The sequence below is a fragment of the Dromaius novaehollandiae genome, chromosome W, assembly GCF_036370855.1.
Source record: "Dromaius novaehollandiae isolate bDroNov1 chromosome W, bDroNov1.hap1, whole genome shotgun sequence".
Lineage (NCBI taxonomy): Eukaryota > Metazoa > Chordata > Aves > Casuariiformes > Dromaiidae > Dromaius > Dromaius novaehollandiae.
The window spans coordinates 4,808,499-4,879,833 of record NC_088130.1 but is presented as its reverse complement, the minus strand read 5'-3'; the positions used below and the strand labels follow the sequence as shown (position 1 = coordinate 4,879,833).

Sequence of the window (71,335 nt, the reverse complement as noted above, 5' to 3'; positions counted from 1 at the left end):
ACAGAAACACAGTGAAAACAAACACACACTCAGAAAACACACACTGAAAACACACTGAAACACAGGCCCAGAAAAAACACACACTGAAGACACACTGAAAACACACTGAAGACACACTGAAAACACACACAATGAAAACACACACACTCGGAAAACACACAGACTTACAATATACACACACTGAAACACACACACTGAAAACACACACTGAAAACACACACACACTGAAATCAGAAACAGAATAAAACACACTGAAAAACAGACACTATGAAAACAGATACACAGACTAAAAACACACTGAAAACACACACTGAAAATACACGCACACAGACTGCGAAGAAATACATACACATTAAAACACACACACTGAAAACAAACACACTGAAAACACAGACTAAAAACACGCACACACTGAAATAACAAACAGAATAAAAAAAACACACTGAAAAACAAACACACTGAAAAGTCACACACACCCCAAAACCACAGACACTGAAAACACCAACACACTCACACTGAAAAACGCACACACTGAAAAACACACACACTATGAAAACAGAAACACAGACACTGAAAACACACTGAAAACACACACAGACAGAAAACACACACACTGAAAAACACACACTGAAAACGCACACACTGAAAACGCACACTGAAAGCAAACACACACACACTGAAAACAGTGAAAACAAACAGTGAAAACAAACTTGGAAAACACGCTGATACACAAGCACACAGAAAACAGAAAACACTGAAAGACACGCAAAGAAACAACACTGAAAACACATACAATGAAAACATGGAAAACACACTCGGAAAACACACAGACTTACACACACACTGAAAACACACACTAATCAGACTAAAAATACACACACACTGAAAAACACACTGAAAACACATACTCAGAAAACACACAGACTTACAATACGCACACACTGAACACGCACACACACACACACTGTAATCACAGACAAAATACACGCACAATGAAAAACACGCTGAAAACACAATCAAAACACACAGTAATCACAGACTAAAAATACACACAAACTGAAAAACAGACTGAAAATATACGCACACTGAAAATACATGCACACTTGTGGCGGACAGATGAGTGAACTTTTGCCTTAAACATTTCTTGGCACATAAGGTGCAAGCAAACCATAACCCCCAACAAGCCATCTGTTCCCGGCGGGAACAGGACTGAGCTGCTGCGACCCCCAAAGTGGTCTCCCTGTGACCACCCAGGACACACCGAGCCTGCGCCGAACCAGACCACAATCGGGCAGAGACTTTGGGACCTGGACTCTAAATTATTGCCGCTTAGCACAACTTCTATAAAGCTTGCTTAGCATGAGTAGCTAAATTTGCTGAAGCCTTAGGCCGCACTCCCTAGTTCAATGAGAAAGGGCCCCAGAGCTGGTGCAGGCGGGAAAGATAAGGGGGTTACAAGCAGTCTGCATTCCTATGCTTAACACTCCGGGAGGGAGGATGTCAAGGCATTGAAGTGAGGCCTGCTTGGGCACCGGGACCCCCGCCCAGACCACCCAGACTGAAACCACCTTCCCCACCAGCGTTAAATGTGGGGGAGGAGTTTGAGGGGGACGAAAGGGAGGCGGAAAACTAGCTCCTCGGCCCCCTCAGGGGGAGGGGGGAGGCGGAGGGTAGATGTTTATAAGACAACTCACCTGCAATAACAAAGGAGATTTGTTAATCTCTGTAGCAGGGGGGGGCAAAGAGAAGGCCCGTAACCTTTTTAATCGATACGGGGGCCCAAATTACAGCGCTAACACGGAGTGAGGCGGAACGGTGTGGCATCTCGGCCCCGTCCAAACACCTAATAGTTTTAAATGCTCTCGGGGAGACCCAAACTGTGCCCATGACCCCGGTAACATTGTGGTTACCAGGGGAAGAGAGTCCTGTGGACACCATGGCGGCTGTGGGGCCTTTTCAAATGAACCTCTTAGGCATAGATGTCCTGAAGGGGAAACAGTGGCGGGATACCCAGGGGAATTCGCGGTCTTTCGGTGTTCCTCAGGTCAGAAGACTAACCGGAGATTTTGGTGTGGCAGTGCGCTTGCTGCAAGCAGCGTCTCCCCTCCCCACTTCCCGGCTGACTAATGTAAAACCCTATCTGTTACCTTTGGGAGCGAGAGAGAGTATTGCCCCAGTATTGGAGGACCTGAAAAAACAGGGAGTTGTGATCCTGGCACAGTCCCCCTTCAATTCCCCTGTATGGCCAGTTCGAAAACCAAAGGGTAAGTGGAGACTCACCATAGGCTATCGGCGATTAAATAACAATACAGGCCCACTGACGGCCGCTGTGCCAAACATTGCTGAATTAATAGCGACTATCCAGGAGCAGTCCCACCCTGTGTGTGATGGCAACAATCGATGTCAAAGACATGTTTTTTATGGTCCCTTTGCAGCCTGAGGACCAAGAATGTTTTGCCTTCACGTGGGAGGGACAGCAATACACGTTCACTCGACTGCCTCAGGGGTACAAGCATTCCCCTACGCTAGCCCATCATGCCCTAGCACAAGAGCTCGAAACTGTCCCCATACAGGCGGGAGTCAAAATTTATCAATACATAGACGACGTGCTCATGGGAGGGAGCCGGGTAGAGGACGTTGAGAAAATGCAGCGCGACATTATTGCTCTCCTAGAGCAGATAGGGCTGACAATTCCTCCCGAAAAGATCCAAACTCCCTCCAGCGAAGTAAAATTTCTGGGAATCTGGTGGAGGAGGGGGATGACCTGCATTCTCCCAGATACCCTGTCCTCATTAGACTCAATTAAAATGCTGGAGTCCAAAAAGGACTTGCAACATGCTCTAGGGCTGCTCATATTTTGGAGGAAGCACATTCCCGATTTTTCAGTTGTTGCCAGGCCATTATACGACTTACTACGGAAAAGGGCTCACTGGGAGTGGACCTCAGTCCACGATGAGGCGTTGCGGCTGCTGGTTTTTGAGGCAAATGCCTACCAAGCTTTGGGGCCAATCCACCCCACCGACCCTATCCAGATCGAATGGGGGTTTGCCCGGACTGGGCTCTCTATCCACCTGTGGCAGAAGGGGCCAGAGGGGCCTACACGGCCCATTGGGTTTTATTCACGCAGCTTCAAAGACGCTGAAAATCGGTACACCACGTGGGAGAAGGGCCTGTTTGTAGTCAGCCTCGCTCTAAGGGAGGCTGAACAAACTATTCGAAAGCAACCCATAGTTCTCTGAGGTCCGTTTAAAGTGAACAAAGCGGTCCTGGCAGGGACCCCGCCCCCTGACGGGGTGGCTCAGAGAGCCTCCCTACGAAAATGGTACGCACAAATAGAACATTATTGCGAAATTTTTTCCGTGATGGAAGGAGCTGCTAAAGTATTAAACATACAAGATGAGGCAGACTTGAATAAAGAAACCCCCCAACTTCCCCCTGTACTTCAAGTAGCTCCCCCATTTTCCAATCAGATCCTAAATGCATGGTTCACAGATGCTTCCTGAAAGTGGGAAGGGAAAACCTGGAGATACCGCGGTGGCTGTGGTGCTCCAAGTGGGGACTAAGGAGCAGATCATTACAGAGGGAGAGGGCAGTGCGCAGGTGGGAGAGCTGGTTGCAGTGTGGAGCGTATTCCAACACGAAAGCCAGGCTACTTCCCCTGTACACATCTACACGGACTCATATGCGGTGTTCAAAGGCTGCACGGAATGGCTTCCTTTTTGGGAGCAAAACGGCTGGGAGGTTAATAGAATACCAAACTGGCAAAAGGAAAGGTGGTGAGATATCCTTGCAATTGCAAGAGGGGGGGATTTGTGGTGGCATGGGTGGATTCCCACCAACAGGACAATACCCCGGCGGGCTGGTGGAATGCTGAAGTAGATGAATTAGCTCAGTTAGCTCCGTTACCGAGTGCCCAGGTACAAGAAAACTGAGAGTACTTACTAGAGTGGCTGCACGTAAAAAGGAGGCACTCGGGGATCAACGATCTCTTCCGCGAGGCACAAGCTCGGGGATGGCCGGTCACTAGAGAGGAGTGCAAAACTTGCATATCTTCTTGCGAGCAATGCCGTGTCCGTTTGGACAGGCCCCCCGCCTAGAAAATGAGCCCCTGCACCTCAGGGAAGGAAGAGGCTTGTGGGAGGCATGGCAGGTCGACTACATCGGGCAGGAGGACGATAAGTGCATGATGCCTTAACTACATGTTACATAGGTGTACCAGCTCCACTCGTGGTATTGCAGAGTTATTCTTTCCTAAAAAATGTTGACATTTCTGTTACTCCCATGAATTTCTACGATTCGGGTATTGTTTCCCAAAAGCTGACACCTTGGGCTTACTCTTCTCATAGAGCTAACATATCTAAAGCAGATACTTGCTTTCGCTTTGTAAATGCTGCCTCTGTTCTGCAGAATGTAACCGCTACACAGTTAATTTGTAATGACACTATGGATATTACCTATGCATCTGCTCACCTTATACTACCATTAGGATAGTTCCTTCTGTGTGGCACTACAGCATAGGCATATGTGCTGGCCAATGCCACAGGTGGCCCATGCACTGTAGGTCGTGTTACTTTAAGCATCCCTCCCTTTATGATGGAGTGGCAAAGGACCCTGCGGCATATCCTAGATGCCACTTGTAACCCCCATACAAGTTTATTTTCTCATGCAGAAGCCTTAGGCCTATTGTTGAGCCTAGCTGGGATCCTGGAGGTGGTGGTGCATAACTGTAAACAGTTAGAGCATGTTACCTGTGTTTTGGCTCAAAGCTTAAATTGGACATCTAGAGCCATTGCCTCTTTAAATAGGGAGTTGGGCGCAGTGTAGCAGGGAACACTGCAAAACCACCTAGGGATCGACTGTCTCCTACTGCAAGATAACCACAGACATCATGACTTTGCCGGGATGTGCTGTTTCAACATCACTGATGAATCGGCATCTATTGAAAATGATATCAGCCGCTTACAAGACGTTATCCAACATATACGGCAGAATGACAGAGATGCCTGGCTGGCTAATTGGTTTGCCTCCTGTGGGCATCCCCCATCTGGTGCCAGTTACAAGCAGTCTGCTTTCCTGTGCTTCACTCTCTGAAAGGGGATGTCAAGGCTTTGAGATAAGGCCTGCTTGGGCACCAGGACCCTGGGAAACAAAGCCTCCTCTCACTGCTGGGGCAGTGTTAATTAGGGTGGTCTGCACTATCTCCTCCTCCTCAGGACCTTGGGAGATAACATCTGCTTTCACTGCTGGGGCAGTGTTAATCATTGCAGACTGGACTGAACTCGTTCTTACCCAAGCTATGGGATCTCTCCTTGAGACCACCCCTGCAAGAGTAAAACAGTCATTCGCAGTCACTCAAACTCCTTTCTCCAGTGCTGAAGAGTGTGCAAGGCAGCTAGCCTGCCCTTGGGGGTGTTCAGCTTTCCCCCCCACCCCATGACTGTGAGGGCGATCATCATAACAATGACAGAGGAGAGTTGGGCCCTGCAGCAGCCAGGAGCTAGGGACTGGGCAAAGAGACCTGCAACCTGCAACTAGCCTCGCGACTCCACCTCCACCTTTCCCTGAAGGGGATAAATAGGTTGGCCCCGGAGGCCTTCTTTGGCTCTTCGCGGGTGACAGCGAGTCTGCCAACTTGCAGATCCCCTCGGGATGGGGATGCCCTCCCGCAGTTGCTTCCCTGGGACTGAGTGTACCTTGGCTGCTCAGGCAATGTGTGGGTAAGAGCAATTAGCATTGGACAATAAGTATTCTAGTTGAACTAAGTTTCTGTGGATAAGAATTGTTGCTTTGTACTGTTGTAACTTGTGTAGTAAATTTAGATCTTGAAAATAAGTTGTGGAGTCATGCAGTACATCTCCTTCCTCCCCTCCCTTGCGCCACATGAAACCCTCACGGTCCGGGACTGTAAAGTTAGTCGGTCGTCCTGCGACATTACTGGTACCAGGAGTGGGGTGTGGTTTGACGAGATGGGGACTTTGGAAGCATATTTACCGAGGCATGGCATCCCTAAGAACCCAGAGTTCGACCAGCAGTGGGTCGAGAGTAATTGGGATCAAGAAGAAGAGATCGTGCGTCATTTAGAGGCTGCACGAGGTAAGATGAAAGATGGAAAGGGTAAAGGCATTGTGTGTAAGATGCTTACCTCTTGTTTGCTAGCGGGAGGTGCTGAGAAGAGGTGTTTGTTAAATCAGTTAGATGAGAAAGAAAAGTGCATCAAGGATTTAAAGGCACACCTCACCATGTTGGAGACTCAGTTGCAGTCTCAGAAAAAGACTGCGCAGAATGATGCAGTTCAAATTCAGCAGTTGGAGACTCGGGTTGAGAGTATGTTGACTCGACAGCTAGCGTCTGGGGGAAGAACCCCAGATCCTTTGAAGGTTAGGGCTCTAGTCTGAGCTGGTCCCGAGGATTGGGACGGAGATATTTGGTTTGACTGATCCGTCCGAACCCTCGGACGATGAGAACTCTGTGAGTGAGACCATTCCAGTGAGACCTGTGGTGAAGTGGGAAACCACAGGTGGGCGAGGGGCTCCACCTCACACAGTCATGAAGACTACTAGCTATGATCCGGAGGCATTGGTTAGGATAGCTGATCGGTATAGCCGTAAGCCTGGGGAAACCCCTCTAGAATACGTGGCTCGCGTGTCGGAGGATGGGGGTGACCGCATTCTTCTCTTAGGTTCAGAAGCCTCAGGGAACTGGGGGCCAGGGGTGTTTCTGTCTGGCGCCCAGCAGGATCCCGCGTCCATCACCCACCGGGTAGCAGTTTGGTGTAGTGGCGTGCATCGTTTAGAGAGAGGCGAGGCAGCCCGTCTGCCAGCAGGAACAACAGGAGAATTAACCCCAGGATTTCTAAGAGCTGCCATGGAGCAGCTGTGTGAGCTTAGAGGATTTGGCTGGAGCCCCTCAAGGAACATTCCCCTGGATTCCCCTATGGAAGTCGATGCCGATCTGGTCCGAATGGGACCCTTAATGAGGGGTGCTACACCCGCTGTAAAGCTTGCATTGATTAATGATAAGAATGAGCTTCAGAATGTGCCCTTGAGGTGGGGAGAGGTGAGTCATGGGGCTCTGACCTTAGTTCGGGAAATGGGGGCAGAGAGTGAAGCTCCCCATGGACCAAAGCCAGTCTGGGCAGTGACTGCCCGCACTGTTAAATCAAAAGAAAAGAATAGAGGAACGCCTCAGTCCCGGAATGCAGAGGCAGTTAAACATAGGAAGGATTTGTGGAGGCAGGCCCTTAAGGCAGGTATTCCTAGGCTGGTTATACATGGCATGCCTACTCCACAGCTGCAGGCACTGGTGGAGGCCTTTCTGAAGACAGAACTGGGTTGCCCCAACCCGGGCGAGTTCCCTGCCTGCTCTCCCAGTAGGGGTGGACCAGCAGAATCCCTTTTCCAGGAGTCCACATAATAGGTCTATCTGAGTCCTGGACAATGGTCCCTGTCCGGAGGCTACAGGCATTTCAGTGGGATAATAAAGGAGGGGGCCTCATGTAGTACTGCCCACTGGAGTGATGTGTGCTCCAGTGCGATTTTTAATAGCTACAGGGGCTCAAATTTCTTTAATCACAGCTGATGTGTGGCCTCAGGTTGGAGGACAGAAATTACATAATCAAGCTGTTTAGATTCAGGGTATCAGAGGGAAACCCTGTTGAATTCTATTAGTGCAAATCCATCTCACCCTTCCCGGTGAGAAAAGATCCAGACAGTACGTTATGGGAGTAGGAGAAGAAAATTTGTTAGGAATAGACATTTGAGTTGGGCACAGATGGGTGACCCCCTCGGGGACATGTGTGGGCATTTGGGGACACCAGCAGCCCCCAGAATAACGCCTCACCTATGGTAAGCAACATTCGGCTCCTGAGGAAGGCACCCCTTCTCCCTCCTAGCAAAGTAGTTAATGTGAGGCAATACCCCATCGCCCCCATAGCACGAGCAGCCATAACCGAAGCAATAAAAGATTTAGAGCAGAGGGGTATTATAGTCCAAACTCATTCACCATATAATTCACCAGTTTGGCCTGTCAGGAAACCTGATGGTCAGTGGAGAGTCACCGTAGATTATCATAAGTCAAATGCTTCCACGGCCCCTCAGACTGCTGCAGTGCCTGATCCCTCCTTCATTGCTCAGCATTTGCATTCATGTCCTTCCACCTGGATGGCAGTTTTAGATGTTAAAGAGATGTTCTTTAGGGTACCCCTACAACCAGAAGATCAACCCTGTTTTGCTTTTACGTGGAATGGGCAGCAGTATACCTTTACCAGATTGCCCCAAGGATTCAAGCATTCGCCTACCATTGCCCATGCAGCATGAGCTGCCCTGCTGAAAGCAAGCCCCACTCCTCCATCAGTTACGTTATTCCAGTATATCGATGATGTTTTAATAGCTGGAGATGACCCTGATGAGGTTCGTCAGGCTGCCCATGATATCTGGGATGCTCTTGCTCAGGAGGATATAGAAGTTCCATCCAAAAAATGTCAGGGTCCAGCCCATGAAGTTACCTTTCTAGGCATTTGATGGGCATCAGGACAAAAAGTTATTCCGTCAGGGTCTTGGGAACGTACCGTCAATACTCCCGTTCCTGAGTCCGTAAAAGAGTTAAGGCAATGGCTAGGAACTGTGGGATTCTGGAGACATCACATTCCTGGGTTTACTTCCATTGCTCGACCCTTATATAATTTGCTGAAGAAAGGTCGTAAGTGGGAGTGGGGATTAGCTGAAGAAGCAGCATATCGAACTCTGCTAGAGGAACTAGGAACAGATCAAGCTTTGGGACCAGTGCATCCCTCTGACCCCTTTGTGTTATACTGGGGATTCAGCGTTTCAGGTACCCATTTTGGGTTACATCAGAAGGGACCTTTGGGACCGGACAGACCTATCACCTTTGGAGCATCTGGCTTCAATGGTTCAGAGTCCTGCTACTCAGTCTGGGAAAAAGCTTGCCTTTCGGTGTACCAAGCCCTAAAACATACCCACGCGCTAACTGAAGATCGCCCTATTAACATCCGGGGACCTTTTCCTTTCCTGAAGCCTCTCTTAGAAGGTAAACCGGTCCCCTGAGGTGTGGCACAGAGAGCCACAGTGCAGAAGTGGGCCATGTATATTCATTTCCGTGGAGAATCAGGTAACCTGAAAGAAGGATCAATAAAAGTAACACCACTTCAAACCCCTATCCCAGTAGATCTTCCCAGCCCCCTGTCATGAACACCGCTCGTGGCCAGCGGGGTGACTTGTATTTTTTTCTTTTAACGCTTCACTGACCAAACAGCCAGGCGGTTATCAGGTTTCAGATATTTATTAAGTACACCAGTATCCTTAAGCAAGAGAGTTTAAACAGTATAGCAAGTTCTGTATTTAACAGGGTAAAAATAACACACTACACTACATACAGAGCAAGCAGGGGTAATACGACCTGTTCCACGTCGGGCGAGGGTCTCAAGTGTGCAGGACGCAATAAGGGGGGGGGGGTCCCAGACCAGCTGAGAGGGAGCTCCAAAGAGCTGTTGTTATTATCACATTTTTATATGCTTCTAAGGCGCATGTCTATTGTGATTAGGTTTTTTTGGCATCCTTATCAGTAGCCAGAACCTATGTCACTCTGACACACTCCTCTGGGCTCAACCCGCTGACTGGGTTTTCAAAAGGGAAGGGAAAAGAAATTAATGAAAACTTGTGACAAAGGTCTCCACCCTTCAGATTTAGAGAACTAAATAGTGGAGGCCCCCCATCATGGGTCCTCATGCCTGATCAGCATGTAGTTGTAGATATTAATTCCCCTTTTCACTTGATTTATGAGGCAGCTTTGGTGTGGGTCAGGCTCTTGACATTAGTTTAGGCCGCAAGTGGTTGGTAGCAGATAATAGCGGAGGTGGTGACAAAGGCATTGTTATCATATCCTGCACAAGCTGGGGTGTGTGTCCACAGGCAGGGAGAGACTACCCGGCCTACGCCCGGTCCCACTCCCCATCTGTGAACAGTGATACCTTCCCCTCTTCAGCAGGCCTTTGGAGTAAACAGTGCCTTGTCTGTTCTCCACATTATCCACCCCGTGACTTTGTCACTACCAAGCGCCATGTGGGATGTCCCGGTAGGTGTCGCTGTTTTGCTGCACCAGGGGGGCATATTCTTCTAAAGAAACGTTAAGGGTGTTGATCTGTTTAGTGACAGACGTAACAATTACTTGTTTTAAGCAGCTTATGCCTATGCACACAATAACAATAACTATAACTATAATCACACCATATTCAAGCAAGCTCGCAATCCATTGTTGGATTGTCAGTCCCATCCATTTAAAGGCTGAACCAATCCATCCAATGGGTCCTGACGCATCAGGTTGTATTCGGTGGAACAACTCTAAGGTGGTGTCGGCGATCTTCTTAAACTCCTCTCTGGCCTCAGTGATGGTTGATGATACGTTGGGGATCACCACACAACATTCCTCTTCTGTATGATTCAATAGTCCACATACACCTTTTTCCTTTAACAATATCATGTCCAATGCTGACCGATTTTGCAAAGCCATTTTTGAAACAGCTTGCACTTGTAAATTCATTGCTCCAAAAGCTGTTCGTGACCAGTTTGACAAAAGATGAACTTGCCAAGTCAGGTTCTCAATGGCAAACTGATGGGTTCTGATCATCAACCCAGGCATAAAAATTGATTGCAGGCCTAAAGTCACTGCTTGTCCAAAAGTATAATACTCGGGTATCTTCCAAGAATCAATATATCCGAACCTTGGTGTTTAGGTCCTTCACTTCTTTTCATTCGACCTGGTAATTTATAAGTGGCTATTTTGTGTGGACACATTGTTGGGATTCCTAAACCACACTGTAAGCCTGCATGCTGTTGTGGCTGAATATGGGAATACATGTTTCCATCTGAGCATATCCACATAGTGTCACGTGGGCTGCTAAACAATGCCGTAGAACAATAGGAATCATCATAACCTGAATCATGTCTATATATAATACCATCAGGGGCAGTCACAAAATGCCAGAGTGGCATCTTGCACCATAAAGTGATATTTTCCCATAATGTTATGTCTTGGATACCTTTAGGTCCAAGAGTGACATTACAAAGGTGCATTTTCTCTAATTCTGGTGGGAGTGGGATTGTATAATTGTAACATAAACAAGCCTGGCGATAAGCTGTTACTAAAGATTCAGTCCGCCATACGAAAGGTAGCAAGTCATCAAAATTGGTACAATTTATTACCTTTTGACAGTGCCATAGGGGGGAATGAGGTACATCATTCTCTATAATATAAGTGTCTAAAGGATCCCAGGGGTGGTGTCCCTGTTGCTCTTTTAGTCCTGCCCAAAAATACAGTGACCAGACACAAGAGGCACTAACATTATATTTATATTTATAGGTCATCCCGGGCCATGGACAGTGATTACCTGGTAATCGGGGAAATTGAAAACACCAACTCATATTTTGTCGAACGGTATAAGGATGATTTATGGGATTTCCCCAGTTGCTGCTGGGCCACCAATTTAAAACATCACACGGGAAAGGTGTATCCCAAGTTGAATTATCTAAATATATCCTTTCACCCTCAAAGTCCATACTCAGGTGCATGATGTCAGTCTTATTACATACTAGCCCCTTAGTGAAATTGGTTATTGAAAAGGTATGGGTAACAAGTCTGGTAGTGTTAACTCCATAACAACGTTTAGCTGGACACCTAAAGGTGTCATTATATTCCCATATTACCTTTGTCTGATTTACTGTCAAGTTAAATGTTTCATATAAACATTTGAAATTCACATCAAATGCCCCAAACGGAAGGCCAGTTCCAGCACTATCTGGTATTTCCAGACAAATTCCTCCACCAGACATGTTAAATAGGCGATAAAATCCCTTAATCATTTCAAAGGCGAGATTTTCCTGGGGAAGATCCCGAGTGTCCCCTCTATGCTGTTCCTGTACAGATGCTAACTTAGCGCTCATTATCCAAAATCCTATCAACACTATTACAACCATACGAGAATCCATAATGATGATGCACAAATCACACGACAAAAATTAAAAGAATAAATGCTAAACTATTACAACTTAGGTTGCCAAACACACAGCCAAATCAAAAACAACATTACGCAACACACAAAAAGTAAAAGTCCTTGTGGGCACTCTAATTCAGCATACGCTAATCCAAGGTTCCAGGTACAGTTGGTCATCCTGTAAGAGGGAGAAAGAAGGTTTGCTCGGTGGGCTTTTAGACCTACACCGGCTGTGGATTAAAAAGAAGGAAAAATCCATCGGGTACTGATTCGGTGAGTTTTTCCTGAATAATCTTTGGTGTCCCAAGCATACATATTCTTGGGAGAGGCTAATACCATGGGAACATTGCCTACTTGGGGCAGCTTCACTAGTACGGGTTGTCCCGGATGGTAAGGGACAGGATACTGGCCTGGGGAAATTGATAATTTTGGTTCAATTGTGTCTGTTGATGCAATAAAAGCTTTCATTTTTGGACTTCCCCCGTTTGACCAACGGTTATTTACCAAATACACAGCAGCAGATATTCGGAGGGACCAGTTTGACTGAGTTACCTTTGCATATTTCTTAATCAATCCATTGGTCCTTTCAACCATCCCATTGGCTTGGGGATAGTATGGAATATGAAATGTCCAGCGAATACCTTCTTCTTTTGCCCAGTCTTGGACTAGGCTGGCAGAAAAGTGCGAGCCATTATCGCTTTGAATTTCTTCCGGATTGGGAAGAGTACTAAACCAATTTTTAAGGCACCGTACAGTGTTACTTCCAGTAGCAGCATTAACTGCTGTGGCCATAGTTATGCCTGACACTACTTCCACCCCGACCAATATATAGCGTTTCCCTTCTGATGGGCGCAAGGGTCCCACATAATCTATCTGCCACGTATGCCATAAGGTCTTACGATCTCGAATGTGTAGTGGCGGGGCTTTGGCTGGGTGATTAGTATTCAGTCGTAACCGGCATTGTGCACAAGCAGTCACAGCTTGCTCACACAAACGTTTTGTGATTGGCCAGCCACGGGAAATCCCTTCCCGATATAGGTCTGCTACACCAGAGTGATCTCTTTTAACGTGTAGCCATTCAAGGAGACGTTCCCATTCAGAATCAAAAGTATTCACACTCAGAGGTGCTAGGCGAGTAAGTTCATCCACTTGTTTATTATAGTGGGCTTGTCGGGTTTCAGAAGGATCGTGCCCCTTTACCCATCCTATGTACAGTGCTTGCTGTGTTCCTATCTGTAAGAGTTGCTTCCAGCTGTCTGTTTGCCAGACTGGAGTCCTATTTACCTGCCAATCATTTTCTGTCCAGTGACTTATCCATTCAGTGGCCCCTTTAAACACAGCATATGAGTCTGTATAGATAAAGACAGCCCCTTTCTGAGCTGCTAACACGACAGCTCGGAGTTCTCCTACTTGAGCACTACCTTCTCCTATTTCACTGACTATCTGATTAGTTTTAACTTCTAATGCCACTGCCTTATATTTCCACACTTTGTTTTCCCTATGTGAAGATGCATCTGTAAACCACACATTGCTTAAATCTGAGCCATCAGTAAGGGGAGGAGCCTCTCTTATGGGTGATGGCTTGCTGGGCTGTGCATGGTAGACCGTGGCTGAATCTATAGGTTTCTGTAACTTAGATACTTTAATAGCTCCTTCTTTTACAGGTATCATTTCCGCGATCCCCCCTAACCACTTTCTTACAGTTGGCTTCTGTGCAATTCCTTCTGGTGGTGGAGTCCCAGTTTTCACTATATCTAACACCCTGAAGGGCCCTCTGAGTATTATATCTTGTTCAGTGCGGAGTCGTTCTGCCTGTTTAAGAGCTCTAACTACTGATAGTAGTCCCTTCTCTAGATCAGAATATCGAGACTCACTGTCATTAAAGGCTTGTGAGCTGAAACCCAAAGGTCGATTGGGCCCATTAGGCCCTCTCTGCCATAAGTTACAGTGAGATCCATGTTCGCTAAAGCCCCATTCCACATGTATAGGGTCTTGTGGATGTACTGGTCCCAATTGTTGAAACAAGCGTAATTCAGACACCAAGGCTTGCAGCGCTTGCTTGTGTGAGCTGCACCATTCCCACTTAGTCCCTTTCCGCAAAAGGTTATATAAGGGCCGAGCAATGATGGAAAAGCCCGGAACATGTTTTCGCCAGTATCCTAATGTTCCCAGGATTTCTTGTAGCTCTTTAGGGGAGTTAGGGGCTTTGCCATTTTCAATCTTCTGCAGGGTGTCTGGTGGCACGGAGGCAGCTCCTCTAATCCACCAGACCCCCAGGAATTTTATTTCTTGTCCAGGCCCCTGCCATTTAGCAATTGGAATTTCTAAACCTGCAGAGGTGAGTTTTTGGATAATGCTCTCCATTCCCTGTTTCACGGTTTGTTGATCATCCCCCGCGATGAGGATGTCATCTATATATTGGTATACAGATAGGCTATCCGGAAGGTTTATTTCCATTATCATTTTGGCTAATACATTGTGAGCAATAGTAGGGGAGTGTTTATATCCTTGGGGCAGCCTGTTAAAGGTATATTGCGTGCCTTTCCAGGTAAAAGCAAACTGGGCTTTATCTTCTTCTCTTAAGGGTACCATAAAGAACATATCTTTGACGTCTATTGCTGCCATCCACTGATGGTTGCGACTCTGTATTTGGGTGACTACTTCAGCGATATTTGGCACTGCTGCTGTTAGTGGTGCAGAATTGGTGTTTAGTCGCCTATAATCGACTGTCAGTCTCCAATCACCGTTGGGTTTCCTTACTGGCCAGACTGGGGAATTGTAAGGAGAATGAGTGCGAACAATGATGCCACGAGATTCTAGATCTCGCATAACATCATCCAAGCCTTGTAATGCCGCTGCGGGCAAGGGATATTGTTTGACATTTGTCACCTTTGAAAGGGGTAGGGAAGGTGATGTTTCTAATAGGGCAACCTGGACTTCAGAGAGAGATTCGTTAGTTTTACCAGCGAAACTCCATACTGTCCCGTCTGGGAGACGCCAGGTTCTTCCGTTTAATAAGTCAAAACCCAGGATATTTAGATTGCCAGCGCCCACCAATACTCGGGTCCTCAGAGGACACTTTTCTCCTGGGAGGCATATCATAATGATTACGGTGGGACAGGTTTTTGCTATTCCTGTAATTCCTGATACCTTAACCTTGGGTCGCCCTGGTATAACCCCTAACAATTTAGCAGTTTCAATGGTTATTGTTGACATTTGCGCCCCTGTGTCTATTAAAAACTCTATACATGTCTTATGTGGTCCAACAGGAAGGATTATGACGGGGGAGGGGTATGAGCGCCACTGTAGTGATAACACCCGGGCAGGAGACTGGCTCAGTTTCCTCCCCGGGGCATTCCGTTTTTTGGCCTCAGTTCGTCAAAGCTGATAAGGTCCTTACTATTCTCGGGTGGAGATACTGGAGCAGACGGAGCAGCCTGATAGTCTGCCTGAGTTGATTTGATTGATTGCTCCTTAGCTACTAATTGTACTAGCTTCCATAAATCGGAGGTAGAAGTACGATGGAGCGCTTGTTTGGGAATGCCCAATTCTATGGCTTTTCGCCATAATCTATTTCGTTCAGGATCGAACATCGGCCCCCCTCCCTTATAGTTGGGTGTAAGATTATCCTGGGGTTTTAGTGATGTTTCAGTATTATGAGGTTGCAGGAATCGGACCTTTTGGACTGTCTCACTTGGGGGTTCATGAGGACGCCGATGTCTATCAGCCCACCCCATGCGGCGGCCATAGTTAATGATATCCTGTATTAACTCGTTCCAAGTGGGGATAGGTTGTAGTGGTCGGCCTGGTCGGGCAAAATCTCTTGTGTTTATTGCGGCCCTAATATGGTCTTGAATACTAGCTACATATATTTTTAGGCTGTCTGGTAAGCCTCTAAGAAGAGGGATAAGCCTGTCTGGATCAACCGGTGCTAACATAGGGGATTCAGCAATCAGGCCTCGTTCATACATGGCCTGTATGCAAGCAGCTTTCTGTATGGATTCAGTTAAATCCGAGAATCCTGCTGTTCAAATGACCAGGGGGTCCCCTCTATCCATAGGGTCTAAACCCCCTGCCCAATAAGCGGCACGGGCGGTTAATGAATGATCCCCTTGTCCAGGAAATGAATTAAGGAAAACTCCGGGTCCCCAGAATCCTCCAGCCTCCGTATCACTAAGCATGATTCGGTCTCCCCCAGACAAAGAGATTCTCCAAACATACTCCGCCTCTGACTCCTGGGGCCTCTGCAAGTATTTTTCTTGTAATTTAGCTAATTCGGCCGGAGACCAGGGTATCGTCCGGGTCGTAGTAGTTACTGCCCTGGAGTGGTCATCCTCTGCATCCTCTGTTACTACTTCTGTTTTAACAATTGGTCGTAAGGTAGCTTCCAAAAGACTACCCTCTCTACTATCAGAGTCCCATATGTCCCCATCCCATGTTTCAGGGTCAACACAGGCAATCAACCTTTGGATCTTTGCTGTATTATGTGTGAGGGGAACCTGGGACACTAATAAATCTAGTTTTGCCTGTAGTCGTCGCTCTTGGGCTTCAGCCTCAGCGAGAGCAGTTTTATATTCCTCCTTTTCCCTTTGTAAAGCACTATTAGTAGCTTCTAAACCTATCACACATCTCCTCTGGTTATATGCTTCCTGTTGATAATCTTTACATTGCCTTTTTGCTTGGTTAAGTTCCTCAGTAATGAGGGATAACTTTTTTTGTGTCAATTCTGCATTTATACCTTTACATACTGATTCAAAAGGTGGGTCAGGTTGTTGATCATGTTCCTTTTGTGCACATGTTAAGCATGCGCCCAAAACGGAGCAAATAATTGCTTTCCCTTTTCCTTTTTTCTGTTTTTGTTCTTTACGTAATTGTTCTATCCTTTGAACAACTTTATCCTCATCTTTCCAATTATACTTCACCCATTACGGTCCTGGGACTGAAGGCTTACAATTAAACTTCTGTAAAAAATTGCTTAAGGACATGGTGTTGCTCCTAGTATAGTTGCTTCACCGGCCAAGGGTCGGGCAACTTAATAACTATCTTTTAGCAGAAGTGTGAACCCCCTTGCGTTCCAGTTGTTCCTCAGATGTTAGAGGGACTGGGGGCAGCTGGGCTCACACCTCGATTATACCCAAACACAGGGTCTGAATCGTCTGTGGTAAATTCACTGGTTATCCCAGTTTACCATGAGAATCCTGCCGACTACGCCAATAATGTCACGAACACCGCTCGTGGCCAGCAGGGTGACTTGTATTTTTTTCTTTTAACGCTTCACTGACCAAACAGCCAGGCGGTTATCAGGTTTCAGATATTTATTAAGTACACCAGTATCCTTAAGCAAGAGAGTTTAAACAGTATAGCAAGTTCTGTATTTAACAGGGTAAAAATAACACACTACACTACATACAGAGCAAGCAGGGGTAATACGACCTGTTCCACGTCGGGCGAGGGTCTCAAGTGTGCAGGACGCAATAAGGGGGGGGGGGGTCCCAGACCAGCTGAGAGGGAGCTCCAAAGAGCTGTTGTTATTATCACATTTTTATATGCTTCTAAGGCGCATGTCTATTGTGATTAGGTTTCTTGGCATCCTTATCAGTAGCCAGAACCTATGTCACTCTGACACACTCCTCTGGGCTCAACCCGCTGACTGGGTTTTCAAAAGGGAAGGGAAAAGAAATTAATGAAAACTTGTGACAAAGGTCTCCACCCTTCAGATTTAGAGAACTAAATAGTGGAGGCCCCCCATCATGGGTCCTCATGCCTGATCAGCATGTAGTTGTAGATATTAATTCCCCTTTTCACTTGATTTATGAGGCAGCTTTGGTGTGGGTCAGGCTCTTGACATTAGTTTAGGCCGCAAGTGGTTGGTAGCAGATAATAGCGGAGGTGGTGACAAAGGCATTGTTATCATATCCTGCACAAGCTGGGGTGTGTGTCCACAGGCAGGGAGAGACTACCCGGCCTACGCCCGGTCCCACTCCCCATCTGTGAACAGTGATACCTTCCCCTCTTCAGCAGGCCTTTGGAGTAAACAGTGCCTTGTCTGTTCTCCACACCCCCTTTCTCACATTCAGCCATCCCCCATCACAGATGCCCCTGATTTCCAAGAAGGGCGACCCAATCGCTGGTTCACGGATGGGTCTGCTAAACGTAAGGGGACAGATTGGCATTTTAGAGCTGCCGCTGTCCGGACTAGCGATGGCAAAGAGGCAACGGAAGAAGGGGCAGGAAGTGCCCAAGCTGCCGAGTGCTGTGCCGTCCTCTTAGCTGCAAAGGAAGGGGCTGACATCATCTATACCGACTCCTTCTCTGTGTGGGCAGGAGCCACCCAATGGCTAGGGCAATGGGAACATCAGAATTGGATAATTGGGGGACGGGAAGTGTGGAGAAAATCAGGCGGGGAGGAATTACTTAAAACTGCACATCAGAGACCCCTTCAGCTAGGTCACCTTCCAGCACATCAGTCAGGTGAGACTCCAACTATTAGATGGAATGCCAAAGCTGATCGTTTAGCTCAAATCAGAACAATGGATACAGAATTCTGGAGACTCGGCGAGTGGCTCCATAATAAGAGGGGACACTCTGGGGCAGAAGACCTCTAGCGAGCAGCAACTGCTCGAGGATGGCCTTTAAGTAAGTTGGCAGCACGGGATATTGTAGCCAGGTGCCCAGAATGCGAAGTTAGAACTCAAGATCATATTAACTTGCTTGCTCAGCCACTAAAGCTTAAGGACGGAAAAGGGTTATGGTCTACCTGGCAGGTAGATTACATCGGACCTCTCCCTCGGACAGTCCAGGGGTGGAAATATATCTTGGTAGGAGTGGAAGTCTGCTCAGGCCTAATATGTGTACATCCCTGTTCCCATGCCACTGGACGAGAAACCAGTCAAGGCCTAACCCGTTGGCTTGCCAGTCTGCCTACAGCAGAGGCCATACAAAGCGATAATGGCACTCACTTCCGTAATGAGCTACTCAAAGAATGGGCCAAAATGAATGGAGTGCAATGGGTCTTCCATGCTCCGGGGTACCCTCAGGCCAATGGAATGGTAGAGCGAGCAAACGGAGTGCTAAAGCGGCAGCTTCATTTGCAGAATGCCCGATGGGGTGATAGGCTCTGGACAGCTGTTAGAATCCTGAACCAGTGACTTGGACCTGCTGGTAGCCCCTTGTCACGGGCTTTTCCATCTGTGACAGAACAGCTCTTTCCCCAAAGAAACTCATTAGAACTTGCCACCTGCTTAGCACCCAGTGCCAAAGTGCAAGTCCGACTCCCGACTGTGGGGACTATTGAAGGTCTTTTAAAGAGACCTAAGGGTCCTCGATCCTGGATGATAGCCCTCGAAGGAGGGAAGGAAATTCATGTTCCACAGGCTTGGGTGGGCCTCCCCAAGACCTAGTTTCTTTTGTTTTTCAGGTCTCATGTTTGAGCTGAAGAAGAAAGGTCGCTGGCACCATCCCCTTCACAAACGTGATTAGGACTCTGAATGCTGATGCCAGGATGGGAATGGGTACTACTGGTTGCTCTGGTAATTCCAGCAGTGTGTGTGCTGGGCCTCGAATATTGCTTCTCAAAATGAACGCAGCAATGTGTCTGGCGGCTGTGTTGTCAAACGGAACCAGCCGAGCCAGTGAACCTACCACCCAACATCTTGAAAATAATTTAATCCTACAACAAATTCATAAATTTGACCAGCTAATTAATGAACCCGCCATAACAGCCTGCCTGCATACACCTGGGTCAGTGGATGAGGCGGCACTGAAAATCCATGCATACCCACCTTCTGACTGGGGAGAACGCCTCCTCAGCCTCTGGAAGAAGGCTGGCTCATTTATCTTTACTACTTACACAGCTAACAGTAACTATTCCTGGCCTGCACACCGCTGGAATGACACCACCCTTTGTACTGATGATTATCTTAATAGCAAAGTTTCTAGACCTTTTTTATCTCTCCCTTGGGGGTTAGCAGCTGACACTAGTGACTGGGACCGAGGGGATCATTCTGTCCTGTGGTCAACAATGCCAGATAGCATACCTTGGTGTATAGAGCGACCTTCCAAGTTCGGCTCAAATTGTGAAAGTGCATGCCATTACTGTGGCCTGGGCTTGTAACAATCAACACCCCCCCCACACACACACACCCTGAAAAAGCACATACACAGAAACCCACCACACGCAGAGAAACCCCCACACAGAACCCCCCCCAAACAAGCAACTGAACCCCCCCACGCATACACGCAAGTGAAAAACACCACACAAAAAACACACACTGTAAAAAAACCACACATACTGTAAAAAAACACATATACACACAGACTGAAAAGCCCCCCCCAGAAATACACACAAACACACTGAACCCCCCCACACACTGAAAAACACACACACACACACACACTGAAAAAACACTACACTGAGAACTCAACATGCTAAGAAAAACACACACACACACACACACACACACACACACACACACACACACCCCGAACCTCCCCCATGCACACTGAAAAAAGATCCCCACACACAAAGCCCAAGGAAAAAAGCCCCACACACTCACTGAACCCCCCCCATCGCTCACTAAAAACACACTCACAAATACTGAAATCCATGCACACACACACTGACTCCCTCCCCATGGACCCCCCCCCACACACACAATGAACCCCCCCCAGCAGGCATACACCCCAAAAAAACCCCACACGCAAAAAAACACACAAACACACTGACCTCCCCCCCCAGAAAAGACACACCAACCCCCCACACACCGAAAAAAAGACCAACACACACACTCTGAACCCCTCCACACACACACTCACTGAAACCCCCCCCACACACACTGAAAAAAACCACACGCACACAAACACACACACAGAGACACTGCAAAAAACACATACACTGGAAAAACCACACACACACACAGAAAAAACCCACACACACTCAAACCACAGGCACACTGAAAAAAATGTACAGTGAGAAAAACCCCACACACTGAGAAACACACACACACACAATCCCCCCAACCACACTGAACCCCCTGACATGCACACCGACCCCCCAACAACCACACTATAAAAAGACCCCCCACACACACACTGAAAAAAACCACACATACACAGAAAAAAACACACAGTGAAAACACAGAAACACTGAAAACACACACACTCACACACACACTGAAAAAAACATGCGCACTGAAAACAAGCACACACCCTGAAAACACACACCCTGAAAACACACACACCCTGAAAACACACTGAAAAGAAACACACGCTTGCAATACACATGCACACAGAAAACACTTGCTGAAAAACACACGCAGAAAAAACACACACTGAAAAGGTACACACAATGCAAACAAGCACACTGAAAACACAAACACTGAAAATGCACATACACTGATAACACACAGTGAAAGCACACACACTTAAAAACACACACACGGAAACCACATGCACACTGGAAAACACATACACACACACACTCGCTGAAGAAACACAGACTAAAAACTCCGAAAAACAACCACACAGTGATACCACACACACTGAAAACACAAACACACACACGCTGATAAGCACACAAACATTGAAAACAAACACACACACACACACACACACACAGATACGACAGACACTTAGACACATTGAAAAACACACACACTGAAAACGATGACACTGAAAACACACACGCTAAAAACAGAGTGACAACACACGCACACACACCCTGAAAACAGACACACTGAGAAAAACACACACAGAAACCACCCACAACCACACCGACTCCTCCCCAAAAAACACAGGAAAAAAAAGACCCCCCCCACACACACTGAGAAAAAGCACACACACACAGAAAAAAACTGTATATACGCACACACACACACTCACTCACATCCACTGGAAAAAAACACACACACACACACACACAGAGTGCAAAAAAACACACGCACACTGGAAAAAAACCACACAAACACACACAGAGTAAACCCCCCCACACACACAAAAAAACCAACACACACGCGCACACACACACACACACACACACACACAGAGGTTAAAAAAAACACACACATTGGAAAAAACACACAGACACTGGAAAAAACAGAAACACACAAACTGGTAAAACAGTGTGTATGTGTGTGCTTTCTCTGTGTGCGCTTTGTGTGTGTGTGTGTGTGTGGTTTTTTCCTGTGTGTGGGTGTGGCCCGAACCAATATCGGGAGGGTTTCATTACGATCCCAAGGACGAGATTAAGACGCTAAAACCAGTCAAATATCGTACAACCTTTTAACTTTATTTTCCACGAAGTGGGGAGAAAAGGTGGGGAAGAGTGAAGGGGAGGAGAGAGAAAGGGGGAGAGAGAGAAAAAGAGAGAGAGAGAGAGCGAGAGATCACCACCCGTGGATCCAGCGGTGTCCCATTGGTCCTCTTCACCCTGGGTGTAAATTTCAGCGATGCGCGTGCAGTAATTACAACTCGAGCAGGGTCCGACCCTGGGTTCCCGCTGAAAAGTTTGGAACCAAATCAAGGCAAATTAAATAAATAAATTGTAATGACACGCGTGCAGTAGTTACAGCTCGAGTTGGGTGCCTCCGAAGAGGGACCCCGAACAAAGAAATCCCTGGGCAATTATAACTTTCCAGTCTAAGCTCTCCACCCTCACTCGGTAGTTCAGACCAATAGTAATATTGAGGTCTGGGGTCTCTTGCTCCCTATTGGGTCTCATCACTGTCCCTAGGTAGGCTGTTTATCTTTACTGTTGCGGTTTGTGCTGACAGATGTGTCTTCATTCCTCGGGTTCCGCCCTTGTCTCTCAAGGCCCTGACAAAGAGGTGTTGTTCCAGCAATTAGCACTGCCCCAGCAGTGACAGTAGGTGTTATCTCCCAAGCTCCTGACCCTGACGAAGGGGGTATAATCCAGACCCCCCCCCCCCCAATTAACACTGTTTCAGCAGTGAGAGGAGGCTTTGTTTCCAGGGTCCTGGCGCCCAAGCAGGCCTCACTTCAAAGCCTTGACATCCTCCCTCCTGGAGTGCGAAGCACAGGAATGCAGACTGCTTGCAACTCCCTTATCATTCCAGTTTGAACCAGCTCTCAGGCCCCTTTTCTTACTGAACTAGGCAAAAGTTCATTATTTTATCTAAGTGCAGCGTAAGGCTTCAGCAAATTTAGCTACTCATGCTAAGCAAGTTTTATAGAAGTTGTGCTAAGCAGCAGTAACTTATAGTCCAGGTCCCAAAGTCTCTGCCCGATCGTGGTCTGGTTCAGCGCAGGCTTGGTGTGTCCTGAATGGTCGCAGGGAGACCATTTCGGGGGTCGCAGCAGCTCAGTCCTGTTCCCGCTGGGAACAGATGGCTTGTTCGGGGTTATGGTTTGCTTGCACCTTATGTACCAAGAAATGTTTAAGGCAAAAGTTCACTCATCTGTCCACCACAACTGTGTGTGTTTTTTTAGCGTGCGTGTTCTGTGTGCGCGTGTGCGCACTTTTTCTGTGTGTGTGTGTGTGCGCGCTTTCATTGTGTTCCTGTGTGTGGTGTTTCCCGCGTGTGTGGGGGAGGTGTTTCCCGCGTGTGTGTTTGTGGTTGTCACAGCAGGACCAACTATCTTTACAGTCCCGGACCATGAGGGTTTCATGTGGCGCGAGGGAGGGGAGGAAGGAGATGTACTGCGTGACTCCACAACTTATTTTCAAGATCTAACTTTACTACACAAGTTACAACAGTACAAAGCAACGATTGTTATCAACAGAAACTTAGTTCAACTAGAATACTTATTTTCCAATTCTAATTGATCTTACCCACGTGTTGCCTGAGCAGCCAACATACACTCAATCCCAGGGAAGTAACTGCGGGAGGGTGTTCCTGTCCTGAGGGGATCTGCAAGTTGGCAGACCCACTGTCACCGGCAAAGAGACAAAGACAGCCTCTGGGGCCAACCTATTTATCCCCTTCAGGGGAAGGTGGAGGTGGAGTCACGAGGCCAGTTGCAGTTCTCTTTGCACAGTCGCAGTCCCTAGCTCTTGGCTGCTGCAGGGTTCAACTCTCCTCCGTTGTTATGACGATCGCCCCCACAGGCATGGGGTGGGGGGATGGCTGAACACCCCCAAGGGCAGGCTAGCTGCCTTGAGCACTGGAGAAAGGAGTTTGAGTGACTGCGAATGACTGCTTTACTCTTGCAGGGGTGGTCCCAAGGAGAGATCCCATAGCTTGGGTAAGGAGGAGTTAATTCCAGTCTGCAATGATTAACACTGCCCCAGCAGTGAAAGCAGGTGTTATCTCCCAAGGTCCTGAGGAGGAGGAGATAGTCCAGACCACCCTAATTAACACTGTCCCAGCAGTGAGATGAGGCTTTGTTTCCCAGGGTCCTGGTGCCCAAGCAGGCCTTATCTCAAAGCCTTGACATCCTCCCTTTTGGAGTGTGAAGCCCAGGAATGCAGACTGCTTGTAACTGGCACTGGATTGGGGGGGGGGGGGGGGCGGGGAGCTGGGAGCATGTCCCGATCCAATATCGGGAAGGTTTCGTTATGATCCCAAGGACGAGATTAAGACGCTAAAACTAGTCAAATATCGTACAACCTTTTAACTTTATTTTCCACAAAGTGGGGAGAAAAGGTGGGGAAAGGCGAAGGGGAAACGAAGGAGAGAGGGGGAAAAAGGGCAAGGGGAAAAGATAGAGAAAGTTGGAAAAGGAGAAAAGAAATTAGCTACCGCCACTCTGAGTCCGATGATGTTCCACTGACTTCCCCTCAAGATCTCCAGTCGTCAGAAGCAAGCCACCCCCCCCGCCATTCACACTGTCTGCAGTTTTTATAGGTTCTTGCCCTGCCTCTGGGAGGTGCTTCCTCACTTCCCATGCAGATTAGCTGTCGTGCGCAGTCCGCCCTCTCGGAACCTTCCAGAAACGGGATACGGGCATCTGGGGGGGGGGGGGGTTCTCCTGATCATGCGCAGATTGCAAATGTGTACGTGCGGTTCGTGCCAGACATGCTGGTCCCCTAGAAGCCTTCTTCTGCCCTTTTCGCGCCTTTTTTCCCTGTGCAGGTGCATGAGGTTACCTCGCGGACGGCTCCCGGAGGCGCTGGCGCGACATTGCCCGGCGCGGCTTGGTGGCAGCAACGTCGAGAGAAAACCGCATTTAGTACCAGTTCTCTACAGAGCATCCCCCCACATTGGATTTTTTCAGTGTGCGTGCTATTTCTGTATGTGTGTGTGTGTGTGTGTGCGAGATGTTTTCAGTGTGTGTGCATGTATGTTTGTTTTTTTCTCAGTGTCTGTGTGTGGGGGTTTTTTTTTGGTGTGCTTGTGGGGGGGTCAGTGTGTGTGTGGGCGGTTTCTATGTGTGTGTGTTTTTCTGAGTATATGTGGTTTTTCCTCTGCGTGTGTGTGTGTGTGTGTGTGTGTGTGTGTGTGTTTTACAATGTGCGTCTTTTCTTCAGTGGGTGTGTTTTTCTGTGTGTGTGTGGTTTTATTCTGTGTTTGTGATTTCAGAGTGTATGTGTGTTTTTCAGGGGGTGTGTGTGTGTTTCAGGGTATGTGTTTACAGTGTGTGTTTTTACTCTGTGTTTCTGTTTTCAGTGCGCGTGTTTTCAGTGTGTGTTTGGTTTTTCTGTGTGTGTGTGTGTTTTCAGTCTGTATGTTTTCAGTGTGTTTTCATTGTGTGTGTGCTTTCAGGGTGTGTGGTTTTTAGCATGTGTGTGCTTTTGTGTGTGTGTGTGTTTTCAGTCCATGTGTGTGTTTTACAGTGTGTGTTTTTAGTCTGTGTTTTCCGAGTCTGTGTGTGGCTTTCAGTGTGTGTGTGGTTTTCCGACTGTGCGTGTTTTTCCGACTCTGCTTGTGATTTCAGAGACTGTGTGTGGTTTGCAGTGTATGTGTGTTTTTAGTCTCTGTGTGTGTTTTCACTGTGTCTGTTTTCAGTGCGTGTGGTTTTTTTCAGTGTGCGTTTTATTCAGTGTGTATGTTTTTCAGTATGCATGTGTTTTTAGTCTGTGATTTCAGTGTGTGTGCTTGTTTTTCAGTGCGTGTGTTTTCAGTGTGCATGCATGAGTTTTCAGTGTGTGTGTGCGTTTACAGTGTGTGCATTTTCAGTGTTTTTCAGCGTTTCAAGTGTGTGCCTGTGTTTCAAGTGTGTGTTTTCTGTGTGTGTGTGTGTTTTCAGTCTGTGATTGCAGTGCGTGTGTTTTCGGGGGGGTGCGTGTTTTTCAGTGTGTGTGTTTTTACTCTATATTTCTGTTTTCAGGGTCCGCGTGTTTTCCGTGTGTGTGTGTGTGTGTGTGTGTGTGTTATTCAGGGTTTACGTGTGTTTTTCTGTGTGTGTGTGTTTTTCTGTGTGTGTGTTTTCAGTCTGTGTGTTTTCAGTGTGTTTTTTCATTGTGTGTGTGCTTTCAGGGTGTGTTTTTTAGTGTGTATGTGGTTTTTAGTGTGTTTTCAGTGTTTTCAGTGTGTGTGTTTCTTTTCAGTCTGTGTGTTTTGCAATGTGTTTTTAGCTTGTTTAGTGTTTTTAGTCTGTGTTTTCCGAGTGTGTCTGTGTGTTTTCAGTGTGTGTGGTTTTCAGTGTGTGTAGTTTTCACTGTCTGTTTTCAGTGTGTTTTTCAATGTGCGTTTTCTTCAGTGTGTGCGCATTTCAGTGTGTGTGTTTTCTGAGTGTGTTTTCTGAGTGTGTTTTCAGTGTGTCTGCATGTTTTCCATGTGTGTATTTTTCAATGTGTGTGTATTTTTCAATGTGTGCGTGTTTTCAGTCTGTGCGTGTTTTCAATGTGTGTGTTTTCAGTGTGTAAGTGCTTGTTTTCAGTCTGTGTGTCTTTTTCAGTGTGGGAGTGTTTTTAGTCTGTTTTCAGTGTGTGTGTGTGTGTGTGTGTGTGTGTTTTCAGAGTGTGTTTTTACTCTGTGTGTGACTTCCATGTGTGTGTTTTCAGTGTGTTTTTTCCGTGTGTGTTTTTACTCTGTGATTTCCGTGTGTGTTTTCAGTGTTTTCAGTGCGTGTTTTTCCATGAGTTTGTGTTTTCAGTGTGTTTTTCAGTGTGTGTTTATTTTTATTCCGTGATTTCAGAGTGTGTTTGTGTGTTTTCTGTGTGGTTTTTTTTTAAGTGTGTGTGTGTATTTTCAGTGTGTTTCTGTTCTCCTTGTGTTTTCAGTGTATATGTGCATTTTTCTGTGTGTGTGTGTAATTTTTGTGTTTGTGTGTGTTTTCTGTGTGTTTTCAGTATGTCTTCATTTTCAGTGTATGCTTTTACTGTATTTTAAGTGTGTGTGTGTGTGCACGTTTCAGTGTGTGTGTGCGCGTTTGCAGTTTGTTTTCAGTGTGTGGTTTCAGCGTGTTTTTGTGTGTGCATTTTTTTCTGAGTGTGTCTGTGTGTTTTCAGTGTGTTTTTGTGTGTACATATTTTTCTGAGTGTGTCTGTGTTTTCAGTGTCTGTGTTTTCAGTGTGTGTGTGTTTTTAGTCTGTTTTTGATTTCAGAGTGCATGTGTCTTTTCAGTATGCGTGTGTGGTTTCAGTGTGTGTGTGTTTGCAGTGTGTGTGCGTTTGCAGTGCGTGTTTGTGATTTCAGAGTGTGTGTGCGCATTTTCAGTGTGTGTGCATTTTCAGTCTGTTTTCATTGTGTTTTTTCTTTGTGTTTTCACTATGTGTGTGCGCGTTTTTCAGTGCGCGCGTCTCAGTGTTTTCAGTGCGTGTTTTTATTGTTTGTGATTTCCATGTGTTTTCAGTGTGCGTTTGTTTTTAGTGTTTTCAGTGTTTTTCAGTGTCTGTTTTCAATGTGTTTTCAGTGTGTGTTTGTTTTCAGTCTGTGTGTGTTTTTCAGCGTGCGTGTTTTCAGCGTGCGTGTGTTTTCCAGTGTTTTCTGTGTTTTCAGTGTGTGTGTATTTGTATTCTGTGATTTCAGAGTGTTTGTGTGTTTTCTGCATGTTTTTTTTCAGTGTGTGTGTATTTTCAGTGTGTTTGTTCTCTTTGTGTTTTCAGTGTATGTGTGTATTTTTCAGTGTGTGTGTGTAATTTTTATCTTTGGGTGTGTTTTCAGTGTGTGCTTTTTCTGTGTGCGTTTTCAGTGTGTTTGTGTGTGCTTTCAGTTTGTTTTCCGTGCGTGTGCATTTCAGAGTGTCTGTGTGCTTTTCAGTTTGGGTGTTTTTCAGTGACTGTGTGCGTTTGCAGTTTGTCTGTTTTCAGTATGTGTTTTCAGTGTGCGTTTTCAGAGTGTGTGCGCGTGCGTTTTTTGGGGTGCGTGCATTTTTCGGGATGTGTGTGTTTTCTGTCTGTGTTTTTTTCAGTGTGTGTCTATTTTCAGTGTGTTTCTGTTCTCCTTGTGTTTTCAGTGTATGTGTGTATTTTTCAGTGTGTGTGTGTGTGTATTTTTTGTTTGTGTGTGTTCTCAGTGTTTTCTTAGTGTGTTTTCAGTGTGTCTTCATTTTCAGTGTGTGCTTTTTCTGTCTGTGTTTTCTGTGTGTTTCAGTGTATGCATTTTCAGTGTGTTTGTGTGCACGTTTCAGTGTGTGTGCGCTGTTCAGTGTCTGTGTTTTTCAGTGTGTGTGTGTGCGCGTTTGCAGTTTGTCTGTTTTCAGTGTGTTTTCCGTCTGTTTTTTCTGTGTGTCGGTTTGTTTTCAGTGTATGTGCGTTTTTTCAGTGTGTGCGTTTTTTTCAGTGTGTGTTCTTCACTGTGTGTGCATTTTACCGTGTGTGTTTTCAGTGTGTTTTTTCTGTGTGTTTGTGTATTTTCAGTGTGTTTTTTCTGTGTTTGTATTTTTATTCCGTGATTTCAATGTTGTCAGTGTGTGTTTTTTTCAGCGTGTATATAATTTTTGTGTTTGTGTGTTTTCTGTGTGTGTGTTCTCAGTGCATTTTCGGTGTGTGCTTTTTGTGTTTGTGTGTGTTTTCATAGTGTCTGTTTTCAGAGTGCGTGTGCGTGTTTTCGGTGTGCGTGTTTTCGGTGTGCGTTTTTTTCACTGTGTGTGTTTTTCACTGTGTGTGCATTTTCAGTATGCGTGTGTGGTTTCGGGGTGTGTGTGTGTGTGTGTTTTCAGTGTTTGTGTGTTTGCAGTCCGTGCTTGTGTGCTTTCAATGTAGTGTGTGTGTTTTTCAGTGTGTGTGTTTTCACTGTGTGTGCATTTTTAGTCTGTGTTTGTGATTTCAGAGTGTGTGTGTGTGCGCGCATTTTTCGGGGTGTACGCGGTTTTCGGGGTGTGCGCGTTCTTCAGGGTGTGTGGGTTTTTTCAGTGTGTGTGTATTTTCAGTGTGTTTCTGTTCTCATTGTGCTTTCAGTGTATGTGTGTATTTTTCAGTGTGTGTATTTTTTGTTTGTGTGTGTTCTCAGTGTTTTCTCAGTATGTTTTTAGTGTGTCTTCGTTTTCAGTGTGTGGTTTTTTGTGTGTGTTTCAGCGTGTGTGTTTCAGCGTATGCGTTTTCAGTGTGTTTGTGTGCGCGTTTCAGTGTGTGTGCGCGTTTCAGTGTGTGTGCGCTTGCAGTTTGTCTGTTTTCAGTGTTTTCAGTCTGTTTTTTCTATGTGCATTTTTTCTGTGTCTGTGTTTTCAGAATGTGTGTGCGTTTTTCACTGTGTGCGTTTTTCACTGTGTGTTTTCAGTGTGTTTTTTCCGTGTGTTTGTATTTTTATTCCGTGATTTCAGTGTTTCTGTGTTTTCACTGTATTTTTTTTCAGCGTGTTTTTAATTTTTGTGTTTGTGTGTTTTCTGTGTGTGTGTGTTCTCAGTGCATTTTCAGTGTTTGCTTTTTGTTTGTGTTTTCATAGTGTTTGTTTTCAGTGTGCGAGCATGTTTTCAGTGTTCGTGTTTTCACTCTGTTTTTCACTGTGTGTGTGTTTTCTGTATGTGTGTGTGGATTCAGTGTGTTTCTGTGTGTGTGTGTGTGTGTGTGTGTGTGTGTGTGTGTGTGTGTTTTCAGTGTTTGCATTTGCAGTCTGTGATTGTTTTCAGTGTTTTCACTGTAGTGTGTGTTTTCACTGTGTGTTTTCAGTGTGTTTTCAGTGGGTGTGCATTTTTCACTGTTTTCACTGTGTATGTCTTTTCAGTGTGCGTGTTTCCAGGCTGTGTGTGTTTTTCAGTATGTTTGTGTTTTCAGTCTGTGCTTTCACTCTGTGTTTACTTTCAGTGTATGCTTTTCAGTGTGTGTTTTTAGTCTGCGATTTCAGTGTGTGTGTGTGCTTTCAGTGGGTGTGTTTTAGTGTGTATGTTTTTGTTTTCAGTCTGTGTGTGTGTGTTTTTCTGTGTGTGTGTGTGTGTGTGTTGGTGTTTTAAGTGTCTGTGGTTTCAGTGTGTGTGTGCGCATTTACAGCGTGTGTGCTTTCAGTTCGTGTGTGCTTTCAGTTTGTTTTCAGTGTGTGTGCGCGTTTCAGTGTGTGTGTGCGTTTCAGTGTGTGTGTGTGTTTTCAGTGGGTGTGTGTTTTCAGTGGGTGTGTGTTTTCAGTGGGTGTGTGTGTTGTAAGTGTGTGTAAGGGTGAGGTGGGGACACTGCCTGGACTCCCAGCAGGGACGGATACAGAAACACAAGGCACACTATGGTTGATATGGAGCATTTATTACCTCTGCGTCTGAACGGGGAGTCCCCGGCATTTTCCCAGTCGAGGCAATAATGGAGCAGGGGGATCCCTGGCACCGCTGAGTGTCAGTCCAGGGCGAGGAACTCCGGGGTCGGGGACGCTAGATGAAGTTTTTATGTACCATACACATGCGCAGTAAGCATGTTGAGCTCATTGTAATTCTTGATTCAAAGCCCAGGTGCAGCGCCACCCTGGCACAGGCTCAACCACGTGACTATGGGTCAACATGCCCTGTTGATGCTCCTTTTCCCACGGAACGGTCTGGCTAGCTTCCATCGCCTATCTCCTCGACATTCTTCCGCACTTTCCCTAACAGTGTGTGCCTGTTTTCCAAGTGTGTTTGTGTTTTCAGTGTGCGTTTTTCAGTGTGTGCTTGTTTTCAGTGTGTTTTTTTCAGTGTGTTTCCAGTGTCTTCATTATCAGTTTGTTTTTCTGTGTGTGTGTGTTTTCTGTGTTTTCTGTGTGTGTGTTCAGTATGTGTGTGTGTGTTTTCAGAGTGTTTTCTCTGTGTGTTTTTTTCCAGTGTTTGTGTGTTTTTCAGTGTGCGTGTTTTTCGGTGCGTGTTTTTCAGTGTCTGTGTTTTTACTCTTTGATTTCACAGTGTGTTTCTTTTCTCAGCATGTGTGTTTTCAGTGTGTGGTTTTATTCTGTTTGTGTGTGTGTGCATTTCAGCGTGTGTTTTCAGTGTGTTTGTGTATTTTCAGCGTACGTGTTTTCAGTGTGTGTGCGTTTTCAGTGTGTGTGCGTTTGCAGTGTGTTTCTATTTTCAGCGTTTTCAGTGTGTTCTCAGTGTTTTCAGTGTGTGTGTTTCCAGTCTGTTTTCTGTGTGTGTGTGTGTGTGTGTGTGTGTGTGTTTTCAGTGTGTGGTTTTCAGTGTGTGTGGCTTTTTAGTCTGTGATTTCAGTGTGTTTTTTTTCACTGTGTTTTTTTCACTGTTTTTTTTCACTGTGTGTTTTCAGTCTCTGTGTTTTGAGTGTGTGTGAGATTTTTTTCAGTTTTTTTAGTGTGTTCTTTCAGTGTGTGTTTCTGTTTTCAGTATGGGTGCACTTGCAGTTTGTCTGTTTTCAGTGTGTTTTTTTTCTGTGTGCATTTTTTCAGAGTGTGTCTGTGTTTTCAGAGTGTGTTTTCAGTGTGTGTGCACGTTTGCAGTGTGTGTGTGTTTGCAGTGTAGTGTGTGCGTTTTCAGTGTGTGTGCATTTGCAGTGTGTTTCTATTTTCAGCGTTTTCAGTGTGTTCTCAGTGTTTTCAGTGTGTGTTTCTGTTTTCAGTATGGGTGCACTTGCAGTTTGTTTTCAGTGTGTTTTTTTCTGTGTGCATTTTTTCTGAGTGTGTCTGTGTTTTCAGAGTGTGTTTTCAGAGTGTGCATGTGTGTTTACAGTGTGTGTGTCTTTTTCAGTATTTTCTGTATCTGTGTTTTTCAGTGTGTGTGATTTTAGTCTGTGTTTGTGTTTTCAGGGGGGGTATGTGTTTTCAGCGGGTGTGTTTTAGTCTGTGTGATTTCAGTGTGTGTGTATTGTAAGTGCGTGTGTGTATTATAAGTGCGTGTGTGTGTTTTCCATGTGTGTGTTTTTCAGTGTGTGTATTTTTTTAGTCTGCGATTTCAGTGTGTTTTTTTTCACTGCCTGTCTGTGATTTTCAGTGTGTGATTTCAATCTCTGTGTTTTGAGTGTCTGTGTGATTTTCTCAGTGTGTGATTTCCAGTGTATCCGTGTGTTTTTCAGTGTGTGTGTGCATTTGCAGTTTGTGTGTTTTCAGTGTTTCTTTTCTGTGTGTGCGTTTTTTCTGTTTGTCTTTGTGTTTTCATAGTGTGTGTGTTTTCAGAGTGTGTGTCCATGTTTCCAGTGTGTTTTCAGTGTGTGTGTGTTTTTCGGTGTGTTTGTGTTTTTCATCTGTGTTTGTGATTTCCGAGTGTGTGTGTTTTCAGTGTGTGTGTGCGCTTTCGGTGTGTTTTCAGTGCGTGTTTTCATTGTGTGTTTTTTCTGTGTGTGCGTGTTTTCAGTGTGTCTGTGTGTTTTTCAGTGTGTGTCTGTTTTCAGTCTGTGTTTTCAGTTTGTGTTTGCTTTCAGTATGTTCGTTTTTCAGTGTGTGTCTCTTTTTAAGTGTGTGTGTGTGTTTTTAGTCTGTGATTTCAGAGTGTGTGTGTGTTCAGTGGGTGTGTTTTAGTGTGTATGTGTGTCTTTTCAGTGTGTGTGTGTGTGTTTTTCAATGGGCGTGTGTGGCGGACAGATGAGTGAACTTTTGCCTTAAACATTTCTTGGTACATAAGGTGCAAGCAAACCAAAACCCCAAACAAGCCATCTGTTCCCAGCGGAAACAGGACTGAGCTGCTGCGACCCCCGAAATGGTCTCCCTGCGACCATTCGGGACACACCGAGCCTGCGCTGAACCGGACTACGATCGGACAGAGACTTTGGGACCTGGACTGCAGTGTGTGTGTGTGTGTTTCAGTATACGGGTGTTTTCTGTGTGTGTGTGTGTGTTTCACTGTGTGTATTTTTAGTCTGTGTTTCCATTTTCATAGTGTGTGTGTGTTTTTCAGTGTGTCTCTGTTGGTGTTTTCACCAACTATCTGTAGTTTCGGGGTGTGTGTTTGTGTGTGTGTGTGTTCAGAGTGTGTTTCCTTTCAGTGTGTTCATTTTTCAGTGTCTGTTTTTCACTGTGTTTTTAGTCTGTGATTTCAGCGTGTTTTCAGTGTGTCTGTTTTAGTATGTTTGGTTTTTTTTTCAGTCTGTGTGTGTGTGTTTTTCACTGTGTGTGTGTTTTTCAGTGGGCGTGTATTTTCAGTGTGTGTGTGCATGTGTACAGTGTTTTTCAGCATCTGTGTGTTTTTAAGCGCGTGTGTGTTTTTCAGTGTTTTCTGTGTCTGTGTTTTTCAGTGTGCATGTGATTTTAGTCTGTGTTTGTTTTCTCTGGGTATGCGTGTTTTTCTGGGTGTGTGTGGGTTTTTTTTCAGTGGATGTGTTTTCAGTGTGTGTGTGTTTTTCGTCTGTGTGATATCAGTGTGTGTGTGTGTTTTCAGTGTTTGTGGCTGTACTCTGTGATTTCACAGTGTGTCTGTTCTCAGTGCGTTTCCAGTGTGTGTGGTTTTATTGTTTCTGATTTCAGTGTGTGTGTATACTGTGTGCTTGTGTGTGTGTTTTCAGTGTAAGTGTTTTCAGTCTGTGTGTGTTTTCAGTGTGTGCATTTGCAGTGTTTGTATTTTCAGCGTGTTTTCAATGTGTTCTCAGTATTTTTTCAGTGTGTGTTTTCAGTGTGTGTGTTTTTCAGTGTGTGTGTGTTTGTGATTTCAGTGTGGGTGTTTTTTTAGTCTGTGATTTCAGTGGTTTTTTTCACTGTCTGTGTGTTTTCAGTCTCTGTTTTCAGTGTTTGTGATTTTCAGTGTTTGTGATTTTAAGTGTGTCTGTTTTTTCAGTGTGTGTGCATTTCATAGTATGCGTGTTTTCACAGCATGTGTGTGTTTTCAGTGTGTGTTTTTTTCACTGTGCATGCATTTCACTTTGTGTGTGTTTTTCGGTGTGTGTTTTTGTTTTCAGTCTGTGTGTGTTTACAGTGTGTGTGTGTTCAGCATGTGTTTCAGTGTGCATGTGTGTGTTTTCAGTCTGTGTGTGTGTTTTTCAGTAGGTGTTTGTATGGGAAAGTGCGGAAGAATGTCGAGGAGATAGGCAATGGAAGCTAGCCAGACCGTCCCGTGGGAAAAGGAGCATCAACAGGGCATGTTGACCCATAGTCATGTGGTTGAGCCTGTGCCAGGGTGGCGCTGCACCTGGGCTTTGAATCGGGAATAACAATGAGCTCAACATGCTTACTGCGCATGTGTATGGTACATAAAAACTTCATCTAGTGCCCCCCTCTCCGTGTTCCTCACCCTGGACCGATGCTCAGCGGTGCCAGGGATCCCCCGCTCCATTATTGCCTCCATTGGGAAAACGTCGGGGACTCCCCGCTCAGACACAGAGGTAATAAATGCTCCATATCGACCATCGTATGCCTTGTGTTTGTGTATCCGTCCCTGCCGGGAGTCCAGGTGGAGCCCCCGCCTCACCCTTACACTTGGCGTAGTCGGCAGGATACACAAACGACAATGCCGTGGCCGAGGAGAGCGAAGGGGGAAGGCAAGAGTCAAGAAGGGACTGCTCACCTGCAGCTGCCAGGATGGCCCCAGACTGAGTGGTGGGGGCTGGTAGCTGCATTGCTTGCCACGCTGGCAGTCCCCAAGGACTGGCCAGAGTTGGCACAGGGGGAAAGTGTTACCCCAAAGGGTACCTCATCTGACTCAGAAATTGAGTTTGATATTGAGCAAGAACCCGCTAACGCTCAGGTGCAGCCGCTTCTTCAGATTTGGGGGGGGAGGCGACAGAGAGATAGGGATACTGTTGAGCAGAGAAGGACTTATACACCAAAGGAGTTACGTGAGTTTTTGACCGCATTCCAGCAGCAACCGGGGGAGTCATTACTAGCATGGATGGTGAGAGACTGGGATAATGGGGCTGGATCATTAACGTTGTTAAGAGAGGAGCTGAATTTAATGAGCCCGTTGTCCACAGATGCTCAAGTACAGTAGTCTCTCTCCCAGCTTACGTCTGCGCGAGATAGCTCCGGTAACCCTGTAGTTGCTCCTTCGCTGTACCAGTGGTTATGTGCCGCGGTGGTAGGGGCTTACCCATCTACGGGCGAGCTGGCTGCCACGGTGGGGGCATGGCGTACCATGGAAGAGGCCATAAACATGCTGCGACAGCTGGGGGTAGCCTTTGGATTAGCAGACGGTAACGGTCCAGATTGTGTAGAGATAACTCGGCAAAGGAAAACACAGCTATTGAGAGGGGCCCCAAGTGCCTTGAAACCGCTCCTGTTAGGGACGGTGATGCCCGCTACTGGTACAGTGGGGGCGCTGGTGAATAATTTGCGAGCCCTAGCTCTGCTGGGTGGACCAGATTCTAAACAGGTACGGGTGGCTCAGAAAGTTAGAGCAAAGAGACAGGGAGGGGTGACTAAAGTGAGTGGAAAAGTCACACGAAAGCAGATGTGGGCTGACTTGCGGCAGGCGGGGGTATCGTGGGATGAGATCGATGGCTTGTCCACTGCTGATTTCTTCAAGCGCTGGCAGCGTTTGCCTGCCAATCAACAGAACCGAGTTAAACCCACCGCCCCACCTGCACCCAGTGCTCCCTGGAAGCTGCCTGCTAAGAAACAATGAAGGGGAGGCGGGTCCCCCGAAATCCAAGCGTGGGTTGCAGCGTATCATCCGGGGGACCGACGCCCATACGTCCCCCTGCGAATTAGGTGGCACTTGGGAGGGGAAGTAGCTGTGCTTGCTTTAGTAGATACAGGAGCAGAGGTTACAGTGTTGCATAGTGCTGTAAACCCTAAGAAGGTACAGGGGCTGGACGCCAGTGTGCAATTCTTAGGGATAGTCTGGAGGCGGAAGACAAAAGCTATCCCTGAGAAAGTGCACAGTACTATTCAGCAAAACCCTGCTGCCACTGCTGTAAAACAACTACAAGCTTTTGGGGGCCTTTTGGGCTTCTAGCAGACCTTTATACCCCACTTAGCATATTTAATGCGGCCACTACAGCGTTTGACCAAAAAAAAGAGCCAGTGGCAATGGACTAAAGAGCAGCAGCAAACCTTTGACCTGTGCAAGGAGGCGGTGGACCAACATTCCAAGCTATTCACTCCATACGAGGGACAACCTTTTGACCTGGAGGTAACAGTTATGGGGGATACGATGTCTTGGGGGCTGTGGCAGCAATGTGCTCACACAAGGCGGGAACCTATAGGTTTCTGGTCCTGTTCCCTGCAAGGGGCCACAGCAAATTATGCACCTCTGGAGAAACAGCTTTTGGCTGTGGTGTGGGCTTTGCAGGATACCGAATGAGTTACAGGACGTGACCCGGTGACTGTACACACTCCCCTCCCCATTCAGGCATGGGTGATGGATGATACAGTCAGGGCCCATGTCGGGGTGGCCCAAGCTGCAACTCAGTGGAAATGGAAACACTGTCTACAAGCCCGGTTTAAGGAGGGGAGAAAGAATATGAGTACCTATCCTGATGCAATATCGGGGGGGGGGGGGGGGGGTTCGTTACGATCCCAAGGACAAGATTAAGACGCTAAAACCGGTCAAATATCGCACAACCTTTTAACTTTATTTTCCACGGAGTGGGGAGAAAAGGTGGGGAAAGGCGAAGGGGAGGAGAGAGAAAGAGAGAGATAGAAAGGGGGGGAGAGAAAGAGATATCACCACCCGTGGATCCAGCGGCGTCCCGTTGGTCCTCTTCACCCTGGGTGTAAATTTTAGTGATGCGCGTGCAGTAATTACAACTTGAGCAGGGTCCGACCCTAGGTTCCCGCTGAAAAGTTCAGAGCCAAATCAAGGCAAATTGAATAAATAAATTGTAATGACACGCGTGCAGTAGTTACAGCTCGAGCTGGGTGCCTCCAAAGAGGGACCCCGAACAAAGAAATCCCTGGGCAATTATAGCTTTTTCAACTTAAGTTTCCCACCCCTCACGCGGTAGTTCAGACCAATAGTAATTTTGGGGTCTGGGGTCTCCTGCTCCTTATTGGGTCTCATCCTTGTTCCTAGGCAGGCTGCTTTTCTCCCTTATCTTTACTGTTGGGGTTCCTGCTGACAGATGTTTTGATTCCTTGGGTCCCATCCTTGTCTCTCAAGGCACAAACACAAAGAGGTGTTGTTCCAGCAATTAGCACTGCCCCAGCAGTGACAGTAGGTGTTATCTCCCAAGCTCCTGACTAAGAGGATATAATCCAGATCCCCCCCCTTTAATTAACACTGTTTCAGCAGTGAGAGGAGGCTTTGTTTCCAAGGGTCCTGGTGCCCAAGCAGGCCTTATTTCAAAGCCTTGACATCCTCCCTTTCGGAGTGTGAAGCATAGGAATGCAGACTGCTTGTAACTCCCTTATCTTTCCAGCCTGCACCAGCTCTGGGGCCCTTTCTCACTGAACTAGGGCCAGGTCCCAAAGTCTCTGCCCGATCGTGCCCTGGTTCGGCGCAGGCTCGGCGTGTCCCGGGTGGTCGCAGGGAGACCGTTTCGGGGGTCGCAGCAGCTCAGTCCTGTTCCCGCCGGGAACAGATGGCTTGTTTGGGGTTATGGTTTGCTTGCACCTTATGTACCAAGAAATGTTTAAGGCAAAAGTTCACTCATCTGTCCGCCACACCACCCCGTGACTTAAACATTGATTGGTACGTCTCCTTCCTGAAGTCTTCATAGCCTTCGTCCACGGTGGAACAAGTCGCGGGAAGAGTAAAAGGAGAGGAAGGAGAAAGAAAAAAAAGGGAGCTTAACGGTGATTAAACAGAGGTCTTGCTCAATGCAAGCTTATTCTTTAACAACTTTAACAACATTTAACTTCACAGAACAAACATCAAAACTGAGTTAACAAGGTAAATGATTGTTACAACAGGTACAAAACAGCTGGCAGATGCGTTGTGGATGTTAATATGCAATTCCCTCCTTCAGGAGAAACTGGGAATGGGTTTAAATGATGGGTACTGTGGTTGGCCGTGGCTGATGGATGGCACGGATTTTCTTTATGCCGTCGGGTGAGGTGGTAGGAACAAATTGCATATTTGACACAACGTGTCGGATTAATTGAACAAAGCAAGGAATTATACAAGGTAAGAACATTAAAGTGGCAACCACACATGACAATACAATATTAACTGTTTCACCACGGTGTCCCCAGTAACCAGGACCACAAATCACCACTCCAGCCGTTCCAGGTTTGGACAGGGACGTGGGCTATTTTTCTGATATCTTTGGTTAACTGGAGAACTACTTCGCCTACATCATCTATCTCTAAACAACAGTTGGAAATATTCAATTTCCCACACACCCCTCCCTCTTCAGCTAACAGATAGTCTAAAACCATGTGGTGCTGAAGGATTGCCTTGCGCATCTGTTGGGACTGTAGAGTTAAAAGATCACTAATCCAATTTCTCAACCCCCGGTCCCTGTCAGTCTGAATCTTCTGTACCAATCATGAGCAAATCTGCCTCTGGAACAGATGCAGACTGAGGTTTCCAATGATCTGGTTGTCTCTTCGGGCACTCATTTTTCCAGTGCCCCTTCCCCCTGCAAATTGCACATTGATCTCTCCTCAGTGGAATTCTATTTCCCAAATTCCCTCCTACTCTATGCCTTCTTCCACGTCCTTGTCCTTTCGGAAAACCCCTTCCCTGAGAGGAAGTTTGTGCCTGGACAAATGCAGCTGCCAAGACTGCAGCATTTTGCCCCTTATCTTTCAGTTTCTCCTTTTGTTTTTCCTTTCTCTCTACTTCTTCCCTGTTATTGTACACCTTATATTGACATCCCCGACATACCATATACTTTCTGAAGCTTTCTCCTTATATCTGGTGCTGATTGTCCTACCTGTCTCTTAATTGTTTGATTCATTCTTTCCACTTTTCCACTGGATTGTGGCCTCCAGGGGGTATGTCAGGAGGCCACTCGTTATTCCCCCATTTTTGCGTCCCACCCAAATCTGCCTTAATGGATTGCGTCTTACGGGCAACACTTCTGTCTCCAAGGTTATCATATACCTTTACACCTAACTGAGGTCCGCCTGTTTCTGGTAAAAGGAAAAACAAAGGTCTGATAATCCCTATATAACAAATTCCCGACCACCCCGCAGGTAAAGATTTATATGCTGTGTGTCCACAGATCCAATAATGCCCCTTCTTAGCTCCGATGCCCTGAGCAAATGGCCCGTCTATCCCTGGTGGGAATTGAAAGTAAGTTGTGTCTCTGTCGCCCAGAGGGCTGACAAATGTAACTCCCCATCACCTATTTGGCCGGTACAATACCAAGCCCCAGAAGTGCCTTTCCATTTGCAGGTTCGCTTGTAAGGGGGATAATTGGATTGTCGGTGAATTACAGTTTCATTTTTATTTGACCAGTATCCCTCAAATCCCCGATTGCGCCCCGTTTCATCGAGCCACGTCCATAGGTGGAGATTCCTGTTTTTATCAAGCGGCTTACGAGTGAGTGTCCATCGACATCTACTTTCCCCCACTTTGATCCCTCCCTCCTGGGTACGGTTTAAACAATATTGCCCCATGGCTGGAAGCTGAATTGACCAGGTCCCACTGTCGTCCCACGTGTCGTCCGCAGTTTCGCTACAATTGCTTACGATCTGGTCTGGGGTGAGGGGTGTGGGCGTCCACGGCCAGCTTGATAACCCTAGCGGTCCTCCGCAAACCCAGCAGTGGCTTAAATTGAAAGTTTGGCTTACTGCTTTCGCCAGCAACATGAACTCGTTGTTCTCGAAGGGATTAAATGGGTTGGGGGAAGGTAGAGGGAGTGGTCGTTTGTCGCCTTCGTGGATGCATCCTTGAATCAGGATGGTCCAGAGCAGTAGGTGCATGTTGGTCAGACCGCCGCCCTTGAAAACAGAAATAAGAACAAACTCGCTCCTCGGGTCAGATGGAGGGAATAATCCATTTTGTGTGAATCTTGTGGGTTTTCCCACTAGCATCTTTTGCTCTCCAAGTACATTTATCATTCTATTAACCTCCCAGGCATTTTGCTTCCAAAAAGGAAGCCATTCCAGGCAGACTTTGAACACCGTATATGAATCCGTGTAGATGTGTACAGGGGAAGTAGCCTGGCTTTCATGTTGGAATACGCTCCACACTGCAACCAGCTCTCCCACCTGCGCACTGCCCTCTCCCTCTGTAATGATCTGCTCCTTAGTCCCCACTTGGAGCGCCACAGCCCGGTATCTCCAGGTTTTCCCTTCCTGCTTTGAGGAAGTGTCTGTGAACCATGCATTTAGGATCTGATCGGAAAATGGGGGAGCTACTTGAATTACAGGGGGGAGTCAGGGGGTTTCTTTATTCAAGTCTGCCTCATCTTGTATATTTAATACTTTAGCGGCTCCCTCCGTTATGGAAAAGATTTCGCAATAATGCTCTATTTGTGAGGCGTTCGCCTCAAAAACTAGCAGCCACAATGCCTCATCGTGGACCGAGGTCCACTCCCAGTGAGCCCTTTTCCGTAGTAAGTCGTATAATGGCCTGGCAACAATTGAAATATGAGGAATGTGCTTCCTCCAGGATACGAGCAGCCCTAGAGCGTGTTGCAAGTCCTTTTTGGACTCCAGCATTTTAACTGAGTCTAATGAGGACAGGGTATCCGGGGGGATGCAGGTCATCCCCCTCCTCCACCAGATTCCCAGAAATTTTACTTTGCTGGAGGGAGTTTGGATCTTTTCGGGCGGAATTATCAGCCCTATCTGCTCTAGGTGAGCAATAATGTCGCTCTGCGTTTTCTCAACATCCTCTACCCAGCTCCCTCCCACGAGCACATCATCTATGTATTGATAAATTTTGACTCCTGCCTGTATGGGGACAGTTTTGAGCTCTTGTGCTAGCACATGATGGGCTAGTGTAGGGGAGTGCTTGTACCCCTGAGGTAGCCGAGTGAACGTGTATTGCTGTCCCTCCCACGTGAAGGCAAAACGCTCTTGGTCCTCAGGCTGCAAAGGGACCATAAAAAACATGTCTTTGACATCAATTGTTGCCATCACAGGGTGGGACTGCTCCTGGATAGTCGCTATTAATTCAGCATTGTTTGGCACAGCTGCCATCAATGGGCCTGTATTGTTATTTAATTGCCGATAGTCTATGGTTAGTCTCCACTTACCCTTTGGTTTTCGAACTGGCCATACAGGGGAATTGAAGGGGGACTGTGCCGGGATCACAACTCCCTGTTTTTTCAGGTCCTCCAATACTGGGGCAATACTCTCTCTCGCTCCCAAAGGTAACAGATAGGGTTTTACATTAGTCAGCCGGGAAGTGGGGAGGGGAGACGCTGCTTGCAGCAAGCGCACTGCCACACCAAAATCTCCGGTTAGTCTTCTGACCTGAGGAACACCGAAAGACCGCGAATTCCCCTGGGTATCCCGCCACTGTTTCCCCCTCAGGACGTCTATGCCTAAGAGGTTCATTTGAAAAGGCCCCACAGCCGCCATGGTGTCCACAGGACACTTCCCCTGGTAACCACAATGTTACCAGGGTCATGGGCACAGTCTGGGTCTTCCCCAGAGCATTTAAAACTATTAGGTGTTTGGATGGGACTGAGATGCCACACCGTTCTGCCTCACTCCGTGTTAGCGCTGTAATTTGGGCCCCCGTATCAATTAAAAAGGTTACGGGCATTCTCCTTCGCCCCACCACTACGGTGATTAACAAGTCTCCTTTGTTATTGCAGGTGAGTTGTCTTATAAACATCCACCCTCCGCCTCCCCCCTCACCCTGAGGGGCCCGAGGAGCTAGTTTTCCCACTGCCCTTTCGTCCTCCTCAAATTTCCCCCCCCCCCCGGCCATGTTTAACGCTGGCGCGGGGTGTTGTTTCGGTCTGGGCGGGGGTCCCTGTCCAGACCACCTCCTGACCAGGAGCTCTAGTTTTTTGGCCGGGAGCCCGTCCATCAAATCTCGGGGCACGCCTTTTTGCAGCCCCAATTGCCATAGTCCCTGCCGGGTCAGGGATCTTTCTCTTCTGGCTAAGTCTGGGCTCCTCCCAGAAAATGCCAGCGGCTTGTTTGCTGGTTCTGCCGCCCACACAGCCCTAGTTTCCACCCTTTGGTAAGTCCGGCCGACTGGCCCGTATTTCCTCCCATAATTGATCAATTCCTGGGCTACCTCCCCCCAGGTCCACACCTTTTTCCCTAGCCGCCCATGCTCGGGGGTTACCATCCCCTCCAGGGCAGCCACGATTCTCTCCTCGCGGGGCACATCTTGGATTCTCCCCTGCAATTGGATCCCAATAGGTTTCAGGGAATCAGGAAGTCCCCGTATTAGGGGCGTCATCCACTCGGGATCTACCGGCAGTAACATCGGAGAGCTCAGGCTCGGCTTGAGTTCCCGATCGTACATCATTTGCAGACAAGCTGCCTTTTGTACGCTTTCCAGCAATTGATCGACAGAACCTGTTATAGCTAGGTGATCCCCCCTTTCCAAAGGGTTCAGCCCCCCCTCCCAATACGCGACCCTCTGAGTCAGGGACCATGGGGCTCGGCTATCGCCGGTCGTCAGGAACACGCCCGGGCCCCAATGTCCCTCTGCCTCCTTTTCCGATAGCAGGATTCCCCCCCCCCACCCCCCCCCCCCCGACAGGGATACCCGCCACACGTATTCGGTTTCAGATTCCCTAGCCGTTCCAGCAAAATCTTTTCGCAGCTTGGCCAATTTGGTAGCTGAGAGTCAGTTCACTCATCTTTCCACCACAGTACCCCACATGCAACCTTGTTAGGGGAAGTACGTTTTGAGTGCATGCCTCTATTGAAGGGGAGGCGGGTCCCCCAAAATCCAAGCGTGGGTTGCAGTGTATAATCCGGGGGACCGACGCCCATACGTCCCCCTGCGAATTAGGTGCCGCTTGGGAGGGGAAGTAGCTGTGCTTGCTTTAGTAGATACAGGAGCAGAGGTTACAGTGTTGCATAGCGCTGTAAACCCTAAGAAGGTACAGCGGCCGGACGTCGGTGTGCAATTCTTAGGGATAGTCTGGAGGTGGAAGACAAAAGCTATCCCTGAGAAAGTGCACAGTACTATTCAAAAATACCTTGCTCCCACTGCTGTAAAACAACTACAAGCTTTTGGGGGCCTTTTGGAGTTCTGGCGGACCTTTATACCCCACTTAGCATATTTAATGCAGCCACTAAAGTGTTCGACCAAAAAAAAGGGTTGTGGCAATGGACTAAAGAGCAGCAGCAAACCTTTGACCTGTGCAAGGAGGCGGTGGACCAACATTCCAAGCTATTCACTCCATACGAGGGACAACTCTTTGAGATGGAGGTAACAGTTATGGGGGATACGATGTCTTGGGGGTTGTGGCAGCAATGTGCCCACGCAAGGCGGGAACCTATAGGTTTCTGGTCCTGTTCCCTGCAAGGGGCCACAGCAAATTACACACCTCTGGAGAAACAGCTTTTGGCTGTGGTGTGGGCTTTGCAGGATACCAAACGAGTTTCAGGACGTGACCCGGTGACTGTACACACCCCCCTCCCCATTCAGGCATGGGTGACGGATGATACAGTCAGGGCCCATGTAGGGGTGGCCCAAGCTGCAACTTGGTGGAAATGGAAACACTGTCTACAAGCCCGGTTTAAGGGGAGGGAGAAAGGACATGAGTACCCCGCATGCAGCCTTGTTAGGGGAAGTATGTTTTGAGCAAATGCCTCTATTGTCTGAGACAGAGGGGCTGCCTCCCTCCGCTTTGCTCCCCCAATAGAGCCATTGCCTGTCCAAGAGGCCCCTCCTTTTGGGAGGTTATCTCCTGAGCGAGTACAAGCCAAACCAACCTTAGCAATCCCTGCTAGGATATCTGTAATGGAAGGGGGGGGATTGCCCTCCGCGTACTCGCCTCTGGGGAGGTAGCATTGTATCCATCTGAGCAACTTATGATTGCTGAACAAAGAGTCGTAAGCTTACATTTAAGACTGGACTGCCCTTCACAGTGTGTATGGCTGTTTACACCTTTGATACCTGTTCAAATAGCCCCACTCTTATTGACCTCTTCTCAAGATTTATCTTTCCAGGTATCTGTATCCACGCCAGTGAATGTCTCACAGGGAGCACCAATACTGCGAGGAATTCTGACCCACAGTGCCGGAGTGCCTCGAGTTCAGCAAACACCCTCAATGCACCCTTTAGCCAGTGTGTGGGTACTAACTCCTCAAAAGGAAGAATGGCCTGGCACTATTTTAGCAGATGGTCTGGTCCTTCCTGATGGCGATACCATGCCTTTCTGTCTTCCCATCAACAGGTTATCATGCCAGCATCTGGAAGTTGCCATTGGAATGTTGCCTCTTGCTGACCACGACAGATGCCCTTGATCTACAAGACCATCCAGCTTCCCATGTAAATACATGGATTTGGCTTGCACAAAGATCAGCTAACCTCTCTGCTTTCTGTATTGCAGGAGGACGATCAGTGGATGATGTCTTAACTACATGTTACATAGGTGTACCAGCTCCACTCGTGGTATTGCAGAGTCACACTTTCCTAAAAAAATGCTGACGTTTCTGTTACTCCCATGAATTTCTGCGATTTGGGTATTGTTTCCCAAAAGCTGACACCTTGGGCTTAGTCTTTCCATATAGCTAACATATCTAAAGCAGATACTTGCTTTCGCTTTGTAAATGCTGCTTCTGTTCTGCAGAGTGTAACCCAGGTGGCCTATGCACTGTAGGTCGTGTTACTTTAAGCATTCCTCCCTGTATGACGGAGTGGCAGAGGACCCCGTAGCATATCCTAAGATGCCGCTTGTAACTGCCATATAAGTTTAAGCCTTTTCAGTGTGTGTGTTTTCTGTGTGTGTGTGTGTGTGTGTGTGTGTGTGTGTGTGTGTGTAAGGGTGAGGCGGGGGCACCGCCTGGACTCCCAGCAGGGAGTTGTCCCTCATATGGAGTGACTAGTTCTGAATGTTGGACCACCGCCTCCTTGCACAGGTCAAAGGCTTGCTGCCACTCTTTAGTCCATTGCCACTGCTATTTTTTTTTTTCTGTTTTGGTCGAACACTGTAGTGGCCGCATTAAATATGCTAAGTGGGGTATAAAGGTCCGCCAGAACTCCAAAAGGCCCCCAAAAGCTTGTAGTTGTTTTACAGCAGTGGGAGCAGGGTATTTTTGAATACTAAAGCAAGCACAGCTACTTCCCCTCCCAAGCGCCACCTAATTCGCAGGGGGACGTATGGGCGTCGGTCCCCCGGATTATACACTGCAACCCACGCTTGGATTTCGGGGGACCCGCCTCCCCTTCATTGTTTCTTAGCAGGCAGCTTCCAGGGAGCACTGGGTGCAGGTGGGGCGGTGGGTTTAACTCGGTTCTGTTGATTGGCAGGCAAACGCTGCCAGCGCTTGAATAAATCAGCAGTGGACAACCCATCGATCTCATCCCACGATACCCCCGCCTGCCGCAAGTCAGCCCACATCTGCTTTCGTGTGACTTTTCCACTCACTTTAGTCACCCCTCCCTGTCTCTTTGCTCTAACTTTCTGAGCCACCCGTACCTGTTTAGAATCTGGTCCACCCAGCAGAGCTAGGGCTCGCAAATTATTCACCAGCGCTCCCACTGTACCAGTAGCGGGCATCACCGTCCCTAACAGGAGCGGTTTCAAGGCACTTGGGGCCCCTCTCAATAGCTGTGTTTTCCTTTGCCGAGTTATCTCTACACCATCTGGACCGTTACTGTCTGCTAATCCGAAGGCTACCCCCAGCTGTCGCAGCATGTTTATGGCCTCTTCCATGGTACGCCATGCCCCCACCGTGGCGGCCAGCTCGCCCGTAGATGGGTAAGCCCCTACCACTGCGGCACATAACCACTGGTACAGCGAAGGAGCAACTACAGGGTTACCGGAGCTATCTTGCGCAGACATAAGCTGGGAGAGAGAGACTACTGTACTTGAGCATCTGTGGACAACGGGCTCATTAAATTCAGCTCCTCTCTTAACAACGTTAATGATCCAGCCCCATTATCCCAGGCTCTCACCATCCATGCTAGTAATGACTCCCCCGGTTGCTGCTGGAATGTGGTCAAAAACGTAACTCCTTTAGTCCTTCTCTGCTCTACAGTATCCCTATCTCTCTGTCGCCTCCCCCCCCAAATCTGAAGAAGCGGCTGCACCTGAGCGTTAGCGGGTTCTTGCTCAATATCAAACTCAATTTCTGAGTCAGATGAGGTACTCCAAATATTGCCATCCCACTCCTCTGGGTCCCAGGAGGGTCGAGTTATAATCGCCCGCACCTGAGAAACAGTAGCGGGCTCCTTCCCATAACACCCACAGTGCCTATTAGCCATCCGCAAAGCTAGCCGCTCCATCTTGTGGGTTAATTCCTGACTCTTTTCAGTTTGGGTCATAATCAGCTCCTGTGCTACTGCCTTCGCATCACACAAATCTCCCGTCTCCTTCTCCAGATCCTTTACTCGTTCCTGCAAAGACGATACCTTGTTATCTAAGGCTCGAATGCCTGTCAACAGTGCCCACCCTAATCATCCGGCCAGCTTCCGAGCTGCTTCCGAAGGGGCACGGAAGGGCATGACCTGTAAAGCGTATTCAACCGCCTTTGGGGTAACACTTTCCCCCTGTGCCAACTCTGGCCAGTCCTCGGGGACTGCCAGCGTGGCAAGCAATGCAGCCGCCGGCCCCCATGGCTCAGTCTGGGGCCATCCTGGCAGCCGCAGGCGAGCAGTCCCTTCTTGACTCTCGCCCTCCCCCTTCGCTCTCCTCGGCCACGGCATTGTCATTTGTGTATCCTGCCGACTACGCCAAGTGTAAGGGTGAGGCAGGGGCACCGCCTGGACTCCCAGCAGGGACAGACACACAAACACAAGGCATACGATGGTCGATATGGAGCATTTATTACCTCTGCGTCTGAACGGGTGTTCCCTGGCGTTTTCCCGATCGAGGCAATGATGGAGTGGGGGATCCCTGGCACCACTGAGTGTCAGTCCAGGGCGAGGAACCCTGGGGTCAGGGACGCTAGATGAAGTTTTTATGTACCGTACACATGCGCAGTAAGCATGTTGAGCTCATTGTTATTCCCGATTCAAAGCCCAGGTGCAGCGCCACCCTGGCACAGGCTCAACTACGTGACTATGGGTCAACATGCCCTGTTGATGCTCCTTTTCCCACGGGACGGTCTGGCTAGCTTCCATCGCCTATTGCCTTGACATTCTTCCGCACTTTCCCATACAGTGTGTGTTTTCAGTGTGCGTTTTTCAGTGGTGTCATTTTTTCAGTGTGTGTGTGATTTCCGAGTTTGTGTTTCAGTGTGTGTTTTCAGTGTGTTTTTCAGTGTGTGTGTGTTTTCAGGGTGTGTGTGCTTTCAGTGCATGTGTTTTTCCGTGTGTGTTTTTCCATGGGTGTTTTTACTCTGTGCTTGTGATTTCAGTGTGCGTGTGTTTTCAGTGTGCCTGTTTTCAGTGTGTCTTCCAATGTTTTCAGTGTCTGTGTGATTTTCAGTGTTTTCCCTGTCTGTGTTTTCAGTGTGTGTGGTTTTTTCCAATGTCTGTGTTTTTTCCTCTGTGTGTGCATTTCAGTGTGTGTGTGTGTATGTGAGTGCATTTCAGTGTGTGTGCTTTCTGCGTGTGTTTTTTTCAGTGTGTCTTTGTTTTCAGTCTGCGTGTGTGTTTTTCAGTGTGTGTGTGTTTTCAGTCTGTGGTTTTTCAGTGTTTTCACTGTTTTTTCTGTGTGTGTGTGTTTTTTTCAGTGTGTGGTTTCTTCAGTGCATGTGCATCTCTTTGTGTGTGTTTTCTGAGTGTTTTCAGTGTGTGTGTGGTTTCAGTGTGCTTTCAGTGCTTGTTTTTTCAGCGTGTGTGTTGTTTCAGTGTGTGTGCGTTTTTAGTCTGTTTGTGATTGCAGTGTGTGTGTGTGTTTTCAGTGTTTTTATTGTTTCTGATTTCAGCGTCTTTTCCGTGTGTGTATTGTGCGTTTTCAGTGTGTGTGATTTCTCTGTGCATGTGTTTGTTTTCACTGTTTTCAGCCTGTTTTTTTAATGTTTTTTCTTCAGTGTGTGTGCATTTCAATATGTATTTATAATCTGTGATTTCTGTGTGTTTTCAGTGTGTGCCTGTTTTTCAGTGTGTGCATTTTCAGTGTGTTTTCAATGTGTTTTTCAGCACGTGTGCATTTTCAGTGTGTTTCAAGTCTGTGTGTTTCAAGTGTGTGTGTGTTTTTCAATGTCTGTATTGTTTCACTGTGTGTGTGGTTTCAGTGTGTGTGGGGTTTTAGTCTGTGTTTGTGTTTTCAGAGTGTGTTTTTCATGGTGTTTTCACTGTGTGTGTGGTTTCAGTGTGTGGGGGGTTTTAGTCTGTGTTTGTGTTTTCAGAGTGTGTTTTTCATGGTGTTTTCACTGTGTGTTGTCAGTGTGTGTGGTTTTTTCAATGTCTGTATTTTTTCTTCAGTGTGTGTGCGTTTCAATGTGTGTGTTTTCCCAGTGTGTGTGCGTTTCTGTGTGTGCCTGTGTTTTCCGAGTATGTGTGTTTTCAGTGTGTAGCTGTGTTCTCAGTCTGTGTTTTCAGCTTGTGTGCGTATTTTCAGTGTGTTTTTCAGTGAAGTGTGTTTCCAGTGTCTGTTTGTGACTACAGTGTGTGTTTCCAGTGTCTGTTTTCAGTGTGTGGGTTTTCAATGTGTATGTGCGTTTTCAGTCTGTGTGTGTTTGTTTTCAGTGTTTTCAGTGTGTGGGTTTTCAGCGTGTTTTTTTCCGTGTGTGTGTGTTTTCAGTGTGTGTGCGTTTGCAGTGTCTGCATGTTTCCAGTGTGTGTTTATATTTTCAGGGTGTTTCTGTGTGTTTTCAGTGTGTGCGTTTTCAGTGTGTGTGCGTTTTCAGTGTGTGTGCGTTGTCAGTCTGTGTTTTGAGTGTGTGTTTTGAGTGTGTTTTTCACTGTGTGTTTTTCAGTGTCTGTGTTTTTCAGTGTTTTCAGTGTGTGTGTATTTTAAGCCTGTGTGTTTTCCCGAGTGTGTGTGTTTTCAATGTTTTCATTGTGTGTTTTCAGTGTTGTTTCTTTGCGTGTGTTTCGGTGTGTTTTCACTGTGTTTTCACTGTGTCTGTTTTCAGCGTCTGTGTTCTTTCAGTGTCTGTGTTTTTTCAGTGTGTGTGTGTTTCTCTTTTCAATATGTGTGTGCATTTGCAGTGTGTCTGTTTTCAGTGTGTATTTTCAGTGTTTTTTTCTGTGAGTGCGTGTTTTCTGAGTGTGTCTGCGTGTTTTCATTGTGTATGTTTTTTCAGAATGTGTGAGCATGTTTTCAGTGTGTGCGCATTTGCATTGTGTGCGTCTTTCCAGTGTGTGTTTATATTTTCGGGGTGTTTCTGTGTCTTTTGTGTGTGTGTGTGTGTTTTCAGTGTGTGTGTATTTTTCCGTGTGTGTTTTTAGTCTGTTTGTGATTTCAGAGTGTGTGTGTGTGTTTTCAGGGTGTCTGTGTGTGTTTTCAGGGTATGTGTGTGTGTTTTCAGGGTGTGTGTGCTATCAGGGTGTGTGTTTTTTCAGGGTGTGTGTGCTATCAGGGTGTGTTTTCAGTCTCTGTGTTTTGAGTGTGTGTGTGATTTTTTCAATGGGTGTTTTTTCAGTGTGTGTGTTTTCAGTATTTGTGTGTGTTTGCAGTTTATCTGTTTTCAGTACTTTATGTGTGTTTTCTGAGTGTGTCTGTTTTCACTGTGTGTTTTCAGTGTGTGTGTGTTTTCAGTCTGTGATTACAGTGTGTGTTTTCAGTGTGTGTATTGTAAGTCTGTGTGTTTTCCAAGTGTTTTCAATGTTTTCATTGTGTTTTCAGTGTTGTTTCTTTGCATGTGTTTTAGTGCGTTTTCAGTGTCTGTTTTCAGTGTCTGTGTTTTTTCAGTTTTTTTGTTTTCTGTGTGTGTGTGTGTGTGTGTGTGTGTGTGTGTGTGTGTGTGTGTCTGTGCTTTCAGTGAGTGTGCATTTGCAGTGTGTGCGTGTTTCCCATGTGCATTTATATTTTCAGGGTGTTTTTGTGTGTTCACAGTGTGTGTGTGTTTTCACTGTGTGTGTTTTCAGCCTGTGTGTCTGTTTTCCGTGTTTGCAGTGTGTGTGATTTCAGTGTGCGTGTGTGTTTTTCAGTGTGTTTGCATGTTTTCAGTGTGTGTGTGTGTGTGTGTGTGTGTGCGCGTTTTCAGGGTGTATGTGTTTGTTTTCAGGGTGTTTTCAGGGTGTGTTTTCAGTCTCTGTGTTTTGAGTGTGTGTGTGATTTTTTTTCAGTGTGTGTTTTTTCAGTGTGTGTTTTTTTCAGTGTGTTTTTCAGTGTGTGTCTGTGTGTTTCTGTTTTCAGTATGTGTGTGCGTTTGCACGTTATCTATTTTCAGTGTGTTTTTTCTGAGTCTGTTTTCACTGTGTGTGTTTTCAGTCTGTGTGCCTTTTCAGTGTTTTCAGTGTGTATTTTCCGTGTGTGTGTTTTCCGTGTGTGCATGTTTTCAGGGTGTGCGTGTTTTCAGGGTGTGCGTGCGTGCATTCAGTATGTTTTCATTTTGTGTGTTTTCAGTGTATATGTGTATATATATGAGGGCAAGTGAGCTTAAAAAGTAATGAAATCAAAATATAACATAATACAAAGCAAGAGACAGACAAGAGTCCTCCTTGTATGAGGTGGCTGATATTCTCAAGAGATGCCGATTCATCAGTGATGTTGAAATAGCACATCCTGGTGAAGTAATGATGTCCGTGGTTATCTCGCACTAGGAGGCAGTCGATCCCTAGGTGGTTTTGCAGTGTTCCTTGCTACACTGCTCCCAACTCCCTATTTAAAGAGGCAATGGCTCTAGCTGTCCAATTTAAGCTTTGAGCCAAAGCACAGGCAACATGCCCTGTTTACAATTATGTGCCACGACTCCTGGGATCCCAGCTAAGCTCACCAATAGACCTAGAGCTTCTATATGAGAAAATAAACTTATATGGGGGTTACAAGTGGCATCTTAGGATATGCCACAGGGTCCTCCGCTGCTCTGTCATAAAGGGAGGAATGCTTAAAGTAACACGACCTACAGTGCATGGGCCACCTGTGGCGTCGGCCGGCACATATGTATATGCTGTAGTGCCACACAGAAGGAACCATCCTAATGGTAGGATAAGGTGAGCAGACGCATAGGTAATATCCATAGTGTCATTACAAATTAACTGCATATTAACTGCAGAACAGAGGCAGCATTTACAAAGCGAAAGCAAGTATCTGCTTTAGATATGTTAGCTATATGGAAAGAGTAAGCCCAAGGTGTCAGCTTTTGGGAAACAATACCCAAATCGTAGAAATTGATGGGAGTAACAGAAATATCTTTTTTTTTTTTTTTTTAAGTATAACTCTGCAATACCTCGAGTGGAGCTGGTACACCTATGTAACATGTAGTTAAGACATCATCCACTGATCATCCTCCTGCAATACAGAAAGCAGAGAGGTTAGCTGATCTTGGTGCAAGCCAAATCCATGTATTTACATGGGAAGCTGGATGGTCTTGTAGATCAATGGCATCTGTCGTGGTCAGCAAGGGGCAACATTCCAACAGCAACTTCCAGATGCCGGCGTGATAACCTGTTGATGGGAAGATAGAAAGGCATGGTATCACCATCAGGAAGGACCAGAGCAGTGGCTCCTGGACCATCTGCTAGAACAGTGCCAGGCTGTTTTTTCTTTTGAGGAGTTAGTATCCACACACTGGCTAAAGAGTGCATTGAGAGTGTTTGCTGAACTTGGTGCACTCCGGCACTGTGGATCAGGATTCCTTGCAGTATTGGTGCTCCCTGTGAGATATTCACTGGCGTGGATACGGATACCTGGAAAGATAAATCTTGAGAAGAGGTCAATAAGAGTGGGGCTATTTGAACAGGTATCAAAGGTGTAAACAGCCATACACACTGTGAAGGGCAGTCCAGTCTTAAATGTAAGCTTATGACTCTTTGTTCAGCAATCGTAAGTTGCTCAGATGGATAGAATGCTACCTGCCCAGAGGTGAGTATGTGGGGGGCAATCCCCCCCTTCCATTACAGATATCCGAGCAGGGATTGCTAGGGTCAGTTTGGCTTGTACTCGCTCAGGAGATAACCTCCCAAAAGGAGGGGCCTCTTGGACAGGCAATGGCTCTATTGGGGGAGCAAAGCGGAGGGAGGCAGCCCCTCTGTCTCAGACAATAGAGGCATTTGCTCAAAACATACTTCCCCTAACAAGGCTGCATGCAGGGTACTCATGTCCTTTCTCCCTCCCCTTAAACCAGGCTTGTAGACAGTGTTTCCGTTTCCACCAAGTTGCAGCTTGGGCCACCCCTACATGGGCCCTGACTGTATCATCCGTCACCCATGCCTGAATGGGGAGGGGGGGGGTGTTTACAGTCACCAGGTCACGTCCTGTAACTCGTTTGGTATCCTGCAAAGCCCACACCACAGCCAAAAGCTGTTTCTCCAGAGGTGCGTAATTTGCTGTGGCCCCTTGCGGGAAATAGGTCCAGAAACCTATAGGTTCCCGCCTTGCGTGGGCACATTGCTGCCACAACCCCCAAGACATCGTATCCCCCATAACTGTTACCTCCATCTCAAAGAGTTGTCCCTCGTATGGAGCGAATCGCTTGGAATGTTGGTCCACCGCCTCCTTGCACAGGTCAAAGGCTTGCTGCTGCTCTTTAGTCCATTGCCACAACCCTTTTTTTTGGTCGAACACTGTAGTGGCTGCATTAAATATGCTAAGTGGGGTATAAAGGATAGTGGGGATAAACGGACAGCATGCCAAACAATATGATTAAATGCTGACACTTTATTAAGCCTGAATAGCATCTTTTATATGCTTTAACTGTGATCATGTGAATCAAACTATACAGTGATTGGTACATGTTCATTTAGCATGCACATCTGAACAGTATGTGATTGGATAGCATGTATTGTCCATGAGGAGGCAAAGAAACTCCCCTAAGCCCATAAGTTCCTTAGTGAGCATCTGGGAGTTGTTTTTCTCGTTGCAAGGACAGCTTCTCACCACATTGCATGCCCTCTAGTAACCTTACCGGTAGGCCGCAAAACCTACTTTCACACTCTTGCTATTAGCATTAGGGCTGGATTGCTCACATGTCCGCTTTCCTCCAGATAATCCTCCACACGCTATAGTGGCCGCATTAAATATGCTAAGTGGGGTATAAAGGTCTGCCAGAACTCCAAAAGACCCAGAAAGGCTTGTAGTTGTTTTACAGCAGTGGGAACAGGGTATTGTTGAATAGTATTGCGCACTTTCTCAGGGATAGCTTTCGTCTGCTGCCTCCCCAAGAGGTATTCAGGAATCGGTGCTAATAAAACCAATTGTTAACATAACTACAGCCTGTACCGCTGGGGTGGCCGGTCCTTCCAACCCACATATACGGATAGTGGCCTCCCCGGAGCTACTGCACTATGTAGTACGGTAACTTCTGCCCCAGTATCTACTAAAGCAAGCACAGCAATTTCTCCTCCAGAGCACCAGCGAATTCTCAGGGGTACATAAGGGCTTCGGTCCCCTGGATGCTAAGCCGCAATGGATGCTCGTATTGCAGGGGACTTGCCTCCCCCTCATTGTCTTTTGGCTGGCAATTTCCACACTGTGGCTGGAGGGGGTGGGGCAGTGACCTGTAAAGCAGATTCAACCGCCTTTGGGGTAACACTTTCCCCCTGTGCCAACTCTGGCCAGTCCTTGGGACTGCCAGCAGGGTGAGTAATGCAGCTACCAGCCCCCATGGCTCAGTCTGGGGCCATCCTGGCAGCCACAGGCGAGCAGTCCCTTCTTGACTCTCGCCTTCCCCCTTTGCTCTCCTCGGCCACGGCATTGTCATTTGTGTATCCTGCCGACTACGCCAAGTGTAAGGGTGAGGCGGGGGCACCGCCTGGACTCCCAGCAGGGACAGACACACAAACACAAGGCATACGATGGTCGATATGGAGCATTTATTACCTCTGCGTCTGAACGGGGACTCCCTGGCATTTTCCAGGTCGAGGCAATAATGGAGCAGGGGATCCCTGGCACCACTGAGCATCGGTCCAGGGTGAGGAACACCGGGGCGGGGGCACTAGATGAAGTTTTTATGTACTGTACACATGCGCAGTAAGCATGTTGAGCTCATTGTTATTCTCCATTCAAAGCCCAGGTGCAGTGCCACCCTGGCACAGGCTCAACCATGTGACTATGGGTCAACATGCCCTGTTGATGCTCCTTTTCCCATGGAACGGTCTGGCTAGCTTCCATCGTCTATCTCCTTGACATTCTTCCGCACTTTCCCATACAGTGTGCGTTTGCAGTGTGTGCGTTTCCTGTGTGTGTTTGTATTTTCAGGGTGTTTCTGTGTGTTTTCAATGTGTGTGTTTTTTCAGTGTGTGTGTATTTTTCCGTTTGTGTTTTTAGTCTGTTTGTGATTTCAGAGTGTGTGTGTGTGTTTTCAGGGTATGTGTGGGTATGTGTGTGTGTGCGTGCGCATTTTCAGGGTGCCTGTTTTCAGGGTGCGTGTTCTCAGTGTGTGTGTGTTTGTGTTTTCAGTGTGTGTGTGTCTGTTTTCAGTGTGTGTTTTCAGTGTGTGTTTTCAGTGTGTGTTTTTCCGTGTATGTTTTTCCGTGTGTGTGATTTTTTAGTCTGTTGGGGATTTCAGAGTGTGTTTTCAGGGTGTGTGTTTTCACTGTGTTTTCCTGGTTTCTGCGTTTTCCTGGTTTGTGTGTTTTCACAGTGTGTATTTCTTCAGGGTGTGTGTGTTTTCAGTGTGTTTTCACTGTGTATCTGTTTTCAGTGTCTGTGTTTTGTGTGTGTGTGCGTGTTTTTCAGTGTGTGTGTGTGTGTGTGTTTGTTTTCAGTGTGTATTTTCAGTGTTTTTTTGGGTGTGTGCATGTTTTCTGAGTGTGTCTGCGTGTTTTCATTGTTTGTGTTTTTTCAGAATGTGCGTACGTGTTTTCAGGGTGTGTGCATGCGTGTTTTCAGACTGCGTGTGTTTTCGGGGTGCATGTGTTTTAAGTATGTGTGTGTTTTCAGTCTCTGTCTTTTGAGTGTGTGTGTGATTTTTTCAGTGTGTGTTTCTGTTTTCAGTATGTGTGTGCGTTTGCAGTTTATCTGTTTCAGTGTGTTTTCAGTGTGTTTTTTCTGTGTGTCTGTTTTCAGCATGTGTGTGTTTTCAGTGTGTTTTCATTGTGTGTGTTTCACTGTTTTTCAGTGTGTGTTTTCAGAGTGTGTGTTTTCAGTGTAGTGTGTGTTTTTCAGTGTGTGTTTTCACTCTGTGTTTTCAGGGTATGATTTGAGTGCGTGTGTGTGTTTTTCACTGTGTGTTTTTCACTGAGTGTTTTCAGTTCAGTGTGCATGCTTTCAGTGTGCATGTTTTTCAGTGTGCATGTTTTTCAGTATGTGTGTGTTTGCTTTCAGCGTGTTCAGTTTTCAGTGTGTGTGTGTGATTTTAGTGCGTGTGTTTTACTGTGCATGTTTTTCTTTTCAGTGTGTGTTTTACAGTGTGCATGGGTGACTTTTCTGTGTGTGTGTGCACGCGCATGTTTATACTGTGTGCATTTTCAGTGTGTTTTCAGTGTTTTCAGCGTATTTTCAGTGTGTATGTGTGTTTTCAGTGTCTATGTGGTTTTAGTCTGTATTTCTGTTTTCATATTGTGTGTTTTTTTGTGTGTGCGTTTCTTAGTGTGTGTACGCGTGTGTTGGTTGAATCTGCTTTACAGGTCATGCCCTTCCATGCCGCTTCGGAAGCGGCTCAGAAGCTGGCCAAACAATTAGGGTGGCACTGTTGACAGGCATTTGAGCCTTAGATAACAAGGTATCATCTTTGCAGCAACAAGTAAAGGATCTGGAGAAGGGGAGTGGAGGTTTCTGTGATGCGAAGGCGGTAGCACAGGAGCTGATTATGACCCAAACTGAAAAGAGTCAGGAATTAACCCATAGGGTAGAGCGATTGGCTTTGCGGATGGCTAATAAGCGCTGTGGGTGTTATGGGAAGGTGCCCAGTACTGTTTCTCAGGTGCGGGCGATTATAACTCGACCCTCCTGGGACCCAGAGGAGTGGGATGGCAATATTTGGAGTACTTCCTCTGACTCGGAGGTTGAATTTGCCTTAGAAGGAGAACTGACTACTCCCCAGGTCTGACCTCTTGTGCAATTCAAGGGGGAGAGACAAACAGATCGGGATACTGTAGAGCAGTCAAGGACTTATACGCCAAAGGAATGACATGAGTTTTTAACTACTTTCCAGCAGCAGCCCAGGGAGTCTTTGTTAGCCTGGTTAGTGAGAGCATGGGGTGCAGGTGCTGGATCGCTTACTCTTGCAAGAGAGGAGCTGAATTTAATGAGCCCCTTATCGACTGATGCCCAACTACAGTGTTATCTTCCCCAATTAACTTCTGCACGGGATGGGGCAGGAAATGCTATTGTAGCTCCAACATTATATCAATGGTTGTGCGCCGCTGTGGTAGGGGCTTACCCGTCCACCGGTGAGTTAGCCGCTACAGTGGGGGCTTTGGTAAACAATATAAGGAGTTTGCACTTGTTGGTGAACCAGATACTAGCCAAGGGAGAGCAGTTCGGAATTCCAAGGCGAGAAGATTGGCAGGGACTACTAAATTGAGTGGAAAGTTAAGGAGGTGACAGATGTGGACTGATTTGCTGCAGACAGGGGTATTACATGATGAGATAAATGGTCTTTCTACTGCTGACTTATTTAAGCAGCAGTTACCTGCTAATCAGCCATATTGGACACAGCCTACTGCTGCAGCCACAGTGTGGAAATTGCCAGCCAAAAGACAATGAGGGGGAGGCGGGTCCCCTGCAATACGAGCATCCATTGCAGCTTAGCATCCAGGGGACCGAAGCCCTTATGTACCCCTGAGAATTCGCTGGTGCTCTGGAGAAGAAATTGCTGTGCTTGCTTTAGTAGATACTGGGGCAGAAGTTACCGTACTACATAGTGCGGTAGCTCCGGGGAGGCCACTATCCGTATATGTGGGTTGGAAGGACTGGCCACCCCAGCGGTACAGGCTGTAGTTATGTTAACAATTGGTTTTATTAGCACTGATTCGTGAATACCTCTTGGGGAGGCAGCAGACGAAAGCTATCCCTGAGAAAGTGCGCAATACTATTCAACAATACCCTGTTCCCACTGCTGTAAAACAACTACAAGCCTTTCTGGGTCTTTTGGGGTTCTGGCAGACCTTTATACCCCACTTAGCATATTTAATGCAGCCACTACAGCGTTTGACCAAAAAAAAGGGTTGTGGCAATGGACTAAAGAGCAGCAGCAAGCCTTTGACCTGTGCAAGGAGGCGGTGGTCCAACATTCCAAGCTATTCACTCCATACGAGGGACAACCTTTTGAGATGGAGGTAACAGTTATGGGGGATACGATGTCTTGGGGGCTGTGGCAGCAATGTGCCCACACAAGGTGGGAACCTATATGTTTCTGGTCCTGTTCCCTGCAAGGGGCCCCAGCAAATTATGCACCTGTGGAGAAACAGCTTTTGGCTGTGGTGTGGACTTTGCAGGATACCAAATGAGTTACAGGACGTGACCCAGTGACTGTACACACACACCCTCCCCATTCAGGCATGGGTGATGGATGATACAGTCAGGGCCCATGTCGGGGTGGCCCAAGCTGCAACTCAGTGGAAATGGAAACACTGTCTACAAGCCCGGTTTAAGGAGGGGAGAAAGAATATGAGTACCCCGCATGCAACCTTGTTAAGGGAAGTATGTTTTGAGCAAATGCCTCTATTGTCTGAGACAGAGGGGCTGCCTCCCTCCGCTTTGCTCCCCCAATAGAGCCATTGCCTGTCCAAGAGGCCCCTCCTTTTGGGAGGTTATCTCCTGAGCGAGTACAAGCCAAACCAACCCTAGCAATCCCTGCTCGGATATCTGTAATAGAAGGGGGGAATTCCCCCCCGCGTACTCGCCTCTGGGCAGGTAGCATTCTATCCATCTGAGCAACTTATGATTGCTGAACGAAGAGTCATAAGCTTACATTTAAGACTGGACTGCCCTTCACAGTGTGTATGGCTGTTTACACCTTTGATACCCGTTAAAATAGCCCCACTCTTATTGACCTCTTCTCAAGATTTATCTTTCCAGGTATCCATATCCACGCCAGTGAATGTCTAACAGGGAGCACCAATACTGCGAGGAATTCTGACCCACAGTGCCGGAGTGCCTCAAGTTCAGCAAACACCCTCAATGCGCTCTTTAGCCAGTGTGTGGATACTAACTCCTCAAAAGGAAAAACAGCCTGGCACTATTTTAGCAGATGGTCCAGGAGCCACTGCTCTGGTTCTTCTTGATGACGATACCATGCCTTTCTATCTTCCCATCAACAGGTTATCACGCCGGCATCTCTAAGTTGCTGTTGGAATGGTGCCCCTTGCTGACCACGACAGATGCCCTTGATCTACAAGACCATCCAGCTTCCCATGTAAATACATGGATTTGGCTCACACCAAGATCAGCTAACCTCTCTGCTTTCTGTATTGCAGGAGGACGATCAGTGGATGATGTCTTAACTACATGTTACATAGGTGTACCAGCTCCACTCGTGGTATTGCAGAGTTATACAAAAAAAAAAAAAAAAAAAAAAAAAAAAAAGAGAGATTTCTGTTACCTCCATGAATTTCTATGATTTGAGTATTGTTTCCCAAAAGCTGACACCTTGGGCTTACTCTTTTCATAGAGCTAACATATCTAAAGCAGATACTTGCTTTCGCTTTGTGAATGCTGCCTCTGTTCTGCAGAATGTAACCGATACACAGTTAATTTGTAATGACACTATGGATATTACCTATGCGTCTGCTCACCTTATCCTACCATTAGGATGGTTCCTTCTGTGTGGCACTACAGCATATACATATGTGCCGGCCAGCGACACAGGTAGCCCATGCACTGTAGGTCGTGTTACTTTAAGCATTCCTCCCTTTATGACAGAGTGGCAGAGGACCCTGTGGCATATCCTAAGATGCCACTTGTAAACGCCATATAAGTTTATTTTCTCATGCAGAAGCTCTAGGCCTCTCGTTGAGCCTAGCTGGGATCCCGGGGGTGGTGGCACATAATTGTAAACAGTTAGAGCATGTTACCTGTGCTTTGGCTCAAAGCTTAAATTGGACAGCTAGAGCCATTGCCTCTTTAAATAGGGAGTTGGGAGCAGTGCAGCAAGGAACACTGCAAAACCACCTAGGGATCGACTGCCTCCTAGTGCGAGATAACCACGGACATCATTACTTCACCAGGATGTGCTGTTTCAACATCACTGATGAATCAGCATCTCTTGAGAATATCAGCCACCTCATACAGGGAGGACTCTTGTTTATATCTTTCTTTGTATTATGTTATGTTTTGATTTCATTACTTTGTAAGCTCCCTTGCCATCATACCCCATGCCCTTCTGAAGATTGGGACGCCCTGTAGCTAGCTTTCCACCGCAGGGGTGGAGTGTTTGGGAAAGTGCGGAAGAATGTTGAGGAGATAGACGATGGAAGCTAGCCAGACCATTCCATGGGAAAAGGAGCATCAACAGGGCATGTGGACCCATAGTCACGTGGTTGAGCCTGTGCCAGGGTGGCGCTGCACCTGGGCTTTGAATCGAGAATAACAATGAGCTCAACATGCTTACTGCGCATGTGTATAGTGCATAACAACTTCATCTAGTGCCCCCCCCTGGTGTTCCTCACCCTGGACCGATGCTCAGCGGTGCCAGGGATCCCCTGCTCCATTATTGCCTCGATCAGGAAAACGCCGGGGAACCCCTGTTCAGACGCAGAGGTAATAAATGCTCCATATCGACCATCGTATGCCTTGTGTTTGTGTGTCTGTCCCTGCTGGGAGTCCAGGCGGTGCCCCCGCCTCGCTCTTACACTTTCAGTGTGCGTTTTCGGTGTGTGCGTGTTCGGTGTGTGTTTTTCAGTGTGTGTGTTTTCTGTCTGTGTGTGTTTTCAGTGTGTTTTCAGTGTCTGTGTTTCTGTTTTCATAGTGTGTGTGTTTTTCAGTGTGCGCATTTTTCAGTGTGAGTGTGTTGGTGTTTTCAGTGTCTGTGGTTTTGGGGGGTGTGTGACTTTTCAGTGTGTTTGTTTTTCAGTGTGTGTTTTTTATTGTTTGTGATTTCAGAGTGTGTGCATGTTTTCAGTGTGTGCGTGTTTTCAGTGTGTTTGTTTTCAGTGTGTGTTTTAGTGTGTATGTATTTCTTCTCAGTCTGTGTTTGTTTTTTTCAGTGTGCATGTATTTTCACTGTGTGTGTGTATATTCAGTGTGTGTGTTTTTAGTCTGTTTTTAGTCTGTGTATCTGTTTTCAGTGTCTGTTTTTCTGCTTTCAGTGTGTATGTGCTTTCAGTGTGTGTATGTGCTTTCAGTGTCTGTGTGTTTTCTAAGTCTGTGTGTTTTCCAAGTCTGTGTATTTTTAGTCTGATTACACTGTGTGTGTGTGTGTATTTTCAGTGTGCTTTCAGTGTGTGTGTATTTGCTTTCAGTGTGCGTGTTTTCAGTGTGTGTTTTTCAGTGTGTTTTTTCTGTCTGTGTTTTCAATCTGCATGTGTTTTCAATCTGCGTGTGTTTAGTGTGTGTGTTTTCAGTGTGCTTTCAGTGTGTGGTTTTCTGTGTGTGTGTGTGTGTGTTTTCCAAGTGTGTGCGTTTTTCAGTGTGTCTGTGCATGTGTTTTCAGTGTGTTTTCAGTGAGGGTTTTCAGGGTGTGTGTCTGTTTCCATTGTGCATGTGCTTTTTGGTTTGTGTCTGTTTCCAGTGTGTGTCTGTTTCCAGTGTGTGTGTCTTTCCTTGTGCGTTTGTTGTTCCATGCGTGGTTTTAGTCTGTTTGTGATTTCAGAGTGTGTGTTTTCAGAGTGTATGTGTTTTCAGTGTGCATGTGTGTTTTCAGGGTGTGTGTGTTTTCAGCGTGTTTGCATGTTTTTGATGCGTGCGCTTTTGGTGCGTGCGTTTGCAGTGTGTGTGCATTTCCAGTATGTATTTATATTTTCAGGATGTCTCTGTGTATTTTAAATGTCTGTGTTCTCGGTGTGCGTGTTTCCAGTGTGCGTCTGTGTTTTCAGTGTGTGTGTGTTTTTAGTGTGTGTTTTCAGTTTGTTTTCAGTGTGTGTTTTTCCGTGTGTGTGTGTTTTTCCTTGTGTGTTTTTTTCCATGTGTGCTTTTAGTCTGTGATTTCAGTGTGTTTTCAGTGTGCCTGTGCATTTGTTTTCGCTTTGTGTTTTTCAGTGTGCGTGTGTTTTTCAGTGTGCGTGTGTGTCTGTGTTTTCAGTGTGTGTGGTTACAGTGTTTGCGTTTTCATTCTGTTTTTCAGTGTGTGTGTGTTTTTATTCTGTATTTGTGATTTCAGAGTGTGTGTGTTTTCAGTGTGTGTTTTCTGCGTGTCTGTTTTTCAAGGTGTTTTTTTCAGTGTTTTTAGTCTGTGTTTGTGATTTGAGTGTCTGTTTGCAGTGTGTGTGCTTTTCAGTGTGTGTGTGTGTGTGGTTTTAGTCTTTGTGGCACAGGCCTGTGCACAGGCTCAACTATGTGACTATGGGTCAACATGCCCTGCTGATGCTCCTTTTCCCACGGGACGGTTTGCCTAGCTTCCATGGCCTATCTCCTCGACATTCTTCCGCACTTTCCCTAACACTCCAGCCCCGCAAGGGAAAGCTAGTTACAGGCCGTCCCAGTCTTCAGAAGGGCATGGGGTAAGAGGGCAAGGGAGCTTACAAAGTAATGAAATCAAAACATAACATAACACAAAGCAAGAGACAGACAAGAGTTCTCCTTGTATGGGGTGGCCCAGCCATCCCATTAGGGAGCCAAACCAATTAGCCAGCCAGGCATCTCTGTGGTTCTGCCGGATATGTTGGATAACGTCTTGTGGGTGGCTGATATCATTGTCAATAGATGCTGATTCATCAGTGATGTTGAAACAGCACATCCTGGTGAAGTCATGATGTCCGTGGTTATCTCGCACTAGGAGGCAGTCGATCCCTAGGTGGTTTTGCAGTGTTCCTTGCTGCACTGCTCCCAATTCCCTATTTGAAGAGGCAATGGCTCTAGCTGTCCAATTTAAACCTTGAGCCAAAGCACAGGCAACATGCTCTAACTGTTTACAATTATGTGCCACCACTCCTGGGATCCCAGCTAGGCTCAACAAGAGGCCTAAGGCTTCTGCATGAGAAAATAAACTTATATGGCGGTTACAAGCGGCATCTTAGGATATGCCGCGGGATCCTCTGCTGCTCCGTCATAAAGGGAGGAATGCTTAAAGTAACACGACCTACAGTGCATAGGCCACCTGTGGCATTGGCCAGCACATATGTATATGCTGTAGTGCCACACAGAAGGAACCATCCTAATGGTAGGATAAGGTGAGCAGACGCATAGGTAATATCCATAGTGTCATTACAAATGAACTGCATATGGGTTACATTCTGCAGAACAGAGGCAGCATTTACAAAGCGAAAGCAAGTATCTGCTTTAGATATGTTAGCTATATGGAAAGACTAAGCCCAAGGTGTCAGCTTTTGGGAAACAATACCCAAATCATAGAAATTCATGGAGGTAACAGAAATATCTTTTTTTTTTTTTTAAAGTATAACTCTGCAATACCACGAGTAGAGCTGGTACACCTATGTAACACGTAGTTAAGGCATCATCCACTGATCGTCCTCCTGCAATACAGAAAGCAGAGAGGTTAGCTGATCTTGGTGTGAGCCAAATCCATGTATTTACATGGGAAGCTGGATGGTCTTGTAGATCAAGGGCATCTGTCGTGGTCAGCAAGAGGCAACATTCCAACAGCAACTTAGAGATGCCGGCGTGATAACCTGTGATGGGAAGACAGAAAGGCATGGTATCACCATCAGGAAGAACTAGAGCAGTGGCTCCTGGACCATCTGCTAGAACAGTGCCAGGCTGTTTTCCCTTTTGAGGAGTTAGTATCCATACACTGGCTAAAGAGCGCATTGAGGGTGTTTGCTGAACTTGAGGCACTCCAGCACTGTGGGTCAGAATTCCTCGCAGTATTGGTGCTCCCTGTGAGACATTCACTGGCGTGGATGCGGATACCTGGAAAGATCAATCTTGAGAAGAGGTCAATAAGAGTGGGGATATTTTAACAGGTATCAAAGGTGTAATCAGCCATACACACTGTGAAGGGCAGTCCAGTCTTAAATGTAAGCTTATGACTCTTTGTTCAGCAATCATAAGTTGCTCAGATGGATACAATGCTACCTGCCCAGAGGCGAGTACGCAGCGGGCAATCTCCCCTTCCATTACAGTTATCCGAGCAGGGATTGCTAGGGTTGGTTTGGCTTGTACTCGCTCAGGAGATAACCTCCCAAAAGGAGGGGCCTCTTAGACAGGCAATGGCTCTATTGGGGGAGCAAAGAGGGGGAGGTCAGCCCCTCTGTCTCAGACAATAGAGGCATTTGCTCAAAACATACTTCCCTTAACAAGGTTGCATGTGGGGGTACTCATATTCTTCCCCCCCTCCTTAAACTAGGCTTGTAGACAGTGTTTCCATTTCCACTGAGTTGCAGCTTGGGCCACCCCGACATGGGCCCTGACTGTATCATCCGTCACCCATGCCTGAATGGGGATGGGGGGGTGTACAGTCACCGTGTCACGTCCTGTAATTCGTTCAGTATCCTGCAAAGCTCACACCACAGCCAAAAGCTGTTTCTCCACAGGTGCATAATTTGCTGTGGCCCCTTGCAGGGAACAGGACCAGAAACCTATAGGTTCCCGCCTTGCGTGGGCACATTGCTGCCACAACCCCCAAGACATCATATCCCCCATAGCTGTTACCTCCAGCTCGAAAGGTTGTCCCTCGTATGGATCGAATCGCTTGGAATGTTGGTCCACCGCCTCCTTGCACAGGTCAAAGGCTTGCTGCTGCTTATTAGTCCGTTGCCACTGGCTACCCTTTTGTTTTGGTCAAACGCTATAGTGGCTGCATTGAATATGCTAAGTGGGGCATAAAGGTCTGCCGGGAACCCCAAAAGACCCAGAAAAGCTTGCAGCTGTTTTACAGCAGTGGCAACAGGGTATTGCTGAATAGTATTGCGCACTTTCTCAGGGATAGCTTTCATCTGCCGCCTCCAGACTATCCCTAAGAATTGCACACTGATGTCCGGCCCCTGTACCTTCTCAGGGTTTACAGCCCACCCCCATTCCTGTAGGGTCTCAATATCTCTGCCCAGTAACACATCGATCCCCAAGAGGTACTCACGAATCGGTGCTAATAAAACCAATTGTTAACGTAACTACAGCCTGTACCGCTGGGGTGGCCGATCCTGCGGGAGATAAACGGACAGCATGCCAAACAATATGATTAAATGCTGACACTTTATTAAGCCTGAATAGCATCTTTTATATGCTTTAACCGTGATCATGTGAATCAAACTATACAGTGATTGGTACATGTTCATTTAGCATGCACATCTGAACAGTATGTGATTGGATAGCATGTACTGTCCACGAGGAGGCAAAGAAACTCCCCTAAGCCCATAAGTTCCTTAGTGAGCATCTGGGAGTTGTTTTTCTCGTTCCAAGGACAGTTTCTCACCACATTGCATGCCCTCTAGTAACCTTACCGGTAGGCCGCAAAACCTACTTTCACACTCTTGCTATTAGCATTAGGGCTGGATTGCTCACATGTCCGCTTTCCTCCAGATAATCCTCCACAAATCCCCCCTTCTTTTCTTTGAGCAATCCAGACATTGTTGATTGATCGAGACACCAGTGTTATCAGACTACTAGGGTGGTAAGGGGGATACATTTTGGCAATGGGGGCAACTTCGAATAATGTCTTGGGCCTGGTCTCTCGTGATAAGTTTTTTGTAGCACTTTTGCATTTTGGTGAAAAAAAATAAATCATGGGACAATTTAGCCTGCTGATCAAAAGCCCCTTGCTGGGTTCCACTGCGTTTTCCTCCTTTGTCAGGAATGGGCAATCCTCCTGACATAGTTGGTCCTTTTTTTTTTTTTTTTTTTTATTTATTTATCACACACTCTCTTTCTCTCACTCTCTGGGAACCGCACTCACACCACCTGAGTCTTTAACTGCTAGGACTGCTGTCCCTTTGCAGTGGGCGGCGTCATCAGCCGAGGGGCGCCCCGGCCAGTTCCCAGGCTATACGCACTCGCACACACAGTACTGGTCACACTCACACCAGTCACAGTGACTCTAGACTTCTGTCTTACAGTCTTGCAGTGCGCTTTATGCTGATCAGGCTGCGCACTCCCCATTCCGGACGGACCGAGCTGGGACTTAAAACCCACTCAAGCCCTGGGGATGGGACTCACACCCATCCCCTGGTACGCCTTATGGTGGCCAGCCCGCGTACCCCTTACAGTGCACTGTTACCAGACCAGAATTTAGAATTTAGGCGGGAGTTTAAGACTCACCTTTTCGGTGCCTCTCATTGCCAAAAGATCCCAGGTGAACTCACCTGATGGCGCCAAATGATCATTTGGAGACGAGAGGCCCCGACAGTGGTCGCCTAGGGTCCCACCTGGGTCGCCAAACTGTTATGGAAATTAGGCTTGTCGGCCACCGTAACAGAGCCCTAGGTTCCCGCAGAAAAGTTCAGAGCCAAATCAAAGCAAATTAAATAATTAAATTTTAATGACATGCGTGCAGTAATTACAGCTCGAGCCGGGTGCCTCCGAAGAGGGACTTATTGATTTAGACATTACAGAAGAATCTGTCTTTGTTGCAGTTGTAGATACAATCTCATTTCTATGTCATAAGGCGTATCATTTTCCGTTGGTAGCTCAAACACACACCTAAGTTTCGAATGCATGAGTTCTGTTTTTGCCTCTTTCCATACTGCTTCCATATCTGAAGTATCAGCTGGAGCAAGCATAGACTGTTTCTTTTTTTTTCTTTTTTTTTTTTTAACCATAAACTTGTGTTTACTTTTCTCATTAGGATCATAGTCAAAAGGCTGTAGCATCACAGAAACATTAATTGATGTTCCTGCATCGATAATTGCACTGTTAGGTCTTACACAGTATCTACGTGGTGCTGTGGTCTTAACTTTGAAGCACACATTTCTGTCTGTAGGATTGCCGAGCTTCAGGTTTGTGGTGACAACATCTGTGAAAGGCTCTTTGAATTTGAGCTCGTGCTGCGGTTCCAGGCTGAGGCCTGCTCCGCTTTCGCCATGTTCCTCCTGCTGCTCAGCGGTGGCGGCACCAGGTGGAGGCGGCACCAGGCGGAGAGAGGAAGGGCCGGGCGGGAGGGGGAAGGAAGGCAGGAAGGAAAGGAGGGAGGGAAGGAAGGCAGGCAGTGGGCGTCCCCGGCCGGTGTAGTCACGCCCCGCCGAGCGGCCCTGGGGCGATGGATCCTTCCCAGAAGGCCGGGTCAGTGTGGGGGGGTTGTGGGCAGTCCAAACTCGTGGGCGGCCCCTCTGCTGTGAGGGGGCGGTGGTTCCGAAGGGGCCGTGAGATGGACACAGCAAGGCACATTAAGAGGCAGATAGATGTCTGGCTCCTGTTCCGGATCGATTGGCCCTGGGTCAAATGGATTGTCTGGGTTGTTTCCTGGGGAGTCCCATCCACCCACCGCCCCCACCACCGTGTCGCTTGACGGAGGTGCTGTGGGGGCTGCAGGTGCCTCCGGTCCCTGTGTTTTCTTCTTGCTATGCTCTTTCAGGGTCTCAAGCATGGTACGCCACGGGGCTAAAAGTCCTGCCGCCGTCTTATCGTTTCTTGTTGCCATGTCCCAGAGCTTAACTCCGATTGAGTCCCACGTACCGAGGCTATAAATCGTACTGGAATTCACCTCGGGACAGTTCGAACGTGCCCACACTAATAGCATTTTGAGGTCTTGGTGGGGGGGGTATATCTCTACTGTGCTGTTTCAAAGTCTTTTGCATTACTGTAGGGAACGGCGATCGGAAGATCTCGCGATGGCACGGAAAGAGGAAGGAAGAGGAAGGATATGACGTAGAGATAGCAGTGTGCTTGTAGGTATATAAGCAAATACATGCGTACAATAAACGCCATTTGCAGCATCCTCATATTGGTGTCAGTGCTCATTGGCCCGGAGGCTGGGGGAGCCTCCGTGCCGTCTCAGGCGAACGGGAGATTGTCGCATCAGAAGGCGACAAGTGGTGACCCCGACGTGATAGCTGAGACGGCGGACCGCAGGCGGTCGAGAGGATCCGGATCATGGACGCGGTAGTTAAGGTTGTACGCGTGGGTGCCCGGGAATGGGGGCTCTCTATGAGAGCGGATGCAGTAGCAAACTGCGTCGGGCGGCTCCTGAAAGATGGAGCGATAGTTAGACCAGGGGACATTTTTTCCCCTTCTAACTGGGAGAAGTGCACTCGAGCACTTGCTCAGAGAGCTATGGCCACTAAGAAGGCCGCAGAGCTTAAGACGTGGGGAGATATAACGATCATTTTAGAAAGGACTAGGGAGGAGCTTGAGACCTGGCAGGCTGCCCGCGCGGCGCTACACATGTCCGCGGAAATGGCAACACAGACAGCAGCAAACGCAGAGGAGCGAACGGAGGCGATAGAGGGAGAGACGATAGTAGGGGATGAAGTGAAAACGGAGAGTGTGGAAACAGACATAAAGGAGGAGGCGGTTAATCAAGATCCAGAGCGGGGAGAAGGGGAGGCAAAAACTCCAGAGGCTTACCCAATAACGCCCTCTTCTCCGCCTCCGCCGCGGTATCCGTGGAAAGAAATGAGGGCGATGGAAGGGGGAGAACTAGGAGAACCAGGAGACCTTTGTGGAGACCCAGATATGAAAAAGCCAGAGGCGGGTAGAGGAAAAGAAAGCAAGGTGAAAGTGGAGGAGGCAGAAGAAAAGGAAAGACCGCTTATAGTGGATGATCCCCGAGACTGGCTACCGGGGACCATGATTCGAGTGCAGTGGGAGGACGAAAGAAGAGAAGAAGCAGGGGAAAGACCAGAAGCAGGGGAAAAACCGAGGGTCCCGCACCCGGGAAAAAATGGCGCTGGCCGAGAGAGGAGTGGGCGTCGACCAGCATTGCGGAAGGAGGAGACTGAAGACTCAGGTGCAGCAACTAGGGCGGAGTTCCCCCGCCGCAGTCAGAGGCGAAGAAAAAAAAAAAAAAAAAAAAAAAAAAAAAAAAAAAAGGAGGAGGAAAGTCACAAGAGATATGGAGCAGATGTTTATGCTGCTTACAGCTCTGGAAGAAGAAACAGCTAAACAAAGAGGGCTATCAGAGGCAATAGCTAAACAAAGAGGGCTATTAGAGGCAATAGCTAAACAAAGAGGGCTATCAGAGGCAGCAGCTAAACAAAGAGGGCCATCAGAGACAGCAGGTTTCACCCAAGCGGGAGGGGGAAAAGAAATTCCCCTAACAGACTGGAAACTGATAGCGACGGAATGTGCCCTGAGTGGCCTCAAGTTTCGTGCGCCAATAGGGGCCTTCCCAGTACGAGTTGCCCCGGGGGAGGGGGCAGTGGAATGGATGCCCCTCGACCCAAAGGCGGTACAACAGCTATTGAAAGCAGTGCAAGAACAGGGCCTGCGACACCCGGTGACACAGACATTGCTGGACGCGGCGCACGCGGGAGGCCTAATACCGTGGGATTGTCGCGCCCTCGCGCGACTGGTTTTATCACCCACGATGGTCCTTATGTGGAAAGAAGCGTGGACCTCGCGCCTGCAGCAGGCGTTGATGGCCGCACAGGCAGACCCGCAGAACCCACTGGGCCAATCCACCCTACCGCGGTTAAGAGGAAATGATGCGGCCATGGCTACACCCCAGCAGCAGGCAGCGGGCCTGAGACCTCGGGAGATACTGGTGACAACAGAAGCATCTCAAAAGGCCTTTGATGATATTGGGCCACTGGTGCAGCAGGCAGAGCCATGGACGACTGTGAAGCAGAGAGTGGGAGAGCCGTTTGACAAGTTTTGTGACAGGCTACAGGCAGCAGTAGAACTTGCATCTTTACCAGACGCTGCAAAAGGAGCGGTGATGTTGGAATGTATCAAACAACAGGGTTGCCACTACCATCAGCAATACCAAAGAATTGGCCAGTGGTGGTGATGGATATCCAAGATTGCTTTTTCTCTATACCATTAGCCCCTCAGGACAAAGCTCGATTTGCCTTCACACTGCCCTCAGAGAATCTGCAGGAGCCAGCAGCGCGATATCAATGGACAGTCCTCCCGCAGGGCATGAAAAATTCACCTACGATTTGTCAGGCGGCAGTAGCTAAGGTATTGCAGCCGGTAAGAGCGCAGTTCCCGCGCGCGCTTATCATCCATTACATGGACGACCTCCTAATAGCTGCAGAGACCCAGCAAGAAACCGATCAGGCAGAACAGGCAGTAATTAACTGCCTAAATGAAGCAGGATTGTACGTCCAGAAAGCGAAAACGCAAAGGGGAGAATCTGTCGACTATCTGGGAACCACCATCCTCCCCAGAGCTGTGGTCCCACAGCCGATAAAGCTCAATAAAGAGATACGAACGTTGCATGATGTACAGCAATTGGTTGGAGCTCTCCAATGGCTGCGAGGGCTGATAGGTATTCCCAAGGAGTGGATGGAGCCACTGTTTGAGTTGCTCAAGGGCCACAAACCATGGGAACCGAGGCAGATGACACCGAACGCGTTAGAAGCCCTCCGAAAAATAGAAGATCTCATGGCAAAGGGCGGAGTAACGAGATACGACCCGGCCAGACCAATCAATCTGTACGTGGCAGTTACAAGAACAGGAGCCATAGGCGTTCTAGGACAAGGGACACCGGAGCGTCCGGAAGTCGTATGGTGGATAGTGTCAAACCAAATAAGTACGGCATACGTCACAATCGTAACAGCGTTGGCACAGATGATACAGAAGGGACGAACCGCCACCGTTCGGCACTTCGCGAAGGAGCCTGAGTCCATTTACCTGCCGATAAAAAGGAGTCAATGGGACAGCGTGGTCCAGAAACAAGATAGTATAGCAATAGCTTTAGAAGGATTCCCAGGAACAATCAGATTATCACCTGTGCTGGAGATGTATACACACCTCACCGTCCTTCGGCCCCATCTGAAAGCCCGAGTGCTACAGCGACCTGCACCAGGGCGCACAGTGTTCACCGACGCGTCATCGGTGACCAGGGCAGCGGTTGTTGTGTGGCAAGATCAAAAGGCCCAATGGCACCGAGTGAAGATCAGTGAGCTGGACAGTAGCGTACAGCATTTAGAGGCCCGAGCTGTGGCGCAGGCATTGCAAATGTGGCCAGAAGAGCATTTGAATGTAGTGACAGACTCCATGTTCGCCTTTAAATTGTTACACAACATGTCATTACCCGGATGGGCCGGATCGCCCATTGCGCTAATGCTAGAAGAAGCCCTACAACAACGGCGGGCCACTGCCTCTGTTATTCATGTTCGGAGTCATGAGGCAATCCAAGGAGTGTACCAAGAAGGCAACAATAAAGCCGATCAAGCGGCCAAAGGTGTGTGGACAGTCGCAGAAGCAAGGCAGGTGCACGACCTTCTCCATGTTGGTGCAAAAGCACTGGCAAAAAGCTGCAACATCCCCCTCACCACGGCTCGTGAAGTGGTTGCGGCTTGCCCGTATTGCCAAAAAAAAAAAAAAAAAAAAAAAAAAAAAAAAAAACCCCTGTGGGGCGCCGGCATCAACCCCAGGGGGCTGAAAGGAAACCAAATATGGCAAACGGACTTCACAATGTGCCAGCGACTTCGACCACGGCCCTGGCTGGCTGTCACAGTGGACACACACAGCGGTATCATCGTGGCGACCCAACATAAACGAGTCACAGCGCGGGCGGCACAGTTGCATTGGCACACGGCAATGGCCTGGCTGGGTGCCCCAGAAACTATTAAAACAGACAACGGCACGTGTTTCACAGCGCAAAGCACGAGAGAATGGGCCGTACGGTGGGGAATTAAGCTAGTGCACGGTATTGCCTATAATAGCACAGGTCAAGCCATTGTCGAGCGAGCAAACCGCACTTTAAAGCAAAGGATCGAGATTCTTGGGGAGGGGGAAGGATATACACAAAGAATCCCCGCGCACAAACAATCAGAAATAATTATGCGCGCCTTATTCGGTCTGAATCAGTTCATCAGGGGGGAGGAGAACAAGACGCCAGCGGAAAAGCATTGGGTGGTCCGAGCGATGCACGAGGGACCAGACGTAAAGGTTCGAATCCCGGAAAAAGGGGAATGGGAAGAGGGGTGGCAGCTGGTAACCCAAGGACGAGGGTATGCAGCGGTCAGGCAGGGAGAAATGGTAAGATGGGTCCCTATGAAGTGGGTACGCCCAGACCTCAGGGCAAGGACAAGACAGGAAGCAGAGAGTCAGGTGAATTAATGAATGTCTGAGTTTTATTGCAGGGGAGG

The 71,335-nt window shown here is 47.4% G+C and overlaps 1 protein-coding gene across 1 annotated transcript; it reads right to left on the bottom strand.

The window, feature by feature from the left end:
* Window positions 1-36,764: 36,764 nt before the first annotated feature.
* Window positions 36,765-42,494, bottom strand: LOC135324313 (uncharacterized). Its single transcript, XM_064500333.1, has one exon. It carries the CDS (start codon window positions 42,434-42,436, stop codon window positions 41,339-41,341), a length of 1,098 nt encoding a protein of 365 aa, XP_064356403.1. The 5' UTR covers window positions 42,437-42,494; the 3' UTR covers window positions 36,765-41,338.
* Between the last annotated feature and the right edge of the window lie 28,841 nt (window positions 42,495-71,335).

Coding starts and splice junctions, on each gene's coding strand:
- LOC135324313 (XM_064500333.1), bottom strand. CDS start 42,436: ATGATGTACGATCGGGAACTCAAGCCGAGCCTGAGCTCTCCGATGTTA.